This window comes from Catharus ustulatus, chromosome 4 (assembly GCF_009819885.2).
Source record: "Catharus ustulatus isolate bCatUst1 chromosome 4, bCatUst1.pri.v2, whole genome shotgun sequence".
NCBI lineage: Eukaryota > Metazoa > Chordata > Aves > Passeriformes > Turdidae > Catharus > Catharus ustulatus.
In genome coordinates this window covers 54816814-54888902 of record NC_046224.1, presented here as the reverse complement: position 1 = coordinate 54888902, position 72089 = coordinate 54816814, and the positions used below count along the sequence as shown (strand labels likewise).

The window sequence follows — 72089 nt, the reverse complement described above, 5'->3', positions numbered from 1 at the left end:
CTAGCAGAAAATTATTTCACCATAAAATATTTGATTAGTCCTAATCTAAGTGGTCTGTTTTCAAAAGTCTGAGCACTAAGCATTTCTCATGAACATCACTTGTAGTTTTGCTCATTACTTATTCAAGCACATATAAATCTAGAGATTATGTATTCATATAAATCTAGAGATTGTGTATTTTAACAGGCTTGGGTATGGGAGGCAGGCTGTTAATCGGGACAGATGGTGGTCAGTGTCTTCAGTACATAAACACTGATGGAAAAACAACTTTAGAAGTTGGAAATTCCTTGCCTTCTTGGGTTTGGGTTCCAATAACAATGTGATCTTGAGAAATAAATTAGACATGTAAAATAACATCTTCTTGGATGAGAGGGGGAGCATTCATTGCAGGTGTGTAAATAACAAAAAGTACAGAGATACAGAAGGGGAGGGTTACTGAAACCAGTAATAAGTTGGAAAGAAATGAAGCAAATCTGAATAAGAAACTCTTATTATAAGGGAATATCCTAAGATATTCAATTATTTAGTTTGTTTAGAGGAAGAGAAATGCAAGAGTTAAAATGTGCTACCTAGCCCACTAAACAGAATTCAAAGAGTTAAAATGTGCTACCTAGCCCACTAAACAGAATTCAAAGAGTTAAAATGTGCTACCTAGCCCACTAAACAGAATTCAAAGTGTGTAGGAAAAACTGACTCTTAGCACACAAATTCTAGCACAAATCCAGTGCTGTAAACACAGCATATACCATGAATCAAAATGATTAAGCATGAAGAAATACTACATGTGGTGGAGATCATTAATACTGGATTTGTTTCAGAGAGTATGGTCCCAAGTACAATAATTACAATGAGAATAATTATGATTGATTTACATGAATATTTACCTTGAAGCTGATAGAATTACAAGTCTGGGTGAATAGACTCATATTCAAGATCGATAACTCAAGGAAAATATCAGCATTTTAAGATAAAATATCAGCATTTAAACCAGGTCTTTTTCTCCCAGAGAAATAATTATTTTTTTTAATGTTATTCATAACTTTAGAGTGGAAGCTATTTATAACCTGTGCTTTAGCAGATCTCCACAGTTCAGAACAAAGAAACAAGGAAGGGAAGGCATAGGGTAATTAAATGGTAAAATTCCAGGATTAATTTTTATCCCTAAAGCATCTTTCAGGAAAGTATACTCAGAGCATAACAAATAAAATGGAAGATTTTATAGGCAAGGTTCAACTCATACAACAAGTTGAACCTTAGAAAGTACAAAAAACCAGTCAAAGGCATGATGACAAAGAAGCAATGCAAGTAAATCACACATGGAAAGCTGTGTAGGTTTACTGGACTGCTAAGTGTAAAGAATTGAATCACAGAGTGAGGAAAGATTGCAATGAAGGTAAATGACTCATTTGGGTGTCAGAAAAGAAGGGCTGAATCTTTACTGTGACGTTGCATGCAATGATGTAAAAGCCCTGTTGGGTAAAAGATATTAAAATTATCACTGGTGTAACAACGTCAGAAATATGTGTTCCAATAACTCATAGTACCAAATGGAATTCATTGGAGACTCTGAAGAAATCCTAAGAATGGAGCACAATTTCAGCCTACCATAATTTATCATTAAAGATATGTAATTCATCATTAAAACAGCCACTCTTCTGGGTAACTGGGAAACTGCCAACACTGTAGCAATCTTTAAAATGGCTCTTAAGACTGACCCTCAAAAGAGAAATCTAAAAAAGCTCAATTCATTAATGGGTAAAATAGTTGGGAAAATCATTTAAAATACTTATGAAACACCTACAGGTGATATGTAAGAGAGAGAAAAAAATCAGGATGAATAAATTGCAAGTCAGCAGTGCTCAACAGAGATAAATTGATATACTTATCAGTGAGGATAAACTGTGCTTTTCTAACCTGTTCAAATGTTACAAAGTGGTAGCAAAATATTGACTAAAAGAGAATCATAAGATATGCATTTAGAGAGATCTTTGATAGTATCATCCACCACAAGGCTTTTAAGGAAACTCAGTAGCCCTGGGGTAGGAGATAAGGATTTTTATGGGTTAAAAGAGAGAGAAAAGGATGGGAATAAATGGCAGACAACTGTGAATGAAAAGGTGGTGAGAGTGTGATACCGCAGGGACTGTTCCAGAGGATCACTGCTGGGATTAATTCTTTCTCCAGCCCTATCTCTTTATTAATGACCAGGAAGAGAGGGAATACAATGAGATTGCAAAACTGCTGACAACACAAAGCTGTTAAATTAGATAAAACTAAGGTGTCTGTAAATAACTCTTGTGACTTGTTGCAAAGCTAGCAACAGGAAAGGAAATTACCTTCAGCATAAGCAACTGCAGAGATATAGCCATTAAACTTAAACTGCTTAAACTGCTTATACTCATTAATGGGGTCTGAATGAATTATGGGAGAGCCCTGCTGAATTGCATGTAAGACAGAACTACTATATTTTCTTTCTTATTTGCAACTACAGGGACTATTTTACAATAGAAAACAATAGAAAACATTTCCTGTTTGTCTGTTTAAATAGTTTGGATTTAATTTTATCTGAATCTTTCCTACTCTATCTGAGTGGTACTCCATATTCACAGTGACATACCACCACTGAGAAGGGCAGTGTCTGCCTTTCTTTTCAGAGCTGAGAAACCTTGGCAAGCAGATGGTTCTGAGCAGTGGGACCAGCTAAGCAGTCTGTCATAGCCTCCTTCCATCACCCAGTCTCAGAGCCAGAGGACTCCTGCTGTGGGAGTTTTTATATCTCTTCATAAAAACCACCGACGACATGCTAAAGATAGCCTCTGCTAACGTGGGGCAAGCCAAACTGTGCACAGAGGGAAAAAAATGAACAGCCTTTCCATATGGCAAGATATTTTTCACAGATTACGGTGCTGTTGGAAGGGGCTTTGCTGGAAGCTCCTCTTGGCCGATCCACTGAAGAATTTCCTTCCCATTTTCTGACCCCGAGTGACTCTGGAAAACATGGAAGGCAGAAGAAAGAGGAGGAAAATCCCAGAGGTGCACTTGCACTGAAAACCTTTTGCTGGGTTTGAGCCCCTTTTCCATGCACTAGTGGAAATATGGACTCACACCACAAAGTCCAGCAATAGGGCTGGGACAGAGAGCAGCACGTGGAAGGACCAGCACCTGGGTCCTGAGCTGCATTGCCAGCACCCAGCCCCACAATATGGGTGTTTCTGGCATGTCCATCTGCTCTGCTCAAACCTGTTCAATCCTGAGCAGAAAGAGGATACAGCTGACAGGCATGGACTGGTTTCCCAGGACTATGAGAAGACTCTACATTCTTGCTGTAATATCCTACTGTCACCATGGTTTAATGAATGAAATAAAGGTAAACTTTTTCTCACCCCCATCATGAAATTATACATCAGTGGAAAGGGGAATTCACTTCTTTGCCTGTTGACTGAACTGCTCCTTAGGGGATGGGAATAACTCAATAGGGAAAACATTAACCCAGAACAGCAAACCTTTTATGAGAGCTTTGGGGAGGGAGGAGAATAAAGGGCACAGAACACAGAAATGGTAATTACTGCTACCCCATCTGACCTTCCCTGCTTTTACATACCTGCATTTCCCTGCATTTATTACAGTGTAAAGTATCTTTTAATCACAGATGACCAGAAATTATATGATCTGAGCTCAATACCTTTTACCCTGATACTGATTCCTTCACAACTCTGCTGTATATCCTCACCAGGTACATGTTGGAGCATCATCTGCAGCTGTTTTCATCGCCATACAGCATGAGGGATCTTATGGCCATTCTATGGTCAATCAGCTTGTCCATCTCTCCTTCCTCCAGTTCAGGAACCCCTTTCCTACAGCAGAAGTTCTGGTGATTAGTCTTCAAGGGCATGATTTTGCACTTTGGATTATTAAATTTCATGCTGTTTCTGTTCTGCTGTTCCACAAGGTCATCTAATTTTTCCTGCATAATAATCAAGTCTTCCTCTGGACTGTATTAACTGTGCATACCAGCTTTGTGGCATCGGCAGATTTCGTAAGTGCATGTCTAGTTCTTACACCAAGGTCACGAAGGAAAACAATGAGCCAGGCTGGGCCCAAGGCTGCCCTCACATGCAACACAGCTATTGCTTTGCACTCCTGTTGTCCAGCAGCCTCCTCTGTTCTACAAGGTCAGAATTAATCCCCTGTCATTTCTTACTCAAATATTAGTTCCTGTGAAGCACACCCAGTCTCAGTGCTTTCCTTAAGGCTAGAGAGATTCACTCCACTTTTTATTTTCTTTTATCTTCCGTATTTCTTCCCTAAGATCTTCTCTGGTGTTCAAATAGGATTTGTGATTATCTCCCTCAAACACTCCCGTCTCTTTTCTTTTGCACTTGTCACAAAGCAGCCTGTTTCTCTCTAGGCATGGCACCAGCAGAGGACAAGAACTCTGCCACCATCTCCTGGGGAGAAAAGAAGCTACTGATCAGGTGAAGTGTGAGGACAGATAGAAGTAACGTTTGGGCCATCACCCAATCCTACTTTTGTGTTGTTTTTGGTTTTTTTCTTTCTCACTAAATCTTTAATAGGTTTAACAAACATGCAGGTTCAATATTACTGGGGACATTTCTTTCAAAGAACCTAAGAGACTCTTACTGAAGGAAAAGAACATGCAGGAAAAGTTCCCTGTACTGGCAAGGACTCCATATAAATCTTTGCAGCTTTTCCAAAATTAAAGAATGCTGGGGCATAGAGGGGAAGATGGTTGGGAATGGCAGGGCTGAAGGCCAGGCCATGCTGAAGGCAGGATGAAACTGCAGCCTGAGGACTTAGAGAACAGAGAGGGAAGAGAGGACAGGACTGCTGAACAATGACAACAGACATGCTCATTCCCCCAAAAAATGAGTAGGAAAAGCTCAAAGGGACCAGCTCCCACATCCACCAGCTCCTCCACTGGGTGTGGGAGTCAGCTCGATTGCCTTTCAGATACATGTGCACAGCTCTGACAGCTCAGGACTTATTGAGGTTTTTAAATGTATGCAGCTGCCTTTGTATAGATTAGGGCAGGATCAACTCTCCAAGCTTCTCACTGCTCCAATATAACTACCCAGCAGCCAGCAAACACTTCTCACCTCACCTGGCACAGCAGTGGAGAAGATGTAGTCAGGATTAGTGCCAGTAAATTATTTTAAATGTTTGCCCTGCCTGTGGCAGATTGCTCAGGTTTCCCCTTTCAATATGTTCAAACCCTACAATAAAATTTCTGTTTGCTCAAGGCCATCTGCCTAACTTAGAGTTTGGGCATGGGGAAGTGTCACTTGCTGCTTGCCTAGGCTGAAACTTTCAGCTGAAACTGAAAGTTTCCCACATTTCCAAGTGGGTGGTGAAGCCAGCCTTACTTCAGGTTTTCACTAAGGATGGCTCAAACTCGGATGGAGCCTCTCAAGCTGCCAGGCAGTGCTGGGTGGAAGGGCTGCATGAGAGCAAGGTTTATTTTTCCACAGCCACACTGGTGCAGCCCAGCAGAGCCACTTCACAGCTGCCTCCCACCTCGCCAAGCCACAGCAGCAGCAGAGCTGCTTCTCACCTGATGGCAGCACATTGTGTGCTTTGCTTCGGGAAGGGATGACTTCCATCCCCCTGCCGTCCTCATTCACACCCCAGTGCTATCTCTATCCCAGATCCTGGGAATGGGATTCATTTACTATTTGGCCATACCTGGGATTAACCTTTCATTTCTATCTGTCAGTCAGCAGCTTTGCTTTTATTTGACAAGATACAGTATCTCCTGCAATTTTTTTTTTCTTTAGTTTTCTTCATGAGGTGTAGCTCAGTAAGGCTTTTGAATGTTTTTGGTTTATCTCTCTGCATTTTCTGACCTTTGAGACCTAGCTATCCCAACTTCAGTTCCTTTTCCATTAGAGGTAGGTTTTTTTTTCATTGAATACTTTTGAAGGATGCTTATTTTTGCCAGCCAGGTCAACTTTCCTACTATTTTTCCCTTGTGCCTGCAATATACAGGAAAATTCTTAAATAATACACTGACTTAAATTAACTCCAAGCCTTCACATTAACATTTTTGAGCTCTTAACTGCACTGAGTCTTATTTCATACACACACAAAAATTGCCATTCTGAATCCAAAACCTTAGTTGCTGATGTGTTTCAACTGACTTACAATCACCCGATCAAAGATGATTTTTGACAGGCAGCTCCTTTGTGACTCTGTAAGATTCTGAGTTTAAAGCAAGATCACTGCTGGCTGATATAGTGACCTTATGGCAGAACATGCAGACCTTCTCATCCAAAAATACCAGGACTTTACAATTTCTGGTAGCATAACTTCTGGTAGCATAACTTATATGTACAAGTTTAAAACTCCTACCAGCAGATAATGCTTCCATCATCGTACAGAGATCTCCACCCATATCCACAGCTGAGCCTGGGGAGATCCACAACAGATGGCTCTGACAGAAACATATTTTCTTCTCTGTGCCTTCTGTTCATCACAAAACTTCTGTTCCTGTACCTTATTCCCACCATAAAGCCCTGCAGAACTTAGCAGCACCTTTTCTTGCCCTTCATACTTATACAGTTTCCCCATTTTAAAAAATGCTTAAAAAACAGAGAAGTTTTGATGGCTGTCTCAGCAGCACTCAAATTTTACTTTGACTCTTGGGATGTTTGCTGTTTTCTAAAGGCCACAGCTAGCAAAAGTCAACTTCATGAGACTATTAGCTTTCATTAAAAAAAAATAAAAATAAACAAAAAAGTGTTTGTCACTGATATTTGTAGATAAAAGCTTGAAAATATGACTCAGATGCAGCTGAAAACTCTGAAGAAAGAAATTAGTAGATATCTGAAATTATTTTTTCTTAAAAGCCAACATAAGCAATGCCAAGAGATTTGGAGTCTGAGCCATGATTTTAGAGAGTTGAACCTGGGGGCAATATCATGATAGATGGAGGGAGAGACAACTGAAGCCAGCTCAGTGCCTGTGTGCGCTGTGGAAAAGGAGAGGTGAACCTGTGCACAGCAGTGACCTGAAGAATCACAATCCTTGTATTGAAATTACAAATTATCTTCTATCATTAGCACCAGGAATCATGAGGTGAAGCAGATTTCATGACCTTAAAGTCTTTTGAAAGTGGTACAGAACATAGTTTCACATGTAATAGACTTAGAAATATTTTATTACAGGTGCAGTGATGTAGAAAATGGTTCAATAACTACTGTGTGCTCGTTATTTAGGGAAAGTTTACCATACTGTTAAGATACTTCAAATAAACAACATGGATCATGTCATCCTAATGGTGAAAATACTGGAACACTCCAATATATGAAGAAAATACATAGAAACAAAACCTTTCTTCCCTTGATCTCAAAGCTCTGTGCGATACACTGTGCTTGGAGCCAGTAAAGGTAATATAAATTTTGCAGTTCATTTTTGTGTGTATTAGGTCACTGAATTAAATCAATTGGAAAAGAGACATAGCATACAATAGGTGTTACAAGTGAAGTGCATAAACTTCTGACAATTACATTAATTACACAACTAGATTTTAAACCTGGACAACTAATAAAAAGCTCATCCAAAAACAGTAATAAGAGTCTTCCTTTAATTTCTCACCTAAAACATACTTCCTCTTCTTTTCTCCTAGTTTTTATTGTTTTTCCCATCCTTGGATGTTAATAATACACTTGTGTCATTTTTCAGCGGGATGTAAAGACCATGTAGATGCCATCTTACCTTAATGTTCACAAGGTTACCGTAAATAAAAGAACACAGAACATTAATAAGTAGCAGAATAACATGTAATTCCATTTTGAAGAATTCACACTGCTGTTATTCATCTTCTTTGACCATTTAATAGAGGAAGTGTCTGAAAGGACAGATGGGAATTGAAAGCAATGTGCTTGGAAGAAAATGGAGATTACAACTATACCTCCAATAATTTGAAACTGATTCTCAAGCTTCTTCAAAAATAAATGCAGAGCTCAAGGTCAGAAAATACATTACTTAGAATCAACCATTAGAATGTAGAACAGCCCCACAGCAGAATTTGGTGTCTGCAGATATCCTACATTTGTCTTCATCAGCAGTGAAATGTCCGAGTTACTGCAAGTGTCTTGGAGTACTGGGATCAAGTAGTTTATTGATTGCAATTTACAAGCTATGCAATAGTAGCAAAACTGCAGGTACCCAGCTAGAGCCCAAAGTCACAGAATAAATGAAATCAACAAACTCTAATAAGGATGATCTGTTCCTAAGGGAATATTTTCTGTATGTAAATTATATGTAAATATATATATATATGTGTGTGTGTGTGTGTGTGTGTGCACAAAGGACTGGAAGGGTGATGATGGTTAGCTCCAACGTATTGGAAAGCCTGGGACCTGGCATGACAAAAATATTGTGAAATAACATCTGGATACTGTTCTGGTTTTGGCTGAGATAGAGTTAATTTTCTCCTGAGTAGCTGGTGCTACTTAGGATTTAGTATGAGAATAATGTTGATAACACATTGATGTTTTAACTTTTCCTAAGTAGTGCTTAGCCTAAGTCAAAGACTTTTCTGTTTTCCATGTTCTACCAGTGAGGAGCTGCACAAGAAGCCACCAGGGAGCATGACCAGGACCTAAAGTGACCGAAGGGATATTCCATACCATAGTCCATAAACTGGGGGGAGTTGTTGGGTAGCTGCCAGTCGCTGCTTGGGATGGACAGGGCACTGGTCACTGGGTGGTGAGCACTTATATTGCACATCACTTGTTTTTCTTGTGTTTTATTCCCTCCTCTCTTTCTCTCTGTCTCTTGCCCCTGACCCTTTTCATTACTGATATTATTATAGAATTGTATTATTTTTCTTTATTTCAGTTATAAAACTCTTTTTATTTCAACCCACAAGTTTTAATGTTTTCCAGTTCTCCTCCATTTGCACCAAGGTGGGGAGCTGGGAAGATGCTGCATGGTAATTAGTTGCTGTGTGGGATTAAACCATGACACTGGGTCACATGTGCCAGTGCTGATGGATTCTTCCACTATTTGGTAAGCCACATCTGTCAGTCCTAGGCAAAAATACAGTGGAGAAATGTTTCCATGACAATAAGTATTACTTCTTTCTCTCCCCTTCCCTCCTACTTCGTCCTATCTTCTCCTGACTTGCATTCATAATTGCTCTGCAAAAACTCAGTAACTTGCTGTAGATGCTTTTGGACACTGGCATTTGAGAAATGGTAACTGCTCTCTGAGTGACGTGCTGTGGGGGAGGTAGGCAACATGGATAATCTCTAGTCCTGTTGGAGCAGCTAGCCAAGATGAAGTTACTGTAATGACTGAGGTCAGAAAAGTGAGAAATTAACTTCTAGCTCTCTAACTCATAATTATCCCATATTTTGATACCATTCCAAATATAATTTTTAGACAGCTTACTACACAGTCTTTATTTCTTCAGAATCATCATTGCAATCTGGTTTTAGGAAAGAAATTTGTCTTCTTTTGCTTTGTGTAGCACATTTCTGTCTTGTACTGGTCTGTCTCCTCTGGTTTTGACCTGCAGTAATCTATTTCTTACTGCTCTGCAGAAGCAGATGGCAAATCTAAAGTTTTATCTGTCCTCAAATTTGTATCACTTCCTGTGGAAGAGGTATAGGTTGAGAGAGGATTTGCATTCCCACTGCTGTTGGTTTTACAAAGCTAGCAGCAGCTTCCTTAGTAGAGGGTCAGTGAGCAGTGACACAACCCAACATCAGACGTGGAGACAGGCAGCAACAGCAGCTTTTCTGGCCCTGCTTCTGCCTCTTATCAAGGTGCAACATTGTGTGTTGACCAGATGCATTAGGAAATGGCAAAGGTTATGGATGCATTTTGCTCAGTGTAAGTCTCTCCCCACACACTCTGGGCCAGCTGTGCTGAATCCCCCTCTCCTTCCTCCCCTGATGTGTCACTGCCTTGCAGCCCAGTCCAGTTGCTGTTGATTGTGCTGGAGGTACAGTGGGGTAGCACCAGTACTGGGACACAGCACAGCAGTTCCAGTAAAACCCAAAGGGAAGGGAGGGAGAGAAAGCATTGGAAGACTGATTATACCCTGTCTCCAGCAAGGAGAAGACAGACTCTGTATGGGTTCCTTAAGTAAATCAGAGAACAACTCCTCTGTAATTAAGCAAAGCGGATAGATGCGTTGCCAAGACTCTCTGCTATTGCTTGATCCAGAGTGCTTCTCTGCCCTGTTTTGACCTTCCCTCATGCCCTGGGCAGTAGCTGCCTTTTCTATTCAGATTTAGAGTTGTGAAAAGAAAGGTGGCCAGATTTAATGTCAAATGTGTCACTACTTCCAGTGCTGCTGGTTGTAATCACGTCTTGACTGTAGTGCCCTGCTGAGAGCCCAAGGTGCAGAAGAACCGCCAGGTTAGTAGAATAGACATACAGTTTGGGGTCCAATAAAAAGACTGCAAGAGATGAGGTCTTGAGGATCCCAAGCTGCTATAGGGGCATTTGAATCACTTTAAGGTTCTAGTCCCAGCATTCTTCTGTGTAATCAAGGACTCACTTCCTGTACTCTGGTGGGATGAGTGCCAAAGGATGCAACTGAGCTCCAGCTCTTTTGTGGGTCTCCAACAATGACATGCAGCAGCTTCTCTGAATGTGAAGGATTCTTTTTCCTTCTCTTCTTTTTCTTCTTCTTATTAGTCTTATTTTGCTTCCTTTTAATCATATTTGCTCACCTTCTGAGTGAACTTTAAAATTTCAGTCTTGATTCACCAGTATTTCATTGGAGTAGCTCTATCACTCATATGCCTTTCTAAACATGGGCCATTGCAAGACTTCTAGAAAGAAGTCAAACTAGAAAAGGCAAGTAAAAGTCAAAAAGAGAAAAAGAGAGCCCCAGGAGGTACTGAGCAGAATAGCAGCGGACCATAATACCAAGGAAAACAAATATTGAGTCAGGTTTGGAAGACATGCCTAACTTAAACATTTCTTACAACTTTACTAGATAGTTAATGCTGTAAGAAAACAAAAATCAAGTTGTTCTCCTAGAAACTAGTGGGTGTGAGGAACAGAGTTCTACTGTCATTTGGTGTAGCAGCTACCCTGAAGAAATCAGTTACTGAAATAAATATGGGGCCATATCCTGCTGCTCTTATTTATTTTGGCAGTCTCATGAAAGTTGGTGGTTCATGTGAATAAATGAGAAGGATTTAGCTTGAGGTGACAGCAGGTGAGCCCTCAAGCAATGAGGGAATGGAAGTGAGACAGTCCAAGATTAGAAATCTAATGCTCTCCCTAGATTAATTTAGTAGGAAAGAGTGAAGCTGTGTGGTGTTCAGCCTACTGTACAGCAATCCATCATTAAAAATGGAAGAGGCGGAGAAGAAAAATGAGGGAAAAAAAAGAAAGATTTCTCTGTGGATAGATAGTTTTCTAAAAGGTACATTTCTCTAAAAAAAAAAAAAAAGGCTACAAGGGTTGTATTTGCATATTTAATCACTGCTTTTTAAAGATCTTTTCACTTCTTTGAAATTTCAAAGCATAAGGAATTTATTAGTAAAATGACATTCTGCATTGGATTTGAATATATTAAAGTTTAGATGATAACCTTTATTTTTTATATAGTCTCATTTAAAATTGATAGATACATATTCTTGCAGCCAAATGTTTAATTTGCTGCAAGTACTGCCACCATTTTTATTTCTTGTAAAAGGTCTTCAGAACTATGCAGACACAGCGTGGCCACCTTTGTTAATCTTTTCATAAACAAGCAGTCTTCTTTCATGTAAATTTGTTACAGGAAATTTGCTTTTGTGCTATGAGTGTTTGAGGGAAGAAATGGAATTTTTAAAAGCCTTGAATGGACTGGTCCACACCAGTACTTTTATAATACGTGTGAAAAGAGACATGATTTTCCTGTAATCAGTTCAGCATATTACATGTACAATATTTAGGGATGCTGTTCTGTAAAAGGCAAAGGAACTGGTTTTAGATACTTCTGGTACCTTTACATGAGCCACCTTGTAGCCTGTCAGGTTCATTTCAAATGCATGTAGTGTAAATCATACTTTTCCCTTTTGCACTCCATTCCCTGTAGTTATGGCAGGAACAGCTTGCACCATAACTGTCAGTTTTATAGCAAAAATCTCTCAACATGCAATGCATATTCCGTGCAAAAATGTCAGGGTGCATTTTCCTGATGTGCATGTCATGCATTGTTTTCATCAATCTTTCAGGAGAGCAGGAAGAAAAGCTCTATTTTCCTTTGCAGATGAGGGGGAAAAAAAGAAGAATAATTTAGTTAACTTTCCACGACTTCTATTTTCTTCAGGATGACAGAGCTGTATTTTATATTCTAGTATATATTCCACATGCTGCACACTTGTTTCTAAAAATATTAAGAACACCACATCACAGCATCAACTGAATGTCCAGAGTTTTGCATTTTGATCTCGTGTCTGACAGCTAAGTGTCTCCAATTATCCATTGTTTGTGCCAGTTTTCTACCTGCTTAGACTTCTGTGTCGTACAAATGCTGCTTGTGAGAAAAGAGAATAAGTCCATGCCTTGGAACATGACACAGAACTGATTAAAATCCTGGGAGGAAATTATTTTTAAGGAAGATTATAATATTTCATATCAGATTATAATCATTGCATGCATTGGGGTGTCAGGTAGTGGAGTGCCACAGTGGGACACTTTGGAAGATGAGACAGGTAGATTGATACTTCATCTTTATGAGTTTGGGGTGAATAGGTTACATACAAAGGCAAAAAAGGGGGTGACACATTGTGCTGATGGACAGCACAGTGTGTTTTTACACCAGCTCTCATTTGCATTGACTTTCCATTGATGAGCATAAAGCAGGTATGGATTTATTAGATGGAAAGAAGGGAAAGTTCAGAGGGGCTGTAACCACCCCACTTCACCATCAGCATGACCTGCTGCAGCACTTATTGTCTCAGCCCAGGGCATAAGACCTTGTGGTATAACACAACCTTCCTGTTTGCATTTGATTGGGTTGAAGTTTTATCTTTCTGTGAAGGAAAACATTCAGTTTCTTTTTTTCAATATTTCTCTTGTCACAGAAGAGCTGATAAAAGTGAATAGTTTTTCGTTAATATGGATCAACATTAAGAATGCCACAAAAAATTGTTCAAGATAAACTCTATCATGATCATTGCAGAAAGTAATTTGATATAACTGAGATTTGAGCACTCTAGGAAATTAAGATCTTATTCACAACCATTGATCTCAAACAGACAGTCTAGGAAATAAGACCCAATAGAACTAAAGAAATTAGAAACAAATTAAGGATTGGATTCTGGAGAAAACTTCTCAGTCTTCTACAGGACAACCCAGGAAAAAAAGCTAGATAGGTATATTCATTTCACCTAACCTGAGACATTTGTAATGTAAGTGCTTCCATTGAGCTTATCACACTAAATTCCCTTTGTCTGGAGGAGGCACTTCTAGATTTTGAGTCATCTGACCCATTTTAGATGTTGGCTTCAGGGTGAGATGATAATAGAAAACCCAATTTCTCTTTATAAAGGAAGTCTAGATGGCCAGCTGTGCTGGCTTTTGTCTGGGGTGGAATGAATTGTCTTCCTAGTGGCTGGTATGTGGCTGTGTTTTGGATTTGTGCTGACCACAGGGTTGATAATACAGAGGTGTTTTTGCTATTGCTGAGCAGGGCTTACACAGAGCCAAGGCCTTTCCTGCTCTCCTACTGCCACACTGGGGAGGAGACTGGGGGTGCCTGGGGGGGTGGGAGGAGACAAAACCTGGACAGGTGACCAAAGTGACCACAGGGAGACTCCAGACCATGTGACATCATGTTCAGTGTGTGCAGTGTGGGGAAAGAGGAGCAAGTACGGACTTTTGGACTGATTGTTTGTCATGCCCAGTAACCATTACATGCGATGGGGTCCTGCTGTCCAGGAGATGGCTGAACACCCGCTCGCCTGTGGGAGTAGGAAATTAATCCTTTGTTTTGTTTTGCTTATGTGCAGCTTTTGTTTTTCCTATTCTTTATCTCAACCCATGAGTTTCTAGCTTTTACCCTTCCAGTTCTCTCCCCAGTCCTGCTGGTGGGAAAGTGAGCAAGCAGCTGCATGGGGCGTGGCTGATGGCAGGGGCTAAGCCATGACACCAGCTCAGACCTAGATGTGCACCATCATGAGGCAGAGTGAGTTTTTACAGCATAAAGCAAGTTATAAAATGGATCCAAGTTCTACCACTACCTTTGCCTTATGCAGTGAGACATCTGTACTTGCCAGAGATGAATGTGTCTCTTCTGAAAGACTGAGTCTTTTAAAGGTCTTAACTGGAGCTTTTATCAGCACTGCATTATCTTAAAAAATGGTGTCTCATTAAACTGAGGAAAACAAGAAGTATATATTCTAAGTCCAGTTTCCAGGTATCAACTTTGGCTCTCCCTCTGGAGTACAACTAAAAAGTGATAGTTTGAAAAGATACTGTAGGAGAACATGCTCTGTGCAGTTTTTCTCCATGATCTGGACAGTCAACTTCTGCAGCCCAATTACCTTGGTGAAACCATTATTTTTGTCTTTCTAACTGTAAAATTTCCCAAGCTTTCCAGGCAGACTAAACTAAAGTTCTAGAGAAGGTGAAGCAAAACTAGTTTTCTCTTACTAGACACTGATGAATCTCCAAAAGTTCAACATTTCCAAAGTCCTCTAAGAAAAACATAAGAAATCATAGCTGGCAAAGGGCATGTCAGAGATGAAATGACAGCAGAGGAGGCGAGAAAATTGAATGTAGAGTGCACTCAAGATTCACACCACATTTTAAAGGAAGGTCATTTGGACACCTCGCTTTCCTCCAACCCAGCCTGCTGAGGCCTCAGCCAGAGCCTGCAGCTTCTTTTAGTCCCAGGTGGTGATTCACTGATGAGCTTTTTGAGCCACAGACTAACAGGGAGGTTGTGCACTCTGCTGCTGATAGGGAAGGGGTTTGCTAAAGCTTCTTTTAATGTGATTTGTAAACAACCTCCCACAAACTGTTTGCTTTTTTTGAGGCTGCACAGCATATGTTCACCTTGGAAGAAGGTTGCTGCAGCAGAGAGAGCAACTTCTTCAACAGTCCTTCAGGCTTACACCCACTAGCCCCTGCTTTTTGCCACTCTCCATAATCCCTTCCCCCATGTCAGCTATTTTTATTCTAGTGAAAATATCAGCTGTGAACTAACTAAACTTATTTTCAGATCTTCTTTCCTTTAGAAGTGGCAACAAATACTGTACCCAAACACTTAAAATTAATTCTATGAAGGGCTTTCAGCTGCAATGGTGGAATGTCCCAAATGACAAATCACACGTCAGATGAATTCATGTCATTATTTCTAATATGGTCTTGAATTTTTTCTTTATAGTGTATTTACTTTGATTGTTTTGTCATCTTGCAGCTGCCTTTCATTCTATATTTTTGCTCATTTCAGTCATTTTGTGGTTTATGGAGTTTTTTTGTGTCTTTCCCAATATATCCCAAATGGAGATGAAGGAAGAGAGTAGTTGAAGAAAAGAAACAGTGAAGTGGTACAGAAAAGGAAAACTGAAGTGATCTGCTTTTGGCTTAAATCATTCCAGTGGTTAATCATGAACCTAGTTTTATTCTGCTGCCCTGGTGTAAGGGGAGGGCTCCTAGTTTTTGGGGTTGTTTTTTTTTTCTTTCAACTAACTTCAGCAAAACAAAGCAGAAGTTGGTATGAGTTTCTCCATTATGCTGGTGAATATGGTCAATACACCTTCTTTACAATTCCCTTCTATTAAAAAAATATTGTATAATCATCAGGGATTTTGTGGCTTTGTTTTCCAGGCTTTTATTACCATGAGAAACTACAGCCAATGCAGCAGCAGCATAATTACAGTAATTTCACAATTATAAGCCGCACCATTTTGGTTAAAATTTTGGTCCAAACCCAAAGTGCGATTTATAATCTGGTGCGGCTTATATATGGACAAAGAATGAAAAGTTGCTGTTTTAGTTTGGAGGACAGGTGTCTGCTGAGAAAGGCAGGAACTTCTCTTTGAAATGGAGAATGTAAACCCCCTCCCTCCAAATTATTATAATTTTGAAATCAAGGGGCTTTCAGGCAAAAATATGGGAATTAGGAATAACAGTTCTTTTCTAGGGAAATTAAAATAGAAATACAGTACTACAAAGAAACAAACTCCAAACCCGGACAAAGTCAGAGTACAACCTGACACCCCGTCAGGCAGGGTGTTGGTAGCAGTCCCATTAAATGGTGGCTGCATCCTCCTGCAGTGACAGATGTGATTCAGTTGGAGCAGTGCTCCTGTACAAGGTGCAGTTTCCCTTCAGAGCTCCAGTGGTGATGTGGAGAAATCCGGTTTTCCTCTGGAGTCCAGTGGAGAAAGGGGCTCCCTTAGTGTCCCAAAACCTCTGTTTTTATCTTGGTAAGAAATGTTGGGCTCTTCCCCCTGGCTGGAGCAACTTCCAATGGGATGCAGTAATTTTATCAGTCACGCAGTGGGACTCAATGGGCCATTAGCAGACAATGACTCTCTGGAGGAAGGATGGGTTGTGAAAAGATAAAGAACAATGCCCCACCTGGTTTCAATGGATGGCCCATTAGCAGAATATCTGCCGTTGAGATAAGGATCACTGCCCCCACCCTCAACAGATGGTGATAGAATAGATACCTTTTATCACACTCTGTATTGTAACCTGCGGCTTATAGTCAGGTGCAGCTTATGTATGGACAAAGAACGAAAAGTTGCTGGCACCCAGAAGTGCGGTTTATACTCAGTGCGGCTTATAATCATGAAATTACTGTAACTCTTGTTCAGAAAGGAAAAATGCAATTCCCCAGAATTTAATTGGTTACACTGTATTAACGACCTTCCTGGTCTTAATCGGAAACAACACAAGGAAAAATTAAACCAAGAATTGTCCATTTCCTGCAAAATCTCTTCAAGTTATGTCAATGCAGCCATTAATTGCTGAAGCCATTTTATGACTAGATGCACAATAAAACAATCTTGCAATTTAGAAACCTTTACTAACACTCTGCATATTTATATCATAGCACCAGAGGTTCCTGCAGAAAAGTTCATCAGCTAGTGTAGAACATGCTCACAGGTGAGAGAAACAATAACAATCTAAGACGCTAAATGTGAAGTTTTAGCCTCTAGACATAATAACCTTGTTTAACATAGGTTTAGGGTTTGTAAAACATAGGCTTAGGGTTTGTAAACTATAGGTTGTGGTTTTTTATGTAGATATTGACAAAAAGCAAAATGGAAGGACAGCTTTGCTTGACTGGCAGAGACCCCTGTTGAAAGAGGATGATGTTTGACAGGTGGCATCAGACTGGGCTGGCCAGAGAATGGGAAGACAAAAGCCCAGTAAAAAAGAAAGATCATCATAGTAGGTGCGTGGGGGCTGGTCTTGGTCCTGGTGTACTTACCATTATGGCTTAGTAAGCGTTTAGTAGAAGCATGAGGGAAGTCATTAGTAGAAACGAATGCACGTAATTTAAATCTAATGCTCTTCTCTGTGGGTGTTTTCATGCACAGTAAACAGGTATTTTCAAATCTCAGTACATTTCTGAATATGACAGCTCTTTACACCTACTTAGACTTGATCCTCTGCATACAACATATATACATACACAGGGGGTTTCAGCAAAAATCAGAGAGCAATCTGAGGAGAGGTGTATTTGGAATATCTGGATGCTTATTCAAGTGCCTGACAAGGAACTTTGAGTTAGTTGAGGCGATGAGAAGTCTAGCCAAACATCCATGGGCAGTTCATAGGCATTCTGCACTGTTCTGTGCATCTGACAAATCCTGCAGAAGAAATAGTCTGATAGGGGAAACGAGACTGAGAAAACAGGAAACACCATCTTGCAGTGATTTGTATCTACTCATACTTCAGGAGCAGAAAAGTCAGAGTACCTGCAGAGTGAGGAAACATGGAGAGAGTTACAAGTATGAAGGAGGAAACAGCATGAACAACCTCATGCCTTCAGGCAGGACTCTTGGAGCTTGGATCCAGTATTTTCTTCTTCTGTCAGGTGTGATGATGAGTGGGGTCACTAAAGAAAAACGTTTCTATTTGTGATAAGGCCAGATTTGTTTAATGAGGTAAGCTAGATAAAAATTATGGCTATTGGAGAATTTCTTTATGCCTCAGCCAAAACATAAGGCAGATTCTGGAGCTTCTGGTCAGAGTGCTATGAAAAGAGTTTTTGCTCAGAAAGCCAGTTCCTAATATTTTCAAAACCAGTGGGTACTTTTTTCTTTACATTTTCAGGCTTATATTCTTCATCTGAGCAATAGTATCCTGATTTTCCCATGTCCTATCTCATGGGACTTTTGTGAAGACTGTTTTGCATATGTGAGATGTTTTAATGTGATAATAAAAATCAAGATGGAAATGAAAATTTATTGTCTGAGAGGTTTCAGAGTGTGTAGAAAATTAGGCCTCATCTGCATGTATGTATTTCTCTCTCCCTGATTAATAATTCCTTCCCTAATCTAAAAAACTTTCCTTTGGAGTCTGGTATATATGTTGTTTTTGTAAGAAAAGCACAAGAGGGAAATAAACATTGTGCAAGGAAGTTTTGTGCATTATAAGATTGGTAACAAGTTTTGGGTGATCTACTAAAGATCTCTGCTGTTAGTCTTAAGACTCTCTTTCCAGTACAGAGGACTCTGTGATCTTCCTTGACCATTTCCTCCAAAGTTGCTTCTTATTTATTGCTGACCTGTCCTTATCCTGAGGCTATTTCTTCTCCAGCTCTTGACTAACAAGTGCAAGTGCTTTTGCTACTTCTGTAGCTCTGATTTTCTCTCAACTTTGTCAGTCTCTTTCCTCTCCATTTGGTACATTTGAGCTTTCCTTTACAGAAAGTCTGTATTTCCGTATCTCAAGTTTCTTATCTCGGTGCTAGTTTTACTTACAGGAGAATTTATTCCTCTCTTCAATCTCTCTCCAGTCTGTCTCTTCCTGTGAAGAAGTACCCACTCTCAGAATTCATATTAGAATCATCCAAACTTTTCATCATGTCCCTAGTCTCTGGTGTCCTTTGCCATACCAGTGGGCAAAACAATCTCTCTCAGTGAGTGGCTAGGCTGCTTTAGCCAAAACTGTTGAAATAATTTTGCTGAGAGTCTATAATCTCAAAATAGCGAGTTTCAAACAGAACAGACTTTAACTTGGTCATAAAAATTTGTTAAAATGGTCTTTAGCGATCAGACAGATTTTGTGCTACAGGCCCCAGGTATACAAAAGAGTCATTTTTCTAAGATTACTGAAGCAAAGTAATCTACTGAAAGTGATATACTGCACCAGATACACTTATTCCAATTTATAAAACAGAAAGTTTCATGGCCAATATTAATTTTCTTTTGCTACAATACATGGTTTTATTTCATGCTCCATTAACAAGTGTAGGTGTACTTGACACTAACTCAGCTCTTTCTAATTAGGTCTCATGCATTCATGCTCTTCCTCCTACAGTGCAAAAAAGGGGGACAAGGTAATGTTAAGAAAAAAGGGACATGAATTTTTACTCATAGGCCTGACAACTTTTAGTTTCTATTTACAAACCATTCCCAGCTTAGCAATTTCCTTAAGACTGAGGTGGTCAGCCTGCAACCACCCAGCCAACCAAGCAACTAACCCAGCATGTCCAGCGCTGTCCTGGTCACAGGAATAACCAAACTATGTCTTCTACACCCATCTATATTATTCCTGGTGAGCTGTTGATGGGGGTAATTTGCAACAGCTGCCCAATACACAGTCCACCTCTCAGGCTACCAGCTGGGTGTTTTGTGAGATCAGGAAAAAGTGGCAACCCTTCCAGGCAGGGTAAAGTTTCTTCTTCTTCACACAAATATCTCAGCCCCATTGTGAAACTCCCTGTCCCGGAGGGGATACTGAACATTCCTACTTGGATTTGAGGACATATAATCTGGGGACTGGGACCACTACCACGAGTGGACAACCAGAGAAGGACAGGATCTTCCACAGGAGGACCAGATCTTCCACAGGACCACTGCTTTGTACAAGGCTGCAACCACTACTTCAACAGGACTGCAAGCTCTGCTTAATTGGACCATGACCACCACCCTGACCAACACGGGCCAGGCTGTAGTCTGCCTTTGTGTGTTAAAGCCAGTTTTTCTGTATTGTTGCATTTCTTGTAAAATTTCTATTAAATTGTAATTTCTGTCTTGAAATCTCTTGCCAGGTATTTGTGTGGGGTTAATTTTTCCCATTGGTTTGGTTTCAAACCCCCATAAGCACCCACATCCCTCCTTCTTCCAGCAGACTTCCTTGAATGCTCCCCAGAAGCTGTTCCAGACTAAACATTTCATTCTCAGGTGGCACTGGGTCACTCTCTCTCCTGAGACTTGTCTGCTCCAAATCTTGTCCATCTCCTGTTGCGACATGGGGTCCCCAGGAAGATGTAGCTGAACCACGCCATGGCCCTGACCTGCCCAAACTGGTAGACTGGGGAAGGCTGGGAATGAGCTCTGTGATTACAGTAATTTCACGACTATAAGGCACACCGGATTATAAGGTGCACTTCTGGGTGTCGGCAAATTTCCAAACTTTGTCCATATATGAGGAGCACCAGACTATAAGGTGCACTTTTTTTTTGCAGCGAGGATCTGCATGCAATAAAGTAACAAATTAGTAACAGAATCACGCGATCGTGGGGTTTACTGGCAGGTGCTCAATTTGCAAACGTTTTTCACAGATTGGCGTAGCTTTTAAACGCAGCCCCAGGCGCCCTCCCTGTGCCGCAGGCCCCGGCACTCCCACCCGCCTGGCGCCAGCTGGTGCGACTCTTGTGGCTGGCACAGCTGGACTCGCGGCTTGGCTCACGGTGCAACTCGCAGCTCAGCTTGTGGCTCACACTTCCAGGTTGGCAAATCTCCGAACTTTGTACATTATATAAGGCGCACTGGACTATAAGGCGCGCTTCTGGGTTTCAATCAAAATTTTAGTCAAAAGGGTGTGCCTTATAGTCGTGAAATTACTGTGTTTTGTAACTAACAGGCCACTGCTGTCTTTTGTCAGGGTCAGCCTCGTGGCAGCAGCTAGGGTTTATCTGCCCACACACACAGTGGATGCAGGAGCAGTGAATGCTGCACAGGACAGCTGTAGATTGTCCTGTAGAATGTGGCTCTTAGTGCTATGGCCTAGATGACAAAGTGGTGATCAGTCAAAGGCTGGACACAATGATCTTGGAGGCTTTTTCCAACCTAAATGGGTCTGCATGTCAAGGAGATGGAGGCAGACCATGGGGCAGGGACTGTGGTATCTGGCCCTTGCCAGCCACTAAAGGAAGCTTTGTGGCCTGCTTGCCTAGAAAGGTTTAAACTAGAAAATAAACGTGCCTCTCATGCATCAGCAGTGTGGTGTTTTTATGAACAAGAATAAACTTTATGAAAGCAATGCCCAAAAGCTGAACTGTTTTATCAATTATAGGGCAAGTAGTAGACTATAACCCTCCATGCAGGTCAGTGTATCTCCTGTTACCCTCACTCATACCTGTCCTGACTGTTGATAGCAATTCAGCTAAATAAGAGGTCTGTTTGTAACATTTTATACGGCCAGAAAAATGTGCTGTTGTTAGAAGAAAATGGCGAACTGAAGTCTTCTGAGAGAAAAAAATCCCCATATCAGCAAGCACCTAAGTAAGGACAGTATATAACACTGAACTAGTATAATAAATCCATGAGAAAATGTCTTCTCTGACACAAGATTGCTAAGTCACATCCAAGTTTAATTCTTACAATGATAGTGCATTTAATTACAATGTTAGTAGTAACATCATACTGCTGGAAGATGCAATTTAGCTGAGTTAATTTTGCAAAAGTACAGAAACAATGGCATTTAAAGCACTTATATTCAAAATAGGTGACATAGCCAGATGAGAAAGTAGGGCTGAATTGTAATTCTCCTTTCAGAGATGAGGACTTACACACTGACAGAAGAACCACTCTCCCTGTTTTTCTCTTCATCTCCTTAACACCAAGGTCACATGGAATCATGGCAGCGAGCAGAATTGCAGTCAGCTGCTTCAGAGTGCCAAGCCCAGGCTTCTACCATACCCTATATGAAGAAGCTTTTGCAAATCAATGCAACAACAAAATTAGACATTTTGACATACCTTATTATACTTAATTAGGTAGAATTGCTTCTCTTTAATTGCCTTTATTATACGCCAATTATATGCTGATGACAGGCATTGTGTTTTAAATTCTTAACAAGAAAGCAGGTTTTTAAGTTCACCTCTCAAACTATCTTTTGTGCGTTTGGCTGTATGTAAAAAGTATGGAGAGCTCCTTCATGGAACTTTAAATTCATACAGCTTACCACTGCTCTATGAAGGAAGCATTTGAAGGAGTGCACTGTGGTCCTGGACCCATTTTGTTACCTTGCTGCTTTTGGATAATTTCCTGAGTTGTGATTCTTTTTTTTTTTTTTCCCCAGATCTGATCCCAGCTACTATCTAGATGGAAACTTCTGGGCCATTGACAAAAGAAAAATATAACCCAACAATACTCTTGCTATTTTTACATTGCAGCAGGGAGGTTGGGGAAGCTAAGGGAGTGCCAGATGTCAAGCTTTAAAGTGGTCTCCTATCTTGATTCCACAAAGCCGTTAGGCATACTCTGAGATCCAACTTTCTTCCAGGCAGCAGGAGATTGCATTTAGGTACATGCAAAAGAAATGTACTAAAATAAACCATCCATATATTGCAACCATCTGGGATGCATATAAAGTGTACCACCACAAAATCCTCCTTTTGCTGTACAAATCTGTTTAATGGAACTGGTTTTATTTGTCCAATAATTAAACAGCAGTGGTGCATGATCAGACATCAGGTGAATTGTTTTGGCCAGAATTATGAATAACATCAATTAAAACAACTATCATGCTTTTTTTCCCAAAACTATAAAATCTCCTGGAAACAGTCTCTTCAAAGTGTTGTTTTGTTCTGAAAGTTGGTCTCTAGAAAAGGAAGTTTGCTGCCCTCCTGTGTTGTTATCTAAAGGATTGCACTGCCATCTTGTGACAAGAAAAGCCATTAAAAATCGGGCACTGCAGCTGAGAGGGAAATTAAACAAAAAGTCTAAAAAATTAAGCAAAGGAAATGAATTAAGGAATAAATATCCTATGGTGCAGTTTTTATTAAGGATGCGTAGAAGATATTAATTTTCTCTGCTCTTAATTGCATTTCCTCCAAGCGTTTCCCTAGTGGTTAGAGGTGGTCTCTTCTTGGCAAGAGTTTATTCCATTGAGTTGTGACATCAAACCTATAAATATTTTAAACGTCAATAATTTAAACATTGGAAACACACAAACTTCTTGACAATATATGCAACTTGAGGCACCATCCTCCAAACCAACAGCCCCAACTTCACATCTTCAGGGTGCTTTTGTCGTCCACTGGACTCTTAGAAAGCCTGGCTACTTTCAGAGACCCATAAGCAACTCTGTATGTGTCCAACACTTGATGCCTTTCCTTCACATCATCCCAAAAGCCCCACAGCATCCTCTTCTGTGTGATAATCCCGAAACCATCCTGTCCCCACACCTTGACCCCATCCTTTCCACATCTTTCTCACTTGGATGCAGATATGTGCAATGGTTTCACAGAGTCAGAGAACATGATTAGTTGAAAAGGACCCACAAGGACCATCAAGTCCAGCTCCTTTCCCTGCACAGGCCACCCCAAGAGTCACACCATGTGCCTGAGAGCAGTGTCCAAATTCTTGAACTGTCAGACTTGGTGCAGTGATCAATTCCCTGGGGAATCTGTTCCAGTGCCCAACCAGTCTCTGGCACCAGATAACAAAATGGGGAGAAAAAAGGGGACGAAAAGAAACAGAGGCAGAAAATGTGAAAATTAAATGTAACATTGCAGGACTAGAGTAATATGGATTGGAAGAGAGGATAAATTTGCTGATGCCTTACAACAGTCATAACTATTTTCTTGGGAGACATAGGACATATTATCTGGTCATGGAATAGAAATACAGTATTATTAACAAATGCCTTTAGTACATCCGAATTAAAAGATCAGCAATCCAAAAAGAAAAAAAAGGAAAAAAAAACTGAAACTGATTTTTTTTTTGAAAGAATATAAACAAGGGTATATAAACAAAGTAATTACAAGGTTGAGAGCTCTCTCAAGAAATTTTCTTTCATGTTGCATTTTGTCATAATCAACACTTGTCTGAAGAATTGTGCTTTTATATCCTGTGGGTCCAACAGAAATCAAAGACAATGAGTAAAGCTCCAGCCATTTAAATACCTATGTATATCCTTAATACTTTGCATGATCCAAGGAGACAACTATCAAACCAAAGTAAATAAATCTGAATGTCTTAATCTAAATACAATTTTTTTGAGAGAAAAAAAACCACTCTGCTCTAAATTTTCTGGAGATTTTTTCCTAAATTAAAAAAAATAACCTGTCTCTTTTTTTTTTTTTAAGAGGAGGAAGGAGAGAAAAGTGAAATGAAGTTCAAACTCTTCAGTACCAATTTTGGCAAAGAAAAAGGATACAAAATTTTAAAAAAGCTATTTTCTTGTTTGGACACTGGGATGGATCTTTTTCTTTATTCTGAGTCACCTTATACTTTTGCCAATCCTCTGTTAACTATCTACCTGCATTTACAGGCAGGAAGCAAAAATTTGCAGTGAAGCAACTCCTGAAGCCATGACCCTTTTCCCATCAACCATTTTGCTTTAACTGCTGTAGCTAAGTCTGAATCTCAATTTCTCCTTTGCCTTTCTGTCTTTAAAAATCTATTATCAGTAACACACTAGACATGTAGGTCAATATCTGAAGAGCCCTCACCAGGACCTCTGAATTCATGTCTGAATAAAAAGCAGTATGCTGACATTTAGCTCCTTGATTGCAAACACAAGTGCTGCCTGTCACCATAATGCAGAGTTAGATATCAAAATGCTCTTTCTTTTGTCATTTGACTGAAAGAAAAAAGACCGTTGAGCTGTTTAAGAATTTTTTTCTCTAGAAACATTTCACACAATTTACAGCTTGTAGTAACAAATGCTTTAATGTCTTTCTTGTTATTTTCTATATCACATACAAGCTATCCCAAAATCATTTTCCAGTAAATGACAGATGATGTAATTGATAAGGGAAGAAAGTGTGGACTTTGGTGAAGTTTTTAGGAAGCTGCAAAATGTCTTCTTCTGTTATGACCTTATGTATTATGTAAATATGATTTTATATTTTTTTATAATTGAATAAATGTTAAACTCTTCTAACAATTAAAGTGTTTGTTTTGAAGTAGTTCTTCCCTTTCTTACCTTTTACATTTCTGTTTAAGAAAAGGGAATATATATACACATTAAATAAGAACATCTCCAAGTATCATGGAGCCTTGGCATGTTTGCATTCAATTGAGGAAACATCGTTTGAATGGCTTTTTACTTTGGCCAGATGAATATTTGGTTGTGTAGAAGTCATACTGAGTGGTTCTTTCCTTTGCACCTGGAAACTACCACTTTTATTTGTGTTTGGTTTATTTTTCCCTGAAGGACTGAAAAATGAATCTGCTTTCAGCTGCTGAATTCCATGTAATTTCAGCTACCTTTCACTTGTGCTAAAATGTTATGCAACTTTTACCAAAGCAAATGCCTACTGACTTCAGCAAGCCAAAGCAAACATTATCTGTCCATCTCTATAACTCTGCTGCCCCCTGTGACCCGCTCTGTTCATGAGTGAGCCAACCCTCCACATTTCCATTTATTAGTGCTCTTCTCTCCAACTTGGTCTACAAGTTTCCTAATAAATTGACTGAATATGTTTCCCCTTTGAGTTTCCATTGTATTGTGTTACTTCCATCGGCTCCCTAGAGACCCTCTGAGGATATCTGTTCTGTCCTGTGTAAGGGTATCCTAATAAAATATCCTGTGACAATGCCACAGGGCAGACAGTCACACTGCTCCTTAGGGCTCGTTATACTTTGCCATACCCCCTTCCCATTCCCACTACAGTTTTTTGCATCTCTTTATTTTTAATCCTCTTCATGTTGTGTTTCATGAGCTTCAGTGTCACTGTATTCATTATGTTGCTCAGTACTGGTTCCTGATCCACCAGAGACACATTGCCATCACCTCCAGATTTGACATCCTGGTCACTGATCCTCCTTAAGGTCTTCAAACTGAGTGTAAAATGCCATGGCATCACTCTTTGACTCAAGGGCTGACTAGGGTGTGGGTAAAGGTGGCTGTAAATGATCACAGCTAAAGATTAGCTGCTATCTGATATCCAGCCTTGCTCTGCTTCTGCTGTCCAACACCCAGCTCTCAGTTCACTGGTATTCTGTCTTTGGATTTATTGCTTATGATTGACTTGAGTTTAGTGGCCTTGGTAGCCTTTAGTTCATATCAACTTCACTTTGTCATGCAGCTGACAAATACCACAAATTACAAGAACAGTGAGACCAACATCCAATGACAAAATATGAACTGAAACTTAATGAAGTATAAAACCAAAATTCCCTATTGCCTAACTAAAGACAAATTCTATAGGTCAAAATTAAGGTAAATTTTTAGAATTATGAAGAAAAACCTGTGCTGTGACCTCCTTTCCTTCAAGACAGTATAAGCTCTGGTCAAGATCATCCTCATTTAACCTCTGCATTATGAAGTGACTCATTCAATGTCTCCTATGAAGTGACTCATTCAATGTCTCCTAATAATTGAAAATCTACCACATGATAAGGACACCAGACAAAAATTAGCTCCACACGTGCTCATGCTTGAAGCACACTTTTAATGATTTGAAGTGTATGAGTCAAATATTTGCTAATGGGCAAAGACAAAATATTAGCTTGTTAAACAATAGACTGAGCTTCTCAGACAATATTTATACATTACCTAAAAAACATTGAAGATAACATTTTCAAAGACCCTGACTTGATCTCCCACTGACTTTCCTATCTCTTTGCTGTTCTCTTTTTTTTTGTCTCTTTGAAACATCATCTGATAAATGTCAGACTACTTAGATAACAATGTGACTCCAAAGCACATTTCTCTCCCATTAAATGATATACAATGCATATTACAGAGAAAATTGCAAATCAGCCTATTCACTATCACTACAGACTTCAGAAATCCTCATTCTAATTTATATAATTTGTCACATCACTGGTATTATTAATAGTCTTTATTTCAAATGAAGAATTTGTTTAAAATCTTGTCTGGAGTTAGTTTTGCATTAGTGCTGGATGTGAACGAGAATCCCGAGTACAATGGCAAACCTCAACCGAGAGTATTTAAATCCAGCTTCCATTTTCTAAAATATCAGAGTTGGTTCTTGCTGCTGTCAGTTCCTCAGACTACCCTATTGGGCCTGGACTCTCCACAGATGCAGAAGGTCTTATATGGATATAGCCCTTTAGATTTCAGGTTTGAACTCCAAGACATACTCAGGAGTAATTTTAAGTAATCCTGGAGCTGCCAGCCTGATCAGTCCAGCTAGCAGACATTCATAGCCATACATATATTTTCATACTCTGCAGAGCCCATGTATTTATACTCATTTTCTTTGACAGTTTTTCCCTTCTAAATACATGCTCTGCCACTAACAAAGAAACAGACAACCACGCCATTTAAATTACATTATTTCAGGTTTATACTGCTATTCAAGAAAATAGTTACTATAACTTAGTGTGGCTACTTAGTGCCATACTCAGTGTCTTGTATATTTACATACATTTACATGATAGACTTGATAGTGGGAGACAGTGGAAAATATTACTGTCATGTCAGGAGAGAAAAATGGGGAAATAGCTATAGTTCAAAATCTATACACATTAGAAAACCCGCCAGAACTGTTCTTGCTAATCTTAGGTTTGTAGCACGATGATTAATGGCCCCAAATAAATAAGAAAGATGGTGTGACAACATACTTCCCTATAAAAATCTCACAGTCTTTGGTTCAGTAATTCTAAATCAAATACATTATTGACAATTAAGTTTCACTGTCAACATATTCAGTCTGCAGTTTAAAGAAAGGAGCATTTGCTAATGAGTCTGCCTGTGATGGTTCCTTCAGGGTTCACATGTTCCACTACAAAATCTAGGACAAGTTTTCACTGATAGAAATTGTCATTTCCTAAAGATCACTGATAGCTGGTAATACACAATTTATTTCTTAATGCCAGATAGAGTTTTCCATTTGACCACGTGATAGTTCATTCATTTTTGTACAAATAGCAACTAAAACGTCTGCATACCTAGGAACTACTGAAAAGTCCAATAACACATCCATAAGATAGCACTGAGAAAAGTACAGTGATAGATTTTCTTATTTTATTTCCTACAGATTTTTTTTCAACTGACATTCCAGAAGAATTCCCCAACACTATTAACAATCGCTAGTCAAGTAAATGGGAAACTTAAATCAGAAGGAATGGGAACACAAAGATTTCTCCCACCTATGTCAGAGGTGAAGAAAAGTTCGCTCATTCTTCTTGTTTGCTGAGTGACAGACCAGTCTGGGCAGTGAGCTTGAAATGTTGAACATTTTTGGCCATCTGGGATCTTCCTCTTTCACCAGGTTTTCTAGCCTCAAACTGGCTTCCCCTCCTGTTTCTCCCATTCTTTTTTAGTTTCACATTTGAATTGGTCATTGCAGGGAGAAGAAATTTGATATATTTTTCTGCAGGAACTGTTGTTAGTTCCTTCTGGGTGGGCTTATGTTTTTTGTAACACTTTTTACTTTTTCCTTCCTAGATTTTCTCTTAGCACAAGGCAATTTTTTCCAGAAATTTTCTTCTACATTTATCCTTTTTTCAGAACCATAGACTTTACTTTGTGATTTATCAACAAGAAAAGAGTTGAATGTTACTAGGATATGTCTTAGGGCTAGTGAACAGCCAGTCACCTGCACCTTAGACAGATTTATGAACCCCTGGGAAAGGGATGAAGTTGAGTGGGGCAGTTCAACCTCATGCCACACCACAAGACTGGTTAGGTTTGGAATCTTAAAACATCATGGATTTCATCAGAAACACAAACCCTTTTGATCCATACCAGCTCTTTCTCTACTCATGCTTTTTCTTCTATTCCATCTTGTGGTCAGGAAGATCAGAGGGGAGTCAGGGAGAGCAGAAGTCTCTATAACAGCATTGCACTTGGCTTTGGTCTCTTTAAAACTTCAATTTCCCTTTCTTTTGACAGGCTCTGCCCTGCCTACTTGCAGCTGGAACAAGCCATCCCCGGCAGCAGATACGTACTAGGAGGTGACAGGGTGTCTGGTATATAAATCAGGAACCTCATCAGGCATTTTCAGAAACACTGTCAGGGTAAGGACTCTCCCCATCAGTTGTGATTTGAACGCTGCCATTCAAATAGCACTGTCTGCTTACAGGACTGAGTATGCTGACAAGCACAGAGCCACAGCACCCATGGAGCATGAGGACCAGTGTTCAAGAAAGAGCAGTGCTTGGCCTCCAGCTTCCCTTGCTCCTGGGCTTGGCTGGAGCAAGCAGGGCTGCTCCCAAGACCTGTGGAGATCTTGCCAAGTGACACACTAGTCCCTGCAGCACAGTCCAGAGGAGCCCTGCAGTTCCATGGGTCCCACAGTTCCAGTATGGAGTGTACATCTTCCTTTACTCAGAAAGACGAGAAGATGGGGGAGAAGACTGGAAGGGTCTTTGTACTCCTGCCTGGTTATGCCAGGTTCAGGGCAGGAGGATTTTTATTTCTCTGCACTTCTTTCAAACAAAGGTCAGTTAGAGCAAATACACAGAGGAAAGTAAATTTTAATTTGCATGACTTCTTCTCCCTTTTGAAAGGATATTCTGGTTATCCATTTTAAATAATTCCTATCCTGGGAACATTAAGGATTATTAGAAAATGCTGGAATGAAGCCTTAAGTTACATTACAGTAATTTGTTATTTAATTATTTCCTTTGGCAAGAGTTAGATGTCAACATATGAGCATGATAATTATATGTGTATATATATACACACATTACTCACTCCAATTAGTTTTTTTATTATAAGTATGTCATATTTCATCCTTGTCAACTATAACACACAACAGGACCCGTGAGTTCTTAACATTTGGTAGTAAGCTTATTTTTGCCAAGGAGTTTGACAGAGACACGTGAAAGACAGACACACATTCCACGTGACAGTAAACAAATTTAGAGACAGCAGCCTCTATAAATAATCTATGTCCATCATCTTACATAAGAAAGTGGAAGGTTAGCCACTTATTCCAATCTATTAAATGGTTTGCAGCAGTTTATTAAGAAAACCTGCAGGGTTTCTCGCTATCACTATGCTGTCACATGGCTGCAGTCAGGGGATGACACAAGAATAAAGTCCATAAGCATGTGAATATAAATGGAAGTACAAATCAGTGATTTGGAAAGACCCACACACTAAAATAAGACCTCTAGGGAACAAGAAGGAACAATTTTTCTTTTCAGATTCTGAATAATTTGCCACTTTATACATTATCCATTGTAACATAAATATCAAAAGCATGTGAACTAGTCTTTTCTCAGTTTGGAGAGCCTGGTCTGTCCAGGGAAGAATTCCTGAGGTTAGAGCACAGGATTTGAAAGGCATGGGGGGTTTTCCCAGCCAGAAGGACAGATTCCTTGCACCATCTTGGAAAAGTCCCTTTTCTATTCAGTGCTTCTTCCACTTGTAAATGATTGAAACACACCTCCAAACCTGTAAGTGGGATAGTGCATGCTGTTAGTACTTCCTAGGAGTATGAGGTCTGGTTCACTGCCTCCCTCAACCCCTCAATATTGTGGATGGGGGACACAGAGACCAGAAAAGTGTTAAAGTTAAGGGAACAGGACTTGTTCCACAGAAGCCATGGACGGTTCAACTGTAAACTATAAGTTCAGATAGGTATTTTCTATTCTTGTGCAAATTCACCCTCTTATTTCCAATTTGTAAACCTTTTGGAAAAGGAAAACACTTTATATACATGCAATATAACCTTTCTGGTATTAGCTGGAAACTTTCTAGGCAACCCTCCGTCCACTCAACATCCTTCATCCCAGAGATGATGCAGCTCTAAACTACCAGAGGATAAAAGATCTTGGCCATGACACTTAATTCAGAGTATGCACCATCTCATCTGCCTTGCCTCTGTTTCCATGATGCACTCTGAAACCCTGAAAGAAGAATTTGCTCAATTCAAGTAGACAGGATGTGTACCAGACCTGAATTTTTCCTTCCAGGCTTCAGGTACATTCTGTTAAGCTTCAGGTCTGACTAGTAAGAAAGTAAATAAAATGGGGCAAAAAGTCTGGTGTAAGGAAGAGAATGAGGATTAGTTATTAACGAGGCAGATAGGATAACTAGAAGCTAAGTCTGAGGAGAAAGACTTCTAAAAGACATAGGAAAAAGTACGCAACAGGTTAAATAGGTACCTCAAAAGAAGAAGGCAGGGGAGAACTGGAGAAAATATCCATATACTAGGAATATTTGGTGAAGGGAATACTAGCATCTGTCAATATCTCAGTACTGGAAACAAGACTGACAATTCTGTCTAACTTCAGCACATCCCCTTTACTGCTTGAGGTGGAACAAAATACCCCCAGGTCTCACTTAGTGAAACCTTAGTGTCCAACCAGAGCTGGGTGAAACTACCTATTTTTTCCCCTGTGGTAATGGTGAGGGAAGTATCTTCAGAAGATCAGAGCTGGGACCTAAATAAAAGACTTTTTTATCTGAGTTCAGTAAAGATATTACTTGTATATGAAGTTTTCATAATTTGATGTGAGGCTTTTCTTCAAGTACTATTCATATCCTTTGAATAGCAAATTGACTATCTGAATGAGTATGTAATTTCATCCATCCACCTCAGGAATATGCTGGGATAATAAATTAACTAATGTGTGTGAACAGACATGTATTTGAGAACAATAGAGAGAGTCCAAAAAGAAAATGATTATGTATTCAGAATGGGTTGAAACAGTGGGTAGTAAAGAAGCCATGAGAGCATACAGTGAACAACAGGAGAAAACCAAAATTCAATAGCCACTTATTCAGTTGAATAAGGCAAAGTAGAAACCATGAGAAAAATACCATTCAGTCATGTCATTAAATATATTAGCTTTTATGCACAAAGAGTTAGTATTTGCAAGGAGCATTTTATAATAACAAGCACCTTGATAATATTTTAGAGTATGAAAAGAATGTAGCAGAAGCTACAAAGTATTTTTAAAAATGGAGGGCCTATATATTTATGTCATTTTTCCTCCTTAGCAGTGAGTACTGCTATGAAAAAAGTACAGCTTGAGTTATTGCCAACTCCTCTATGCTGTAAAATATTATTACGTCAGTGGGGAAGGAACATCTTGGCAACACCTGACACTAACCAGATGTTAAATTAACTGCAGTTGGGTTATGTCCATACTACACTCATAAAAAACTTGGACCTTTGGTACCTCTGAAAAGATTCTGTTCTATATTGATGACTTCAATAGGGTGGTAGGTAGGAAGTCACAATTTAAATGGAGCATAATTTCAAATCTGTGGACAATCGTTGTTCTTCTTCTCTACTTCACTAAATGCTCTAAATAATTTGACTTCCTAGACAGAGGACATGGCATGCATTCTTCCCAGATGGATATTACAGAATTAACCCTGGAGGTTGTAGTTCATTTTCAGCTGCAAATGGTTATCAAGAATATAGACTCAGGACACAAACCTCATCTTTGTGACATTAGTGAACCAAAAGTACATACACCAAAGTTATTGGAGCTACACCATCATGATGGTCTAACCCAGTGTTTATTAAAGTCAGCTACAGCCAATTAGAGACTTGAGTGGGCACTGGGACATGGCCTTGAAATTGCCACCTTTGTGTGACAGAAATATCTGTATTTCCTTAAAATTCTCAGAACTGAGGTCAAGACTTTGCCTGAGATTTATCGCCAGGCAATTTCTGATCATGAGCTATAGAATGCATTTTTGATTGATGCACATACAAACATTAAATATATAATTGTATTTTTCTCTACAAAATGATTGTTCAAATTCAAGCCCATCTCCTCTAAAATTTAACACATATTTTTATTATGTTACTGCTGATCCTCTTGACCCACCAATGACACACTCCATATCAGGAGAAATAGAGCTAAGCTTGAAATACTTTGTATTATTACAGTATATCAGAGACATAATGTAGACTATCCTATATGAACACTGTAAGAATTAGAAAGGATGATGATGCACCTTTATAGCTAGTATGAAACTTCTTTTAAGAAGACTGTTTTCCTTTATAGTTGTTTAGATGAAAATGAAGATCCAATGTAGGATTTCCCAAAATCTGCAGCTGGTAAAATATGACACCTCACCCCTCTCAATAATGTTAAGACAGTAAGAACATCTGTCAATATTTAAGTAGCAGGATTAAATCATAACTTTCTTTTTTTTAAATAATTTTCAAAATATTTTAGAAATATTTTGCATTTATAAATAAGAACATTCTTCAATGGAATTGAACATCCAAGAAAGCAGAACTTTCTTTCTCCTCAAGTTTCATTGCCTAAATAGCATTAAATATTTTAATTATAGATTCTGTCTTTCATGCTCAAATCCAGTTTGTTTAGCCAGGCTACATTCAAGACCAATTGTAAAACTGAAATATACAAAATCTTATATAAAATATATAATGTAAATCTGAAATAATTAAATTTCACAAACAAAAGTTTGTGTAGAAAAGGATGTAAAATTCCAAGTTAAGATTTCATAGGGTGTACAACCCTTTCGAGTTTCAATAAAGATCAGAGTTTTCACCTGTTTTTCCTGTAATTTGATCTGTCCTCCCAAATCAATATTAAGTCTTCTATCAGATAGATCTAAATTCACACATATAAGCAAGCCCACTGAAGCCAACAGAGATGAGAACAGAAATATTCTCCTCTTCAAAAATAAATTGAAACAATATCCTAAAAAAACCACTTCATAAATAAAGCATTAAGACATTGATTTTGCCACTTGACTTGCATGATGCTTAGTACAGTGAAAATCACTGATTTACAGTAATATCTGTTCAGCATGGCAATATTCTGCTCAGGCACTCCATACAGACTGCAATCAGCCCTTACACACCTGATTCTAGCACTTTAGCAGGATGTAAAATAACACATAATAATAATAATGAAGGATTCCAGAACTTAAAATACCTGAATTTGCAACTGGGTCTCTATCTTCAGTTTTATTTAATCTTTATGTGCATACAGCTGTTGCTTAAAATAGCATGAGTAGGCATCACACCAGCTAAGGAACTAATTTCATTCAGAAGGTTGGAATAGAGCAGATGTTTCAAAAACATGTTTCTCTCTACTTGCATGGTGCAATCACAGTCTCAAGTAGCAGACCTCTCTGTAGCCCCAAGGGATGCAGAAATGCAACATCTGTAAGAGGCGTTCATGAGCCTGTCCAGCAGGGGAATAGAGCGAGAAGCAGCACACCTCTCCATTTGATGTGTCAACCACGTGCTCCCTCAGCTCCTGGACTACATTTGCAAACAAAAAATTGGAATTCTCTGCCCTAGCTCAGTCTACATGCATCACTCTGAGCTCACCTGAAAAGCAACAGGCAAAACCATGCACCACCAGAGATTAGTGAATTAGTGAATGGGAGTAACTTCTCAGTGAGGGAACTTATTTAATGAGATGGAGGGTAAGTGTTGGAGTCAGTGAGCCAGGGTGCAGGGATTGAATTAGAGTTTTTGGATGGATTGAAGTATGTTAAGTTAGTCACAAATAAAGCAGAGGTATAAGTTTGAGATTTAGCATAAGTAAGTAAGTCAGTAAGTAAGTGTTAGTATGAGCTGCAGTGCTTTAAGTAAGTAAAAGGTCCAGATACCAGAGTAGAAGAACAAGTTCCAGTGAAAGTTAACAAACATACTAATGTTTTCAGTAGAGGAAGACCATGCTTAGACAAAATAGAACTCCAGTGAGAAAATTGCTTACATTTTTCAGATAGAACAAGATAGATTGTATATGTAGTTTATACGTATCTTAGCATGTTAAGAAATTAGAATTCCAATAGGTTAAGTAGTAGTGGTCCGAGTTTACATGTTAGCTTGTTAGAGAAATCCTATATGAGATTATGTATTAAGGAGAGTTAGTGCTTTTATGCCATTGCTTCTATGCCATTGCTCTTTGCTTTTGCTTTTTGCCATCGCTTTGCCATTGCTTTCTATTTTGCTATTGCTTTGCTTGCCAGCATCTTCATCACCCGAGATGCAGAGAGCAGCTGCCGCAGCAACATCAGCTTCCCAGAACCTTAACAGGAGCAGCTTCTACTTGTATTTAGGACTCTAGTGTAACAAAACTTAGCACAGACTTTAATGATTGTGACTTTGCTTTAGAGACTGATGTGCTTTTGTAATAAACAGTCTTTTAGCAACTATTAGCTGCTTTAATCATTTAAGATAACCCAACACGAAAGTTGCATAAAGAGCACTGGAGTGCTAACCTCACATTAGTTGCTTTGCTCTATTAGAAAATAACCCGACACAAAAGGTGCATTGAAAGCACCAGAGGTTTTTAAACTCACAGGTAAGGAAGGATTTTGCCAAGAGTGACAACTGGAGACGAGAACCAGTTGCTTTGAGATGAGGGGACTAAAAAATGTTTATACTGTGGGGAGTGAGATTTTTTTTAAAGGGATTAGTTGATCAAGCAGACAGTTTTTCAGTTTCAGTGAAAAAGTTCATTTTGCCTAAAAACATTGTTTCCATTTCCCAGCTATATCAATAGATCTAATGAAAAATACTATATGTTGTTACTTACCTTGTATTGTCTACATCTTTGGAGTCTCAAGGTCACAACAATCAAGAGCAACACAAATCAAGACAAAATCAGCAAGTTTAGTGATTACAATATGAAAGCAGGGAGACATTAATTGGACAGCTGTTTCCAAACAGAAGACAGAAGAGCAGAGAAGTAAGAAGAGAAAAGTCAAACATTTCAACATGAAGTGATTCTGTTTACAGAACTCAGAAAAAACACAGATCTTAGCTTCAGCCTTCAGAATGTGGTTTATTCTTCAAGCGGGCAGCCAACTCTTTTCATTTCCCTTTTAAGATCCAGGTTACATTATCTTCATCCACTTTTATTCAAGAGCTTGTAATATCAACTTTCAAAGCAGAAGTATGTGTCCTTTCTTGAGCTGTAAAATGTGCCTGTTGTTACAGGAAAATGTTTAAATCAATAGTGGGCAGTACTTGCTTGAAACAAACGTTTTCATTCCAACTTTTACTCCTCCATGATGCAAATTCATGAGTGATTTTTGAATACATAATGAACTCGAGTTGATCTTGCACTATAAATCATTGGCAAACTGGAAAGGGTAGAGTTGCTGTTCAAGTAATTTACATTTTCCACAGTTAAACGTCATTGCTCCTTCAAAACTTTAAAATTTAATGTTTTAAGGAATCTTTTTAAGATATACATATATTGGGATTTCTCCAGGACACATGAAAAATAAAAGAAAATGGCTATTGGCTAATAAAAATACAGTAATTTCACGATTACAAGCCGCAGTAATTAGACAAAAATTTTGGTGGAAACCCGGAAGTGCGGCTAATATTTGGGTGCAGCTAATCTATGAACAAAAATGTGATATCTGCCCTTACCTAGTATCATACCAGTCCAGTCCCGAGCCGAAACAGTTTGAAATCCATGGTTTCCCGTTGTTCCGACGATGAACCAATCAGAGAACAGCTTATTGCCTGCCTGTGGATGGCGGCGTTACTGAGGGGCGGGGGTTGTTATCGGGGTGAGTTACCTCGGCAGTTCGATAAAAGTGTGTGATATTTCTCTGTACTTTTTAAAGTGTTTTCAGTCTTGTGCAGCTACGGGGCTGGCTGGGCTCGCAGGGAGAGGGCTGGGGGAGCCGCTCAGCCCGCAGGGAGAGGGGTAGAACGGCCACTCGGCTCGCAGGGAGAGGGCTACAACGGCCACTCGCCCCGCGGGGCCGCGAGGGCTACAGTGGCCGCTCGGCCACGGGGCTGCGAGGGCTACAACGGCCGCTCCTGTGCCAGCACGGAGATGTGGCTCCGCTCGGAGCTCAGCTGCCTGCCCGCGTGGTTGAGCGGCTGTTTAAAGCCAACGCGGATCCATTGGGAATGCTCGCAAAATGACCAGACTATTGTTCCTGTCTTTTTCGGCTTGTAAATAAAGGGTGTGTCTTTTTTCACTTGGAAACAATGTTTCCGAGGTCGGCAGTAAGCCAGTAAGCCCCGGCGATCCCGCGATTGTGTTACTAAATGACGACTTTGTGAAAGTTCGCAGCGAACTAAAGTGCGGCTAATATTCCAGGTGCGGCTTATCTATTGACAAAGACATCAATGTTGCCAACACACCGGATATGCGGCTTATACTCCGTGCGGCTTGTATTCGTGAATTTACTGTAAGTCATTGATCCATGTGCTTCCATATGCAGACTACCAGTGGTTTTCAGATCCTGTCATATGCATGATTGCTTGTTTTCTGCTAATTATTATAATTAATTAGTATTAATATTCCAAGCTTGCAGCTGCACCACAAGCCATTAAGCAGTTTATCAGCTAAAGAGCTCAGAGATATTGCCATATTGGTATGGTCCCCATTAAGAATTATTTTTCGAATTAATTTTATAAGTTCTAAAAAATGAGGGGTTAAAAGTATTCTATAGACCCACTGGGCTTCTGCCTTTCAAAACAGGAGTCCATTGGAAATGCCTCTTGACTTTATGCAGAAGCAGTGGCAGACAACTACTTTTAAAATCTAGAGAAGATCTAGCTAGAGAAGTAGCTACCTTTACTTGTTTTCTATCAGTTTCTTTTAGTATCCACACAGAGTGTAGGTGACAGAGTTACATTTCACCTTGACCAAGAACTAGTCAAACTCATGTCTTCTACCTCCAGAATGAGTTCTAGTCACCCAGCTGCCCTTAGAAGGTGGGGAGAGAGATGATCTCCATCATACTGGCATTCCTTCCATTTTCCATAAATGGAAATCATTCAAGGGCTAGGAAAAAGATACATAACTCCAGTATAATGTCTGGGAAGAAAATACAACATATACATGTATCCTCATTTCTAAGTAGACTTTTCTCTTGGCAGTGAAAAACCCCAGAAGGGCAGAGACAACTAATTTTCCTCATGACCAGCACCTCAACTTTTGTTACATGTCCTGAGGGCTGCTCAGGATCTCATGCTCCAAAATAGAGGACACCAACCATGCCCACGGGACTTGCACCCGTTTGGGGATCCTGATCTAAGTCCTTTGCTGTGCTACTCCCTGAACATTTAGCCTCATGGGACCAGCCATCCTGAGGTATATTTGCACCACCAAACATGCAGTCACCAGCTACTACATCTTCAGCAGTCTTACCTCTCATCCCCTGCAACGGAGCAGGAAAAGCAGGTCTGATCTTAACAGCGTGATTCGAAGAGATGGCTAAGAGATGAATGCCATCCCACCAGGCTTCTCTTCTACCCCTCATTTTGCCCACTCCTGTTCTTTTGTATACCCCATTACCGCGGGCATAAGCGATTTTCCTGGGCTCCTTTCTCCGACCCTTATCCCTGGGACGGCCGTGGGACTGACCTGGCCACGCCGATTGTGGGGGGCCGGAGCCGCCCCCGCTCTGCCCACGGGAGGGCTGTGACAGGGTCGGTAGCTGTGACAGGGTCGGTAGCAGCGCCACCACCGAGCCCGGGAGACCCATTCCAGCCGGGTCCGTGGGCTGCCGAGGGCAGTGGGTCCGGTCGGGGCGAGGGACGCTCCCGCCCCCCGCCGAGCCGTGACCCCGCTCCGGGTGGGCTGGCTCAGGGCGGCCGCGGGCTGAGCGTCAGGGGGACACCCGTGACCGCCGTGACATCCCGCCATATAAAGGACATGCAGGGGCATCGCCGGCCATCGCAGCCGCTCCGTGCCGGACACGGCTCCGCAGCGCCATGGTCGTGGCCCTCGCCCGGGCGGCCGGGCGAGCAGGTGAGCGAGGGGGCGAGCGGCGGGGCCGGGCCGGGCGGGGGCACACCCGACATCCCGCACCCCGACATCCCGCACATCCCACACATTCCGCATCCCGACATCCCGCACCCCGACATCCCGCACATCCCGCACCCCGCCATTCCACGCCCCGACATCCCGCACCGCGACATCCCGCACATCCCGCACCCCGACATCCCGCACATCCCGCACCCCGACACCTCGCACATCCCGCACCCCAACATTCGCGCCCCGACCCCGCCGCCCTCTCTGCAGGCGCGGTTGCGGCGCTGGCGCTGCTGTGGCTGCTGCTCTGCGCTCCGGGGGATGCCGGCTGTCACCCCCTGACCGTGGCCGATCTCTTGGACCGGGTGATCCGGCACTCGGGCAGGATCCACAGCCTCTCCACGGCGCTCTACGCCGAGCTGGTGAGTGCCGGGCCGGCCCCGTCGCCGCAGAGCCGGGCTGCGCTGCCCTGGGAGCGGCTGCGACGGGCGGGATAGGGGAAAACGTGGGGGATGTAGGGGAGTGGTGCTGCTCTCGGTGCGCGTTTAGGTGTTCTTCCCCCGTAGGAAAAACACCTTTCGCCCCGTGACAACGAGCTGGGAAGGCCCGCTCGGAAGTGCCACACGTCGGGGATGCTGACCCCCAACGGCAAAGAATACGCCCAAAAAATCCCGGTAAGGGCAACAGTGGCGACGGCGGGCAGAGACGGGGCAGAAGGGGGTACCCCGAGGCTTGGGGGCAGCGACGGCACCCTGGGGGTCACATCGTCTTCTTTCTCCCCGCCCTGGAGAAAGGGGAACATACCTCTTGTCCTGTCAGAACCCCAAAATACCTCATTCATCATGCTGTAATGGTCCCCCACTCCAGTCGGGCTGGAGATAGGCAGAGAGGTTTTTATGCTTCCGGAGCTTCATCAACAATCTGGATGAAAGAGGCTGCTAAATTTTGACCCCAAACAGGTGCATATCACAGAAGTATTGTACATGAATCGTAAATAACTAGAACTCTTAATCTGTACGTGGTTACCTATGCTTGGATCATATATACTAGTTATAATAAGGATATTGCAGTAGTACTTTGTCAGAATGACTGACAGATATCCTTCGATTTTGTTGAGGCAAACTCTGTGGAACAGAAACTTAGAAAATTGTATGTGTGGCAAAGAATTTAAATTAATCAGTATCACTGCAAAGTATAAAAAGCAAACAGGAGAAGGAAATAACAGTCATCGCTGAATCAGTAGTTAAGTAAGGGGAAAAGCACAGCAAATTTGCTTACATCACAATTGTGTTGGGCAAAGAGGAAAAAAATCATTATTATTTCAGAGAAGAGTATGAAGAGTTTGTTCATACAGAGAAAAAGCAAATCATGATGTTGGGGATACACCAGCAGGAGAAACTTTTGCTCGCAAAAGACAGACAAAACAAGTGCTAACATTTTGGTTTTTGGTTGTGATGGAGTGAGGAGCTTTCCCCAGGACATCCTTCTAGAAGGTCCCCTGGAAGAGCAATGAGAGATGAGGCCCTGCTTGTGTTAGCTGAAAACATGACAAATACAACTTCTGGGTGTTATTATATGTATAAAAATAACCAGAGATAGAATTGCAGATGTAAATCTTAATCCCACTGAGATTTCACAATGAGACTAAGAGTATTCATATGATCTGCTGCAAAGTAACAGAGACATTCTCTACTGCTTCAATTTATAAGAGAGAAGAACTAACTCACCTGATACTGAAACTTTTGCAAGCCTGGAAAGAACCACTTTCCCACTTTAACCAGCATATTGAGCACCATCAAGAGCTACCTGATGACAGCCTTAGCAAAGCTAAGCAAATCAGCAATATGGTACATGAGCTGAAGACTGGAGTTGAGAAAGTAACAGAAAAGGCAAGATTTTCGATGTAGCTTTTATTTATACCAGATATGTGGCATGGGTGACTTCAGGGAGGGGGCAATGTCTTGGAGGTTCTCAGTCAGGAAAATGCAGGACTTTTTACAGATATAGTCATCTTTCTGTTAGAGGATGTGACTTAGTTATAGGTTGGCAGATATGTAGATGGCATTATAGGAGTCCATATCTGCGAGGCAGTATTTCCTTAATATGAAATATATGAACAACATACACGAGTACAAAGACTAGAGCCTTTTGGAGCTTCATATATGAGCCAGTAATGACTTGAGTTTTCTAGGCCAGTAGAGAAGATGTGGGTAGACCATGATAAATGCTTAATAATGAAGTTTTATTTGGATTCACATTCTAAGTAATTCAAGTATCACTGCTGTCTGATGCAAAGAGTTCCTTCCTAAGGCAATAATTTTATGCTGGGATAAGTTCTTCAAGACAACAGTGGCATTGCTTAAGTCTGATGTCAGCCACAAAACAATTTCAAAACTCCAATTCAAATTATGGCAGATTGTATATAAATCATTGGATTAAACTCTTCGTTCTTTTCCATTTCTTTGTTATTTCCATAGTCTTCTCATTACTGGCTACTCATTACTACCTTTACAATTTTTGTGCATTTATATCTATCATTAACTGTGGTTTTGGCTGAACAAATGAAATCTGTGTGCCCATTCTCTAGATTGGCTAAAATGCCAGGCTGTTTCACTTTAAAAAATTATTAAACTAGTATCTTAAACTAGTAGATCTTCTTTCAACTTTATGAAAACAGGTGGGAAATACAAGCTCTAAAATGGTAAGCAGCTCATCACTAGAATAGGCTGAATTGTACCCTATTATAAAACGCAGTCCTGGTTAGGGTGACTCAGAGTTACAAATGGAAACTTCATCATCTAAATACAGCCATGGTTCTGGGTTAAAATGGTCTTAAAGTTCAGAAGTGTTCAACCTCAAAGCTTGACTTTTGCTTCATTTTGTAGCTGAAGCAAGCTCTAAACTAGCTACATACTTTTGGTATGTTTAGCTGCTTTATTTTTTCTAAAACACCTTTGAAGGCATTATCAAGAGGGAAATCTTTGAAGTATTGACTTCTCTGTACCATGGATATAGCACTACAGAGAAATACAATTACAAAAATTAATGCATTCCAAATTTTGCATCTGTGTCTTTCTGTTAAAACAGAAAAATTCTAAATTTGTTTTTGTTGTGAAGCACCTACTCTAAGAGGTGATCACAATCTGCAGAATTCACCTGGTTAAATAAACAGCACTGGTGGATGCTCATGTTAGGAACTTCCCTCCACAGAAAACATTAAAATAAATGGCTAAAAAATCTCAAGATTGATTTGCTGTAATACTTCAAGAGGAAATAAGGATTACCAAACAGGGGTTCCTCAACTTATATGAAGTATTCATTACTAGCGTATCAAGAAATTTCAGCCTAGTTTAAAAGTTGCAGAGATACCATAAGGATAAAAAGACAATGTTATTCTGTGTGAAAGATCTGGAGTAGCACAGCCCAATATAGTGACACCTTAGCTGTCTTCTGCAGTAGCATTTTGAAGAATTGTTGCACGTGTAGTTACAAGTTGTACTTATTCTCCTGTTTTCAATACAGATGCAGTCAATGGGGATCATCAGCAATTCATTAAATGGAATGGCATCATCTGAAGGCACTGGTTTATCAATCGGTAATGAAGCAAACATGATGAGTGACTCTGACTTCATTCACTGTTTTAGGAGAGATTCCAATAAAGTACAAAGCTACTTAAAAATTCTCAAATGTAGGATTATGCCAGAAAACAGTTGCTAAATTTTAATTTAGCTTGACAAGAAGTCTTCAGCATGTTGCTTATAAAAATTTAAAAAATAGAACTTCTAAATTATCATTTCACAGTAATTTTAATAGGAAAATGTTTTTGGAATCCTTTGGAAGCTGACGCAGTTGACAAATGCAGACGAAATACAAAATAAAGCCTCATGTGTATGTTGGTTAATGCACCTATAAAAAGGAGTTCTCTAGCATTAGATAAATAAATGTTCTTGTATGTTACACTGTGGCAGACTATACTATGGCTGATTCACACAGTTTAGATATATACACAGAATCACAGAATGGTTGAAAGGGAACTTAACATTGAGTTCCAACCCCCACTCTGCCATTGGAAGAGATGCCATCCACTAGATCAGGTTGGTGACAGCCCCACTCAAGCTGGCCTTGAACATTTCCAGGGATGTGCCATCCAGAACTTCCCTGGGCAATGTATTCCAGTGCCTCACCATGCCCTTGAGTAAAGAACTTCTTCCTGACATCTAACCTAAATCTCTCCTATTTTAGTTTAAAACCATTCCCCCTTTCCTATCACTCTTCATCCATGTGCAAAGCCCTCTTCTTTATGAACAACCTTTAAGTCATGTAAGGCTGCAATGAGATTTCCCTGTGCGTTCTATGTGCTAAACAATGCTAAACAGACTGTCTTCATGAGGGTCTTCTGGGCCCACTTCTTAAGATTGTCCAGGTTCCCCTGGATTACATCCCCTCCTGTTGTATCAGCTGCATTGCTCAGCTTCGTATTTGCAAACTTGCTGAGGATGCACTCCATGCCACTCTCTGCGTCATTGAGGAAGATACTGAAGAGCACCAGTCCCAAGAGAACCTTGAGTGACACCACTTGTCACTAGCCCTCCACCTGGACATAAGAGCCACTCCTCACAATTCCCTGTCAGCATCCAATCAGCCAATTCCTTAACCTTCAAATAGTCCAGCTTTCAAACCCACATCTCTCCAATTTGGAGGTCAGGGTGTCAAGTAGGACCCTGTGTAAAGAAGCTCAACAGAAGTTCAAACATAGTTGCAACATAGTTGAAAATAAGATTCAATTTGTTAAACCTTGGTACATTTGTATACTATCAATAAAGTATATTTTTACCTAAAGAAAATGTTTCCCCGCATTTCTACATACATACCTACCTGCAGAATATTGCTTAACACTGAAGAGTGGCATTGATGTTGATCAGATCATTTAATGGTAGGGCCTATGCCAGACTTTTACATCCATGTCATACTTCTTACTGATTTCTTAGGGCTTTCATATGTGTCCCATAAAATCTAGTATTTTTATTCATTTTGAATGCTCTTTTATATCTGTAGTGGCTTCATTGGTTTCAGTAGAAACTCTTAAAGAAAAAGTTTGTGAAAAGTAAGTCAGAATTCTGGTCCAAATAGCATTTTACTCTAAGGACTGAGCAGGGAGCAGCAATAAGTCTTTTTTCCATTCCACATGCTGACACAGGACTTTACAGTAATGATGACAAACCCCATTGCAAATAAAAAATATGAAAATATGTCAGATATTTTACGGAAATCACATTTTCCTAGCAGCAGGGTGGTGCTGCTGGCTGCGCATACAACAAAACTTCTTCGCATTCAGAGACTGAGACATTTGAACAAGTAGACATAATCAACATGGATTTATCTTTAGTATTCTTGACTTTTTTACCACTAAATGTTCTTTTCTGGCCTTCCATGATCTTGATGGTTGCTGACAGTAGCAGGAGCTCAGGCAGGCAAGAACAAGGAGTAAAATGCTAATGATTAATAATGATACTGAATTTGGGCTTGAGAAACCTAGCAGAAAAAGATGTCAGAGAAGCATTTATGCAGACCAGAAAAACGACATTTTAATTACATCCCTATAACTGCAAATATCCTCAGATATCTCCTATCTGGTAGATGGCTGCTGTACTTTTGCAGCTAGAGGCTGGAGTGTTCACAATTCGTGTCTGGTCTCTGCTGTGCAAGGTATAGTAGAAAGGAAATGGGTAACATTGCGCTTGCCCTGAAGAAGTTACCAGTTGCAGTACCTTATGCAGTAAGATACTACAAACACATAATGAAATAGTAGCATTCATGGGCAGATTTTGAGGAAATTCTGGAAACAAAACACAGCTCCAAAGAGAGCAAAAGAAGACTCCTCTGAGCAAACAGACAGAACCAGAGCAGGATGCTCACACTGCCTCCATCTACCTGTGATCCCAGATGTAGTAGCAATTAACAGCTGTAGCATTAATGCTACATCTGGTGCAGCCGCAGTCCCGGAGCACAGCAGCCCGTTGGCTGGGAGGGATCACTGCTGGCTCCAAACGCTGCCGGGAGGCAACCGCGCCTTCCCCGAGGAGACACGCGGTGGCAGGACAATGCCGCCCGGACCACAGCCACGGCAGCCACCCTGCGGCACAGGCGAGGGGTGACAGACACGGGCGGGGTCACCGTGTCCCAGAGGCTGACGGCAGGAAGCTCCCTCCGGACCGGCTCCCCGGGGCACCGCGGACGGGGCACAAGCGCCGCTGCCACAGCGCGGGAGGTGGCCGTGTTCCCATGGGAGGTGGCCGTGACCCCCAAGGTCCTGCTTGGTGGCAAGTAATTGCAAGCGAATTGCAAGGTGACTCAGAAATCAGCCGTACCCGCAGCTGGCAGGATCTCCCAGGGGTGCAGCTGAGGGTAGGTGGAAAACGGAGAAGGTCATACAAAAATCTCTCATCTCCGCCCAAGTGCTAAACCCTGGGAACGTTCTACTGCACAGAAATGTGAAAACAGAGAAAATGAGATAGTGGGTGGCACACGAGGAGCCACAGGGCACCGAAGTGTTATCCACAGTCATTCATCCTCATTAGTGTTATATTTCAGTTCTGCCTTTGGCTGAAACGACGCATGTTGGTGAAACAAAAGCCTTTCTATATTCCTAGCATTGCCTTCCTTCCCCTTGCCACTGAGGAAACAACTGAGCAGTGGGTTGAAAAGGGCATGCTTTTCTCTGTGGCCAACGATGCCTCAAAGAGAAATACAGTCAGTGATGGTTGCTTTCTGCTCAGGGGAATGCTTCATCTCCTCCATGATTTTCTCCAAGACAGCAGCACAGCTGGTTAGGAAAATTTGATAATGTTAAATCGTGTGCTACTATCGAATTTGAAAATCCATTTTTATATCAGAATATTAATTTGGGAGAAAGAATTTTGCAAATCAATGGAAAATCAGAAAATCAGGATTGGCTTCCAGTTATCCGGCATCATGTGCAACAAAATAGGTAAGTAATGGTATAATTTCCATTTGTGAAACAATCTGTTTCCATTAAACTTTCTTGTCAACCAAATAAATGTAAGAATTAAAAACATCTCCATTGTTCTTCATACCTTATTCCCTGAAGCACTGCAGGATAATCCCAGAATATTGACATTTTTGTGTAGTCCATTTTTTTTTCAACTATTAGAACTGGCGTTTGTAACCAGATTTCCCCATAATAATGTTTCATTTTTTTCAGAATGATGAAGGATACAATAGAGACACTCCCAGTGATTGAAAATTCACTTTGTTCCTTTCATAGTGCGCTAAATGGTTTTCATAGTGTATCTTAAATTTAGACTGAATCTTTTGTGTGCTGATGTTTTCATGGTAGATTAAGTAGCTAATGTCACTTGTTGTTTAGTTCTTATCTAAACCCATATGATAGCAAAACAGAAACAAATTGAAACAGTCTTCTTTGAACAATATACATCCATGTTCAACTACCTGCATTCAAAATTGAGCTGTAAATAAAAACTACTTGGAAAAACTGAAGAATTCGTCAAGGGTTGGATGCTTACAAAAAGTGGTATTTCTGTGTGCTTTAACAAGCACTGGAAGATCACTACAGAGATGTTACCTTCTGACATCCCTCTCCATCATGCCCAGCTTCAGTGCTCAAAATTACAACCAATATAAAAACAAGGAGTTGCCATTTTCAGGCCATGACTTTTGGTGCAAGTCTGCATGGAAGCATTTCACACCCAGGTTCCAGTTTACCTTAAAGATCAGCAGCAGTCACAGGTACATAGCTTACAAGCACGCTCATTTCAAGACTTCCTCAATCTATGACAATTTCAGCCACTGTGAACCTTGCTCTGTAGGGGCTTTTTGGTCTCATCATGGTTAATTGGACCCTAGTTCCTCTCTGTTCCTTTCTAGAGGCAGTGGATTTACAGCTATCATCATGAAATTGGTTTGTCTTTCCTTCTAGTATGTGCAAATCAGTAACAGAGTAGTTGGTAGAGAGTGCTGAAGCATGGGAATGTACTTAATTTATGTTGGTCTTTTGACTGCAGAACACACATTTGTCAGAGGAGCTGTGTGGCTACAGTGATGGCAACTGGTATTTAAAACCCAGTGCTAGTAAATCACAGCAGATAAAACAAATCTGATGTATTACTGCAGCTCAGAAGTGGCATTTGACCTTTGTACTACTGTTCTGACACTGAAGTTAGTAATGCAGTTTTGTGCCTTAAAGCAGCCCTGTTCTCTGCAGATCATAACACATTTCCTGTTTGGCAAAAGATCGATAAAAACAAGATAATAATTTAATATTTTCTTTCAGAAAATAACTTTACACTGTAAATCTGTACAACTTAAGTTTAAGTGCTGACACAGCTGTGGTCAGCAAATCCAGCTTTTAAAAGTGTTACATGAGGTCCATGGAGGTGCTAGCTGGCCTCTCATTTTCACAGGTTCACAGTAACTCACATGCAGTAAAACATGACTGTGGCTGTGCCTGATACAGACTACAAAAATTTGCATGTGATACATTTTAAAAGTTCAAGAGTCAGGTCTAGAAGGAAATCAGCAGCCTCTTCTTTGGCATCAGGGAAGATCCTCTGCCTCACTTTAACAACATACTTTCAAGATCCACATTCAGACCCATATGAAGGATCTTTAATAGGTGGGATGAGAAAAGCCTCTTCTGTTCCTGAGGCTGACAGGTTGGGCAGTGAGATCTCTGTGTCAGTAGCACAGCCCAAGAACATGGAAGTCTGCAGCTTGGGTAACAGAGCGAGTACTGAGTCTCAGCTTTTCCTCCCTTTCCTTGTTGCATTCTGTATTACATTAGCATTGATAAGTTGCCAGAACAAACAAAGAGGTGTCCAGTGAGTATAAATATCCGCTTTGTTTGAGGCCTCTGAAGAGATTAGGTTTTTAACCGTGGTTTGCAATTTAAGGCACCCGAACTCCCCCCAGTCCCAGGATCCCAATAAATGCCCTTCACAATGTTCCACAGCCAGTAACTACAGTCTCAAAATGCTACACACAGGAAATACCTCATATACCCTACAACCCTGCTGCAAGATCATCCATCAGGTCACATCTTTGAAGCCCAAGTAGCACGTTGCTGGTTTTAACCTAGGTGTGACTGGTATCTGTCATGTCACTCCCTTATACCAGCTGCACTACACTTTTCACCTCTGCACTGTCTATTATGAAGCAGTTCAAATATCTGCTGGGCATTTTGCATACTTGTGCTCTCTTTATTCTTTCTAAAACTAGTATGCATACCGTAATTGAAGAAATCAAATATTACTTCATCTTTCAAAAAGAAAAGATTGGCACTGTAAATATATTTTTGAATTTGTACAGGGTGTTATTTCTCATTTACCAAGTTTTCACAGTATGGACTGAAAGGAAACTTCTCCTTTATATAGAACAAAATCAGAGGAATCAAGGTTGTATGTTTCATAGGTCTACATCTTAATTGAATCAGAAATAATTTAGATATAATTCAAGATTTGCATGTATACTTTAGGGTTTTTTAAAAAGCTTGATCAGCATTTTCAGGTAAAGAATGTTTTATCTGGCATCTTGAAATTTTATTCTAGCTGTGGAATAAGAATACTGATAGGAGGTGTTAAGAGATTTGGAGAACCTTGAAATGGTTTAACAGGCTACAGTGAAACAAGAACTTGTTGAATTTAAAACACCAGTAATATTACAACTGTGAAACCAATTCTGCATGAGCCTTGCTTGATATTTGCCTCAGTGAGACAGGTATTCTGTTCAGCACATCGGCTCACAGTTTTGACAGTAGTTCACATTTTGTGCTTGCAACACCATGAACTGAAAGATTTCCCAAGGAGCATTCTGAATCTCATCTTCCATCTCCAAAGTGTTGCTTCTAACACTGAGGCTTCATTGAGTTGCAGTAAAGAACATGAGCAGCTGGGGAGGCTCCCTTTCCATTAAAGGTGAGATTAAAAAAACCCTATCACCCCTACCATACAGATTTCCTCCAAAATGGGAAGCACTGATGAATATATGCACACATATATACCACCACCTGATCATCAAATTCATCCCCATGTGTACACAATCTGTCTGTTCTCAGCCCACCAAGGGCTTCTCGCAGAATCCGAGTTGGTTCCGGGAGTTCAACTGCAAGACAGGAATAAACTCCTCCCAAATAATACAATGTAACAAGGGCAATAGTAGATGCCTATCAGAAGATAAAACATTAAATAACAATTTACTACACAACAATTGTATGGCTTTTTGAAAGATGTACAATACAGTTCAAAAGATTTGGAGCTCAAGGCAAGAATAGTCAGGAACATTCAAGGTATATATGATAAGAAAATCCAGACTAGATTATCATAATCTTTCCCCTATAAAATGTATGAATACCAGGAAGAAAATAGTCCCTATAAAACAGTAACGTTCTCCATAAGGTTTTGCCTGTAACATACAGTATCTTTAGTCTCTTCTCAACAAAGGCATCCATAAATGAAAAAGAAAATGAATGTTATGGTCCCATTTTGATCTATAAAAATTTTCAAATAAAACAAAGATAGATATACCTAAATTCATAGACTGATCTCCTTAAATTGGATTAAGCAAGCAAATAATTTTAAGTAGCTTTAATAATACTCGAGGCTTGTATTACACACAATACTGTCCTTTGATACAGATAGATGCTAATGTGTCCTTACTAACTCCAGTTTAAACACCAGTAAGTCAGGAATAATGTTACTGCGGTATGTCATCTCCATATGTAATTTTCTGAACTGGTTGTAGTAGCAATTCTTCCAGTTATGGGTCTGTTGCTTAGTGCATTTTGGCTACAGTTCTACACACTGCCAATTATGGTTTTGAAATACAAAAGATTCTACCAACAGTCAAAAGAAAAGAAAAGACACTGCAATTCAGAGTTAAGAATGCTAGTAGCTTCATGCATGGGCAAAAAGACAGAAGTCTGTATTGGAAAGTGCAATTCACTTTCTCATCAGAGTTACTTCAACATGGAATATTTTATAGAGTAGGTTGGTTGCCTTTCAATATTGCATACTTTACTGAGGTTATCAGTTGATCAGTGACGATACTCTTTAAAGCTAATTGAATACTGACATAGGTGAGGACAGATGGAGAAAACACACCAAAAATACTTATATTTGTCCATATGAATCTATGTATTATTTAATGAATTTCTAAAAGAACCCAAAATCACTTACTGTCTTGAGAGAAACAGAGTTCTTCTTACTTCATGCACAGAAGAAATTAATTTGTCTGACTACAATGAGAGATGAAAGTGATTCTCTAGTAGTGTGTTTTTAACGAGCATCACATACAATGCAGATGTAGAAATCAGAGCACAAATTCAGTTTCATGCTCTTCACTTCATTCTACTTACCATCAGTTCATATTTTACTTTTAAGGTCAGTACAAGACTGGAAAAGACACAAGAAAAGACTGAATATTGAAGAATACTTCTTAAGTCATTAGTTGTTTGTAATTTTAATGGTGTTAGACTTTAGCATATTTTTGAAGCATAAACTAGTTAGCTTTACAATGTTCAAATATTGTTAATCTTAAAAGACTGCTCATTTGAAGCCTGCACTCCCCCACTCCATTTAGAAACTGCCCCTACTCCCTTGCACTTGATGATGCCTTGTTTGCAGTGTCTTGGTCAGGATACAAATAGAGTGGGCTCTGCAATGAATTTGCTCTTGGAGATGGCTGTGTACCAGTCAGTCTTTCACAATTTCCTGGAGAATTCTCTCTCCACCTTGGAGTTGCCCGCTCCTCAGACATTTCCCACACAGATGGGCATGTGGAGGTAAAATTCATGGTGGACCGTGAGAGGTAGTTCTCCTGAAGACCTTCTTCTTGGAGGCACCTGTTAGAAAGCACTTCTTTTTCTTTGGAGTTTCGCCATTTCATCCTTCGATTCTGAAACCAGATTTTCACCTGTTTGCAAGTTAATGAGAGTTCATTATCATTCTTTGTTTTAAACAACTTTGCCCAAACAAGTGGTTTTGTTCTTTCCATACTTTTAGTTTCACATTTCTTCCTTATTTGTTGTTTCAATACACATCCAGTGAAGCCAGCTGACTGACATTATCTGAGGATTTTCCCATCACTATTTACCACACATGGAACAAATACATACTCTCCTTGACTTTCACCACCTACAACAGGTGATTACTTAGCTTAGACTGGAAAATGGACAGCCCAATAGCTAGGGATAGAAGAGTTTCCTACAGCAACATTCTTCTAGACAGAAGAGAATTCTCAGAGAAAATTGATATATCATCATTAAGAAAAGTAAGTGATATTACTGGTGTGAAGGCCTCTATTAAACAGAGGCTGTAAGAAGCATGACTGTCCCTTCCACAAAGAGCTAAAATCAGCTTGGCCATACAGCTTTTAAAAGTGTATTGTGACATAGGACATGGGATTGAGGATTTAAAGACGTTTTGTCTGCCTGACTACAGTTTTCCAAGAGTTGCCTAGAATCCATGTGATTTTGAGATAAAATCAAGTGCAACTCTTAAACACAAGCATTCAAATGCATTTATGAAATGCTGGGGAAAGCTTGGGGAAATATACAACCAGGAACTGGTTTTACATGAAGAGAAGAAAGGTGAGGGTGATCAATCAAATTATTCAGATTGTGTTGTCTTTTCCCTTAATCATTTGCATTTAGGTCTAGTATTCAAATACTTGATATGAAGACAAAACGGCTATGGTTTCAAAGGTTTGAGAATCATTGTCTTAGATGATAGGTACTGTTCCTTGAGCACAACTGGTCAGAAAATTGAAGAAGTAACCTTCACAGCAACTTCTCTTCCTTTCATAAGGAGAATAACAACAGAGATGAATATCATCTGGTCTGTCATATCATTAAACTATATTATTGTAGTAGTAGCTGTTATCTATGGATCATTACAATATTTTTTACAACCTGAAGCTCTCTTGAATAACATGAGCATAGAAAATAATCTTGAGAAAATAACTGTAATATTAGGAATTTGACTATTAGGCAGCACACTGATGAGTGCAATTGCACACTTCCATTGAAATAGTTTTCCTGCAGAGATTACAGCACATCACACTGAGAAACACCACACTCTGATTGTTTTTGTTTATTCTTGCAGCACTTGCCAACAGTGTCAGAGTCATCAGGTTGCAAGGAACCACCACACACCACCAGATCTAACCTCCTGTGGAGTCAACTGCAAAGTTAGATCAAATTGTTGAGAGTCATTCCAAGTTCTGAAAATCTTCAAGATAAAGATGATGAGAGCTCTCATCATCATTCCCAGGCTTTTCTGTTCTCCAGACAGCTTCTGCACACATCTTTCACTCCTACTTCACGCAAAGAAACAAAATTGTACTGTCACTTCTCAGTATATATACTTCTCAGGTTGCATCTACTCCAGCACCTTCAGAATCCCACCTGTCAGCAACTACCATGTTCATTTTCTGCTGTTACATGCCCTCACAAACTCTTTTTTTCCCCTGTTTCTTTCAGATTTTGTGCTCTTCAAGTCAGGCACTTTTTGTTCTTTTTTTTTTCTGCAGATAGGTGAGGCCCCCAAGATTCCAGATTGGGCTACTGCTGTTCAACACCATTATTAATGTAGCTGTTAAATCAGAACAGCTCACTAGAGGTGTTAGACCCTCAGCTAAACTCTAAAATCTTGCAGTAGACCAACTCAGACTCATTCAAAAAATCCCTTGGAATGTAAGTTGGTAAGTAAAGTGGGAGTGTTTAAGAAGGGCATCCTGCAAAGTTTTTCTTCCTATGGTATCTCTCAGCTCTGAAAATATTTTTTTTTGTGCAGTCAAATGTCTTTCCACAGGAATGGCTGCCTGTCTCTTGGGGAAGAATAGTTCCAGAGGAAGTGCTGTTGACTGCCTTGTCCCTAGTTGTTCATCTGTAAGTACAAAGGGCACTCAGTGGAATGAAGGAATGATCTAAGCTCTCATGTTTTTCCACTGCCTTTGGAGCAGTGGGATGGAGTATAGTTCTCTACCCCAAAGCTTTCAAGGGGGCTCTGTCAGACACCAAAAAATAAAGGGAGTTGGAAATGAAATGCAGAGGTCATGTTTGTGTGAAAAATTGAGTGATCAATTTTCGGATGTATACATACAGGAAATAAACCAGGAAACTGTTCAAGTATTCCCTGGTTTAAACTGCCATTGATTTACTGAGGTGTTTGCAGGTAAAAGAGCTCAGGGCTGCCCCTGCACTGTTCAATTTTCTTCCTTCAAAGCCATTTCAAAGACTTTTCCCCAAAAGAACATTCCTTACCTGAGACTCCTTTAGACCCAGGTTAAGGGCCAGTTTCTTCCTGTCTGTTTTACTAATATACTTCTGCTTCTGGAACATTTTCTCCAAAGCTTTCCTCTGGTCTTCAGAAAAGACAGCTCTTCTTAATATGCCTCTCCGGGATTTGGAGTTGGACTCCTGGGTCAGAAGCGGCAGCACACTTTCCTCCCCTAGTGGAAATAGATGAGAGATTCCCATAACATCTAGCACATATCAGAGAAATATTAAATGCTGTTCATTGTAACACTTCCAGACTCTTGTCCCACTTTTGATTTGTAGGTGTTATAAGTGTGTTGTAATGCTTCTGTCAAGCTCATTAAGGATTAAATCCTCTCTTGGATTTAGAGGTGTTGTCAGTAATCAACAGTCTCCCCCTGACATGGTACAAAGTAAATCAGATGAGTTCATGGAGGAATATTAGGACAGAGCCCATGCTACTGCAAAATTCAAATACAATCAGGGAGGAACTTCGTCTTTCTTTGCCTGTCATCACCACTGAGTAAACTGCTACAAGTTTTCCTATGAGTTTATTTACTCCTTGTGTGGAATCTAAAATTACATAAAAGTGGTCTGTAATACTGATTCAAAGAAACTAAGTAGACTTTCTTCTATTTATTTTTTTTTTATCTAATGGAAAGCTTTCAGAGTGAGCTATTTCCTAGAAAATTCCCAGTCATTCACTTAGTTATTCTGGAAACTGCAGCAATTTCTTTATTAGAGGATTTGGAGAGTACTTGGACTTATTCCTTTCAGCCTGGTTTCTAATCCTTTGACATCTCTGAGCAAGACCCGGGAGGGTAGTTTTCAGTGAATCCAATCACATCCCTCTAATGCACGCCTAGAGGGAGCCCTACCCTGGAAAACAGCCAGCTAGGGGACAGAGCTGCAGTGAAGAAGTAGAAGTATTCACACAAAGAGCACAGAAACCCCAAGATAAATCTCTCGTGTTCCTCACACCCAATAAAACCAAAAGCCATAGTGCTTTCCCATGCTCCCTGTCCCCTAGAAAGATATGGTGTATGAAAAGCAGTCTTTGATGAGGCTTCATATGCTTTCAGTGCTCCCAGCTTGCTCAAATACTCAGGAAGCAGGAGCAGGGACCGGCTGAATCATCATAAAGCACAGTATGTGACGTTAGGGAGATGCAAGCAGGCCAGGAAACAGTTGCACTTGGACTCAGAAGCCTGTGCCATGGCTGTACAGCCACTGACACCTACAATCTTCTGTAGGAGTGGCAATTCAGATGCAAGCTGCCCTCCTGTTGTCCACCTTCTCATGTCCATGGGCCTAGATTGCCCTCCCAGCTTATAGTTACAGCAGCTGCAAAGGTGTGTTGCTGCTCAATTCCTACAAAGGATCCGATCATTTTCATATCAAAGCCAAAAGCACATTCCCCCTGAAAAGCAGAGTCTCTAAAATACTAAACGCTTTTTGTGAAAAAGTCTATCTATTCTAGTCAGCTGTAATGGGGTGGAGGAGAAATTAAATACATTTTTTTCAACTGATATAGTGCTCGTGAAAATACTAATTAAATCCAGATGCAGCTTCCACAAACTCTTCCTTGGGGCCACATTTCAACTTCTGTATATTATACATATATACACATGGGTAGATGTATCTTTAAACACCCACAGAAAAACAAACATATATACTGAGGATACTGTAGTAAAATGATGAGAAACTGAAGTGCATATCTGTATGTCTTGCAAAGTTGACTAAAACTTTTGCAGACATGTGTTACTGGTTTGATATTACAAACACTATCCCTGCATCCTGCTTTCAGCTCTGAGCAATAGAATATCAGAAGCTGAGCAAGTCTGTAATGATTATTCCCTAAAGTATGACTGCCTGTGAAACATTACTGATTTAGAGGTCATTGCATTCTGCCAATTCTTTTCTTGAACCTTTCATGTCAGGGAAATCAACATATTTATATTTGTCCCACATAACAGTGTGTGGTAAAAAATAATTACTATGATTTACAATGTTACAGTATAAATAATCCTTAATTTATACAGATGTATTTCAATTTTCAAAATTATATCTGAGACCAGATATAAAAATCACAACCTTTTGGTTAATGTCCTGATATTTATTACACTGTGATACACATTCAGACTTCATTCAAACCAAAATAAACAATCTGCAGAACAAAAGTCAAAATACCACAATGAATGTTTCCACAAAGGGCAAGCCAGGTTGATACTTCTCTGGGGACTGCAGAGCCCCTTCATAACCCCCACTGCATGCTGCAATCATGCCCACAAAAGTGGGGGCAAGCTGAAAGCCCTCCTTCCTGAAGCATGTTTTCTCTCTTTCTTTCTCAAACTTAGTGAATTTAGGTACGTTTTTCCAGGTAGCCTCTGAGTAGTTTCTGCTGAATTGTCAGCCATTCCCAGGTTTACTGGAAGGTACAGTCTGGAAGCAGCAGAACTGGCACCTGCTCTCATCCCTGCTGTGGGATGAGAGACACCAGCAAGGGAAGAGGCGTAACAGGGCTGGTCCTTGCCTCCCAGCCTCTGCTCCACAATGGAGTTGTCAGCCAAGGACAGAGGACGCCAAATTATGTGACCCCTTAAAATTTGTCTTGCCTGGCTGGTTGTTAACAGTCAATCAGCAAGGAAACAACCTCCTGCTGGAGCCTCGAGGCACCAATTAATTCCTGTACAGGCAGCATGTAGGGTCCAGCTTAACACCTATATTAGACTTAATAGTGAGACATCTTTACACTCTAAGGCACAATATGTGATGGATTTTAAAAGATTAACTAAACAAAATTTAATGATGAGTAGAATGTTCAGAAGCATTAACAAAGAGCCTATAGGTCCAAAAATCTGAAACCTACCACCGAGTAACCTAGAATATTTCTTTAAAAATAAGCCATATTCTAAAGTGCACTCCAACAGTTACACAAAAACTAAATTTCAGTTTGTGGATTATAGGATTTTTCAGTGTAGCGGAATAGGCAGTCATACATTTCAACAATTCCAGCCAAATTATGTCAGCTTGTCACCCCGAACATGCAGCAAAAGGTTTAGTGTTCTGCTGACATAAATGTGACCAACTATTTCCTATGTTGCTGGTTTGATTTTTGTTAAGTCTTTCCTTTGTATCCTAATGTATATTGATAAATGTTCTCTTAATCTGTGGAACAATCTTCATTTGCCTTCATGGCAGAGACCACCTCGAAGGAGCAAGTAAAAGCTTTAGTCATGGTTTCCATTTTTTCATTAGAATTCAATACATTCTAGTTAAATGGACAATTAATAGGTCACTTCCAAAATAGTAGTGTATCAGTCCTGGTTAATAAACAATCCCCACAGTTGATAATGGGCCTATGTATTCAGCAAGTCCCTGTATACACTCAGCTCATCCACTAAATCCCTTTTCAGGTAGACAGGGTTATATGGGAAGATGAGCTAGAATGAGTCTATAAAAGTCAGTTTCATTCACTGCTTTATTTTTCAGTCAAGTGCTTTAAATGGTGTCCAGAAAATCTCTTGGAATGTGAGACAGGAGAAAAGACTGGCACATAGAGTATTGCTTTATGGCCATACAAAAGGGCAACTGACCCTTGCCCAGGCCTTTTCAATGTGAAATGGTTCCTAAAGTTCATCTGCACAGTGAAAAATTGTGGTGAGGTCGCGTGTGGATGAGTAAAGTGAAAGTGGTGATTGGTCATGGTGCTGTCAGCCATTGTGGGAGAGCCGAGGCCATGTAAAACGCTCTGTGGGAAAGTGTCAGCCCCCTGAAGAGGTGCTCAGAAACTTGCAGCTCATTAAACTGCCAGCATTTGCTGCCTCACTTGTCAAGAATCATTCAACTTAGCAACTGCCCCTCTGAAACATTCATAAAAAGCAAGCACTTTAGTCAGGAATGGTTCGAATGCAACTGTGATAAAAAAGTATATGCCAGAGCACATATAAGCTCCAATTTTCATTTGGATTTGACAAGCAATTTGTGTATTTTTTCTGTTCTGAAGCAAAAGGAAATGCTCCTTCTGTTTGCATTCATAAGCACAAAATCATGACTGTCCACTCTTAAACTACGGCATGCAATCTTCCCAATCAAGGTTAAATTTAGTTTTGGATTAAATAGAAGTGTGTTCCAGTTCTTAATCCTGAACGGATAGTGTATGCTGGTCAAAATTTTCTTTAATGTACTTCTTCAATTTTTTACATTATGATTAAAAAAGAGAAACAAATTAAACATGCGCACACATTTTACTGCTACAAAAAGAATGACTGTTGTATTTAAATAAAGATAAGGCTTCCTGAATCATAATTTACCCCTAACAAAATTAAAATGCAGCACACACTTTATGATCCTCCAGCTCTTTTCTTATTTCCAAATGTTTATTGACACTGATTTTTAAAAGAGTTACTGATTTTAAAGAATTGTTTCTAGCAAACTGAAAACAAGGCACTTTTCTAGGTTAGCTCTGTCTGGGTGTCTCAATGCCATTTAGAAACCTCTCACAATTGCTCAGTGTACTTAAGTTTGATAAATCTTTGGAAACCCTCTGAATAGGATTGCTGTGATTTTACTAAGGAATTAGCTGCTGCCATTGCATCACCAATTAGTTTTCCAGAACACATTAAATCCTGCTGCTTTGGTTTACAGAATAACTCAAGCATTACTGATGAAGCATAAAAACTTACTTGGAAAAGCAGTGGGGGATGCAGGGTGCTGACAGGACCCACCGCAGCACACTGAGTAGAATGGCGGGGCTCGGAGAAAAAAGTGTTTGGAAAGAGCTGCAAAGAAAGCATAGATCTAATTGATTATCCATTGAGTTTAGGTAATATTCATAACAACAGTCCTCCAAAAAGTCAGTGTGTAAAGTTCTGCCTGACAGGCTCTTTTTCCTTTTTTCAAGATGGTGATTTTTTTAAAGCAAACAACGATAAACCAAGTAATTGCTCTTTAATTTAACAGGGTTATTTTACATGTGTAGCTTAGCTATAATATGCAAAACTCTCCCTATATTTGTAAGAATGATGATCTGCTGACTAGAAATTTCCTTCTATAATGGCTGTAATTATGGGGGTTTTTCCTAAATATTTGCATTGAACACATTGTTTCAATAATATGTCGTTGAAATAATGAATGTAATGAATCTGAAGTTATTTAAAATAACTCTAGTAAGCATGTCATCTTAGGAAAAAAAAATCAGCTGGTACTCCAATGTTGTTAACAGCACTCAAACCAATAATGCCCTCAACAGGAAACCATTATGAATAAAATTTAGAAAATGCCACGAGATGAACCAGCTGAGCTTTACAGGCACATGCTACAGGGCTGTTTCTGTCTGTCTGTCAACTTAGTCTTGCTGGAAAAGTGGTCTAAGTTGAAATAAACCACTTGCTGAAGGAGGTTCTGCTTGATACAACAAAAAAATCTGCAAAATCAACTCACAGAATTAGGCAATATTTGGTAAATTTTTTAATGGATTTTTTTTTAAATCGAAGAAAGTGCTTCCAAATAATGGAAAGGTCTTCGTTATCTATTTATCCCTCATTTTTTTCCCATAAGGCTCACGGGCTTTTCCATTAATCTTAATTACCTATCAGCTTCTTCTTGTACTAGTCAACTATGAAACAGAGAATATTTTTTTGTTTTGTAAAAAGATACATCATGCTTGCTAGAACTGTACACTTGTAAAATGTCATCAGCATCAAAACATCTATGTCACTTTCTTTTTTTGGTTTAGGCAGAAAGTAAGTGGCTGTAGAGCCTGCACTGTAGTTGTCCAAATCTCCAGAAAAAACCAATTCAGTAAAAAAAAAAAAAAGTAACTGCACACTTAGATTAAAAAAAAATAAGAAATCAACAATTGGAAAGAAAGGGAAACAGACACATGTATCCAAGCCATGCTAATTTTTAAAAGTTTTTCAACTTGAATTGAAAATAAAGATCACTCAAAATTAGGTTTATGAATATTAGGACTTCAAAATAAGTTTTCTGACCCTTAAATTTGCTGTTATCCCAGAGCAAAAAAACTATTGCTGTAAAAGTCTAACTGTAAACATTTCTAAAGTATTAATGTGCAATTACTGATTAATAAGCATTTTGCTGATACAGCTTTCTACTGAAATTTTGCTGTTTGTAATGGAATACACATTAATTACCTGGTTTCAAGGCATATACTTGCAAAACATTTACAAAAAAAGAATTATTTACACTAGGTATTAGTATTCTAAAACTTCTTTTCCACACAAGACCATCAAATGTTGAGCCATGTCCTTAGAAACTTAAAATAGTCAAAAACATGTAGTCAAATACTACCTATCCCATGTATCCAAAGGGTTGCAATGCAACTGATGAAGTGGGTAAGCTGGAAAGGATTTGACTAACTCAAGAAGCACAGGAGCTGTAAAAGACAAATATCAGCCAACCTCCCGGACATGAGAGCTCATCAATGACTGTATGTTTCATCTGTTTCAGCTCCCAGACTCTTCGGTGAAGGAGCTTTTGCTCCCTTCCCTAGGAGGCACATTCCTCATGCTTTTATCAAATTTCCCTTACAGTCAGGTAAAACTCTCCACTTCTGAAAATATAACTTAGAATACAGAAGATGCCACACTCCATTCCTTTGCTTTCATCTTAAACGTCTTGGATATTCCTTGGCTGCCATAATGTCCTATTCCCTCCAAACATTGCTCCAGCACCTTATTCATGCCATGCAATTTTTGTCAGACATGTCCTGTCCTCGATATTCCCTCTTGTGACTTCTTAACTCTGTCCAGTTCCTCTCTCTATTTTGATAATGTGCAGTTCATAATGGTATGTGATAAAAGCAGAACACACCTGGATAAATCAGAATTGAACAAGCTATTGATTTAGACTGCATGCTCCTGCAAGTAACGACAGGAATAGGAAGGAGCAGTTTCCTCCATTCACTACATCTCTCAACAACTAAGCTGCAAGCACAAAGGTCTGAAGATGGATCAGATTAAAAACTTAAGTCAACTTGTTGCTTAAGCAAACTCCAAACAAGCAATGCATTTCCATGGAATTTGCTGACATTGGTTTAGTGCACTAGCACAGTACCATGATGCAAACAGAAGAGATTTTGACCCTAAATCTGCTCAAGGAAAGCATGAATCTGGTTTTCCTGGGCATTTTACTCAATTCTTTCAACCAGCTGCTGCTTTTTTCTGCCTGAAGGGCATATTTTTCTTTGAAGCAGAATATTTGCTTAAGAAATAAGATGCAGATGACATCCTCATGTAACTCTGAACAAAGAGGTTCCTGAGCTCACTTCTCAAGATTTAGTTTAGATACTGGGGAATAAAAAATGCCATGATGTCTCTCTATGCCTATACCCAACATGTATGTCCAGTTCATAACTTTTTTTAATGTGTTGCAGTTATACTAATGCATAGGTGAATGCTACATTATGTACATGAAACTGCATCCCTACATCTACTGAAGCTGTTGCACTCAAACCAATGTGCAGCAGTTTTGCAGTTACATCAGCTAAAAAAAAAAAAAAAACTGACACTGACACAATACAGGGATATTTAACTCTGTCTTGGGAGTTCTACATAGAGAAAAATGTTAATGCTTCAATGTAACATATCCAAGTATATTTTTATCTTTATAAAAAAACCACAGTTCATCATATTAAATGGCTTCCACTACTTGCATGAAACTCCATTAACATAATTAAAATTATCCAGAGAAAAATTGTATATTTGATATACATGTATTTCAGAATTATACTGGAACTGTATCTGTAGAAATTACATAATACCTATCAGTTTTGAGAACAATATAGAGGAAATATTACCTATGAATTTCTTTTCACATAAATCACAGCAATTCTATCAATATCTGTTGATTAAGACACCTAAAGCAAACACTCTTTGCTGTTCATTTAAGGCTGAAAATTACTGAGATGTCAGAATATTAATTCTGCCATTTTTTGGCAAGAATGAGGTGCACAGTAACCAAAAGGCAGCTGTTTCTCCCAAAGATGTATGGGAACTTAAAACAGGGGCCAAATGCTAATAATTTGTATTCAGGACACTTAAGTATTTTTCTGCTTTACATCCTCATTTCATAAAAACTGAGACTGAGCAGAAATAAATGTTTCAAAAAGTCAATCTTTACAGGTTTAGCTTCACAAGTATCAAAGTATGATATAAGTGCATTTTGGCACTCCAAAAACCGTGCTATAAGCCTTAAAAGAAAATTTATTGGATCATATATACAAAAGTATTAATTACCTAGGTTGTTGTTTTTTTTTTTCACAAAACAAATTCTTTCGACACTGGTGCTGTATGCAAAATTTTAGTAATAATGTCCACTACATTTACCTTTGTGAACAAAAATGGTTTTACACACAATAAAATAAGCATACTAAATGTGTAAAGCTTATCTAGTGCTATAACTCAGAAAGCAGTTCAGATACTGATATTTTAAAATGCATGGCCTGCTCTGAAAATATTCTAAATTCAAAAGCCCTTCTGCTATAAAAAGTCATACTGACAATGGGATGCGAAGTTTTCCTTCCAACTACCCATCATTTGGAGAGTAAGGTTCCTAAATACAGTCCAGTTCAGTTATGCAACTTTGAAAATGGTTTATTATTAAGGATACTGTTTATTCTTCCCAATTCTACTGTTGTGAAATAACTATGAGGCATCAGGAAAGTGGGAAGAGGTGAAGGAAAAATGGGTATTGAGGGAAAGTAAAACTGATGGTAAACTTCCGGTACAATCCATACAGGCTCCTTCACTGCACATGTTGCTAGTGTGCCGCGAGGTTTTAAAGATAACTGATGAAAATGCGGTATCAACCTGTGAAGAGAGCTGGAATACCTCCAAAAAAATTATTCAGAAAACTACCTAGAGCCAGCCAACAAAACTAATAACAGAACCAGAGAGACTTCAAGCTGCATGAACGCTGTAACTCTTCAAGTATTGCTAAGTCCACATGAACTGCTTTCCACAATGATGTCTAGGTTCCAGCCCTGGCAGGAAACTTAAATATATTACCAGCAAAATTATCACATTTCATCTGAGAACCTTGGATGGTTTGTGCTCATAATATGGGCACAACTGCAATTTCCTACCTACATCCCTTCTTGGCAACGTTTAAAGCAGACTTTTGCAAAGCTGCAGGGAAATTTCATGTCATGAAGAGTTCCCTGAAAACAGTCCAGTAGCAGCACTGCCAGCTTAGTGATCTGGTTGAGCTGCATTTCTGCTCCTGAACCACAAGCCCTGGACCTCATGATGAGTCATGGTTCTTTCCCTAGCAGTTACTGCCTTTAAGTGCAATGCTCCAGCAGCAGGTGTGCACCCCCAAAGCCTTTCAACCAGCTGAAGAGGAGCCTCCAGCTGTGAGAACAAAGCAGCAGCCACTTCCATATCCCACCGAAAAGTGACTGCCATCACATGGAACTGGAAAAACTTCCTGTGGTGCAAGATCCCTAAGAAATGGCTTTCCTGCACTCCCAAATTTACCATTTGCCTCCTATTTATTCCTGTAAAACACAACCACATGAATGCTCAAAGGAAGTTAGCCAAAAGGGCAAAGCAGAGTAGTACCCACAGACCGATTTTTAAAAATTGATACAAATATTCATAGAAAGGGTTTTACACTTCTATATATATATATATATATATATATATATATATATATATAAATCCTACACAAAACGTGGATGCAAGAAGTGGTTTTGCATTTTTATGTTGGGTCATGGTAGGGCTTTCAAAAAATGGCCAAGAGCATCACACTGCAGATTATCTGAAACCCCATGAATCACTGTCAGTTTTCAGAGGCATCATTCACATGCCTAATTATTATGTTGCAATTTGTTGTACATTATTTTCACCGCCTGAGGAAACACACTGAGGTTGGTGACAACACACGGTCAGATCTCACCTCTACAACCCAAAGCAGCAACCAAATTCCACAATGCTTGCTAAAGACTCTATGGGTGCCCTAGTGTAATGAGTAAAAGTGGCTTCTACCCTCTCCGTGCCTCGTACACAGCCTTGCTATTGAGAAGATGGGAATCTACCCGTGGATTTACCAGGTTTTGTTTCTGCTTTGTCCTTCCTCAGGATGCCCATGTACTAGCGTGCCTCAGCACTTTATGATTATCAGTTCTTGTCAAAGCAGGCATCACTGCCAGTTCTCTGCCTAAAAGTTCAGTGTCTTGCCTGGGCTTCCTGTACAGTAGCTCTACAGAACAATTCATCACCTTAAAATACACACAGAAGGTGTCTCATCCTCTGGAGGCATCTCTGTATTGACTATAGATTAGACAAGATGCCTACTTTTTATTAAACACCTTAATTACTGTGACATTCTTCTTATCCTTCACAGGTAACATCAAAAGAATACTATCATCTGTACAGCCATAAAGACTCTAAAAATGTTAAAATTCACTTAGAAAGTAATTAGTTATTTTCCTTAATTTTCAACATATTACAATTTGTTTAGAAATTATTTCCTCAAGCTTGGCAAAACTAGGGTCAGTTGCTGCAAGAGGCCATTTCACTGGTTTTTCATTGTTGCAGCCCTAATTCAAAATCTTAAAATAGGTCAAAATGCACCATTTAGTGTATCAGTATGCATTGATTAGCCAATTTTTTTTTACCTGGAGCAGTCTTTACTTGTTGCAGTACTGCTAGTTCCAAATAGACAAGTCTCAAGATAATATAAACGGTGTTAGAATTAAAAATAACACATGGTGAATTCTTTTTTTTTTTTTTAACATGAGGGGTTTAGTATTTTTACATTTGTACAAGGAAATACTTTTTCAAGTTGAAATTTGAGATACATAGTCACAAGGAGGCAACATTCTCAACGCACAGAATACCTCAAGAGAATTATGTGCTACAACTACACACCAAAGCAGCCTCTCATGAGAAATGTTCAGAGGCTTTTCAGCACAAAGCAGACACCACTTCTCCAAAGTGACAACTCACCTCAAAGAAATACAGTCCAGGTTACTGAAAATATTTAGATGCGTAATTTTATATGTATCAGGGTCTACATATCCGACATTTGAAACAGTCTCCTATTGCCTTATATACCGGCAGTTGTCTTTACTTTGAAAAAAATACTCCTCCCCTTTTGCTGTGGGGTCATGATTGACCACGAAAGTACCATGTAAAACATCAGTTATTTTGCAGAGTTGCTTTATAAAAGAAAGCAAAACAACTTCAGAGGGTAATGGAAGCAGAGAACTCGCCTTCCAAAATTTAGGAGAATTCCTTAACAGAAAAAAAAAAAAAATTAAAAAAAAAAAAAGACACAGTACAAAAGATGGTTTGCTGATGAGATTAAGCCTTACCACAGTCACATGTTTTCTAAAATAATGAGCAATACACTACAGGACTTCAGAAGACCAGGTCTTTCTGCTGTAGAAAATACATTTTACAGAAGTTAATTCACTAACTGTAGTCATGACTGATTCCATGGTTTCCCCTCAGCCAATTTCATTTCTATAAACTCCACCAGTGGGCTTCCTAGTGCAGCTAGATCTTCTGGCAGTACCTAAATCTTGCCAAGGACCAAATTCAAGATCCTCTTCCTTCTAAGAGACAGCACCGTGAGAGTAGCCAAAGGAAGGAGCAGTGTCCAGCCAATGCTCATATTCCTCACCGAGCACAGACTGCCAGACTAGTGGCTGAGCTGGAGTGGCTGGCACTAGTCTAGCTCTGGCAACCTCTCAATGAGGACAACAGTTTGTCCTTTAAAAGCCATTTTGCAGCCACTCTTAAGATATGCTGGGCATTCCAGACCAATTCTATTAAATGGCTCACAAAGTTAACTGGAAACAGGAAACGTGCTGGACAGAGTCTGATTTCTAATACTTACAAAAACTTCTTTGCTTCCAAAGACAAACTTTCAAAACAATTACGGTGTCTTAGTGCTCCTGTCAGTCAGGGAATAAGAAAAGATGCCAAACAGATCCCCCCACCTTAAAGAAGCTTTCTATTTTCAGAAAACACCAACAAAACAAGAAAATCCTAACACTTGTCAGTCAACTTGTTGCCCAAATAAGAGGGAGTCAAGACAAAACATTGGGCTCTTTCCTGTCTTTTATTTTACTGAAAGCTAGTGTTACATACCGCTTGAGGACACACCCTGGATGCCAGTTGGTTTGAAATCAATAATTAATAAGCATTAATTCATTAAGAAGAGGTCCAAAATGAAAGAAAAAAATTTCACTTAAATTTCAGTAATTTAATTCTCTCCTAGATGTCATAAAGAAACACAAGACACCTTATTAAGTATGGGAAATAAGACATGTTTGATTCAAATATTACAGGATAGAGCTGTTGTCATAACCTGAAAAGAAAAAAACTGACATCATTTTCCAGAGACTTAGCTTGCAAAAGACTTGGTTTAATTTTCCTGCAATGTTACCAGTTTTCTGTATTATCCTAGGTAAGTCACCTCATTTCTTTTTGCTCCAGTTTCTCCTCTACACAGTAGAAATCCCTCCTATCTCACTGGCACATTGTGATTATAAATGCATCAAAATGTAAAGTACCCAAACATTACAGAAAGAAAAGACATGTCTATAGCACACATGTATCTGGATATGTATAAAGCACTTCTATAAATGCTTACTTTAAGTCCAATTTAAATTTACTACATAGTTCTGATTTCTTTTGTGTTTCATGTGCTTCATTCTGTCCTTCATTTTGCTCTATTGTATTCTGATGCTTTAGGCAAAAATCCCTTAAGATAAATTTCTCAGTGGATTTCACAATAGAATTATCTCACTTTCCACATTACCATATTCAGTTGTAAAGCACTTACCACCAACCTCCTCAGGACAAATTACAGTAATTTCACTATTACAAGCTGCACCATTTTGATTAAAATTTTGGTCCAAACCCAGAAGAGCGGCTTGTAATCCGGAACGGTCAATATATGAACAAAAGTTTGGAAATTTCCCAACCCGGAAGTGTAAGCCCGCAGCAGCCCTGAGCCGGAGCCCGCCTGGCCCTGGCGCCGAGGTAGCGCTGGGCCAGTGTGGGGTAGCCTGGCAGCGGCGGTGCTGGCAGTGCCGGGCTGGGATGAGCGAACGCGGTGGGAGCAGTGCAGGTGGCAGGTGGGGGCGAGTGAGCCCAGCAGTGGCTGCAGCGCCGCCCGGTCGGCCCCAAGCGGCCCCACTGAGCGGCCCCGCCAAACTGGGCCATCCGGCCCCATCAGCAGCCCCAGGCGGGCCGAGCCCGCCCGGCCCCGAGCCAAACCAGTAAACCCCGTGATCACGCAATTCTGTTACTAACTGGTAACTTTGTGAAAGTTGCACGCGGATCCTCTCTGCGAACGAAAGCGCAGCTTATAATCCGGTGTGGCTTTATATATGGAGGAAGAACGAAACGTTGCCGATACCCCGGAACTGCGGCTTATAATCAGGTGCACCTTGTAAACGTGAAATTACTGTACTTAAGAAGAGCAGAGATGTTGAGAAAAATTATTTCAGGTAACAGAGTAACTTTGCATTTCCCAAAGAGGTCACTCAGCTCTAGTACCAGCCAACACTTCTGGAAAACTAAATCATGAGGAAATATGTGCAGTGGACATCTTTACAGCATCTGTGCTACTACAAGACACAGCATCTCAGCATTGTCTGGACAATTTTCATGTATCAGAAAACACTGAAGAAAACTGTAAAGTCTTCTAATTTATCCAGAAGATAACAACAGACTTGGAGTCAAGAGACTAAAACCCAGATTAGCAATAAGAAATTGAGGACAGCTCACAGCAAAGGGGCTTCAAGCAAATTGGGAATCCCAAGCCAGTATAAATTGGCATACCACTGCAGAAGGCTCATGAGTTTATCATATAGCAGCAATGCTCTTTCTGTTTTTCCTTCCTAAGTTTATGGAACATGCTCTTTGTTCCTGCTCTTCTTAAATTAAACCAAACTAATCTCAAACACCTATGATGATTAAATTCATTTTTTAAAATGTAATTATGGAAAGTGATTATTTAAATTTTTACAGACAACAAATATATTTATTTCTACCATGTTCATTAGATGGTGCAATATTTACGGTGTAACACTTCCTGAGTACTTGTCCAGGTTTTTTTTCGCAATAATTTTGTAGGAGATATACATAAAATACACATGCAGGTAAGCACTTGAAATAGTTCAACTAATACTTTGAAACTTATAAATCATGGGAAGGAAACTTGCTGATACAACTCAGTTGCTGAGGAGTTACAAAAGGAAAAATTACCATGACCAGACAGCCCAGATCAAGAATACCATCCCACCTGGTCTCTTTTGCCACCATGGAAAAGTGTTTTCCAATGTACAGAAAGAATACAGGTTTTACATTTCCTAGCACTTTTATGGAGTGTTAAAAAGTACCCTAAATTGGAGTGCTTTCTTCATGCCTTTCCTTTGTAGGTACCCTGGATACATATAAAAAGGTTCAACTTATTCAGTTCAGTCCCTGGTGCGATTTTACACTTCCTTCTTTTTGAGAACTTCTGGTGACCTCACCAGAATTTGGAACTACATGAGTAATATAGATTACTGGTTCCAAAAAGTCAGATACTTTTTCAATTCCCTTTACTTTTTTATTAAAAAACAAAAGAAAGTTTGGCTTATACCAGGCTAGTTTATTAGGGGACTTTTAGTCTCCATATAATTTATAAAGCACTTGCTAGCTCAGAAAGATTTTTTGAAAAAAGCTTGCTTTATAATTTTCAACAATATAATTAAAGACTTTGAAAAGGATTTTCCAAAACGCCATGTGATTTGGGGAGTCCAAATAAGACATCATTCTTAAAAGAAAAAAAAAATCAATAAATTAAAAAACCCTAACTAGCACAAATTCCTTAGTTAAAATATCTTCACTATTCCCTGAAGGCAAAATTTTTGTTCTGCCAAAATGATCCTTTGCCCTATCACTGTATAAACAAGAAACATTACATAGAGCCTGACCACCCCAGCCCTACTCACAAATGCAGTGTCTGGTCTGAACAGTTTCCTCAGTACACGCCTACAGCAGAGACAAGAGACTCCTTAGAAACCACAAACTGGCTCAGCAAGACCGTTCCAATCTAATTCAAATTTATGAACGTTGAGACAACTGAGCGTCCTCATCACTTTAAGGACATACAAGTCAGATCAAACCAACAGACCTCTGTTAGAATATAAAAGTCATTGTTGCGAGTGTACAGTCACAGAATTTTCTTCTAGGCACACAATGAATGAGGAAACACTAGTATTTCTCCCTGCTCAAATCTAAGAGCCTTTTGCCAAGATCTGTGGGAGCTGTGGAATCAGAAGAAGCGCAGGACTGGACTCCAAATCACAAGGCAGACTGATCACACTAAAATCACAACTACTACTACAGATTGATCAAAGGAAGAAATAATCCTGGAAGCAAGAAATATTTGTAGAACTCGACATTCAGAAACTTCTGTAGCAATTTACCTATAGCTTTTTAAAACAAACAAAAACTCAGACAGACAGACAAACTAACAACAACAAATAAAACCCAACAAAATACCTTTACCTCTCACAAATAAGAGTGCTGGGGCATCTGCTATCTCTCTTCACAAATAAACAGAGCATTTTCTCTAGAACTTTTTTTCAGGGTAAGGGCAAAGCCAGGCAAGGATAATATTCATGGAATTGCAGGAAGATGATACTTGTCCTGTTCCCTGGCCTAGCCTATGTTAGTTAAAACAAACATGCTTAAGTAACTGATATGCTTAAGATAACACTTACCTGAGAGGTCAGGAACTTTTAGAAACGTTAATGTACACTTTGACTCTCTCCTGCCTACCTTTAAAGTACATCATGCTAAAGGATCAAATAGTGTTTTGGGTTTTGAAGAACAGTTTGCAGGATTAATAGAAATAAAATTATATTTGAAAAGAAAGCAATTAGCTCTGTTTTCAAAACAAGCCTTTTGGTTTCACATCTCAAAGACTTAATTTAATAAACACAATTATGCTTGTCTGATTTTCATTTTAAACACATTTAAAAGTGAGTGATGATAAATAAATCTTTTAAAATACCACATAATTTTGGAATCAATTTACGCATTCTAACAGAAAATCAAAATACAATATAGCTAACGAGTCTAATACCAAATTTAATAAATTGACTAAAACTTCAATCAGTTCCATGACTAACAGAAGCACACATTCATAAAAATATGTTGATGGTGCTCAGACAAAATGTATTTGTAAGAAATACAAGAAATTCAAGAAACGGAATGGGTTTTGTAACCCTGTTTGTTTCCACTTCCATGGCACGGGCTCCTGCGGGCCCCCGGCGGCCGCGAGCGGGTCCCCACGGCAGTCTCTGTGACACCGGGCCGAACGGCTGACACCGCACCTTTACACCGCTGCACAGCTTTTTTCCTCCCGTCCCTGCTTTTGTCAAAACTTCTGGAAAACTGCCTGATCTAATTCTACCTGATAGCTTAATTCTCCTTTTGGCAGGAGGAGCCGGGTCCTCTACGCCCTGCTGTCCGGCAAGGCAGGGCGCGTGGAGAAAGGGGCTGCTGCCTCCCGAGCTGTCGCTGCTTAGGAGGGTGGGACCGCTCGCCAGCCTCCCAAAACTTGGAATTTCAGACTTTCCCGGAGCTCCTGTTGGCAGCGAAGCTTCTACCAGCCCCTGAGGCTGCGGGACGTCAAGACCTGGAAGAACTGCGATTAAGGGTGTTTAACAGCACCATCGCGGGGCTCTGCCGCGCTCTCTGCACCCACAGGTGCGCCGGCCGGCCGCCCTCGGAAGGGCCACCTGCCCCCGGCCGCTCCTCGGCGTCCCGCAGCCCGCGGTCGGGCGAGACCGGAGCCCCGGGGCCAGCCCCCGCCGCACGGCCCCCAGCGGGGCTCGGCACCCCGCCGCCGCCTGCAGGCTCCTCGGAGCGGCCGCGTCTCTGCAGCCGCCGTGTCCGCCGTGCGGAGCGCGGGGCCGAGCCCCCGGAAAGCCCCTCGGCCCGGTCTCCCGGCGGCGGGACGCGGGACGGGCCGGCGCTCACCTGTGGCTGCCGGCGGGAAGATGCCGCCTCTCTCCGCCGCCGCGGCCCGCGCTGGCGGGCGGCCGCCGTCCGCCGCACAGGGGTTGAGCACTTGGAAAGCCCATCTTGCCGGGAAGGGACCCCCTGAGGGGTTGATTTGTTCCGCCGCGGGGCACAGCTTGAGGGGCACGGGGCTGGCGGGGAGGGGACGGAGCTGGGCAGGGCTCGGCGCCCCGGCCCGCAGCAAGTTCTCGATGAGGAAACTTTTGCCCAGGTTGCCGAAGCCCGGCGCCGCCGGCAGGTTGAGGAGAGCCGAGGAGCCCACCAGGTCCCAGTAAAGGGCGCTGGGCAGCATAGCGAGGGCTTCTACCCTCCTCGCCCTGCCCTACCCAGCCCGGCCCGCCGCCGCGGCCCCTCTCTGGGCTGGACGGGGCGCCGGGCTCCGGGGCCGGGCGGGCTGGCCGGGCGCCTCCCCGAGGGCTGCGGGGAGCGGAGCGGAGAGCGCGGCAGGGCCGTCCGTGGAGACGCGGCGCCTCTCCGCCGGGCTGGAAGGTGTGTCCAAGCGCATTCATTATGTCAGCCGGGGACGAGGAGTGATGGACGCGGCCAACAATGCCGCCTTGCCCAGCAGCCCCCCGGGCGGGGGCAGGGCGGGGAGCCGGGGTGGCTGTCCCGCTGTCCCGCCGTGCCCGCCCGCCATGGCGGCGGGTCGCGCCTCCTGCCCGGGGAGCACCTGTGCCAGGGCACCGCAGGGAAGGGAAAGGCCGCTGGCCTCCGTCCCGGCGGGGAGGTGGCTCCGGTGCTGGCCGCGGAGAGATCATGCCGACCTAATGATCCCATGAGGTAATGGGAAGATAGTCATTAGCTCACTCCCTCTGGGCATTTTTATCTGGCCTTTTTTTTTCTTTTTCTTTAGTTAACCACGCACAACATACACGCTGGATTTTCAACATTTGTCTTAATAAATCTGATTAAGATCAGCACGGTACTGTTAATCATGTTTTTCTCAAGATGTTGGACGGAGCTTTGTGTGGGCATAAACATTCTTTGTCCGGAATAGCTTAGTCCATTTCTATTTCCTTGTGTGTATTTACTTTATTTACTTAAAAATCACATGAAGTGGCAAAGATGTCTCATTTTGCGGTTCAAACATGCATGCAGAAAGTTAAAAGTGGATACTGTTCCAAAGTCCTGAAAGCACCTCTCTGTTTTGCAGAGAAATCCTTTTATTCCCTTTTATTTCCTTTTATTTCACCAGTCTAATCTTGAGGACATTTCCTGAAAAGTCCTCTGGAGGAGGTGCATCCCTTGTTTTTCTATAGCAGACATCAGAGTGGTTCAAAGCTAAAACCAGCTGGACTAGAATCATCTGTGCCCTCAGATGAGAAATGGGAAGGATGTGTTTACTGCTGTGGCATTAATATCTTGGGGAATATGAATTAGATGCTGACATGTCCAAAGCTTTCCTTTACATCTTTGGGTAGGTTGGCCCTGCTAGAGTTTTGGCACTTGACTCCATGTGGTGAATGGGAGCCTAAGAGCTGCTTCATGCCAGAGACCCATGTAGTCCAGCGTGCTGTCTTACAGCAGTGGCTATGAACAGGAAGAAGTCCAAGATGAGTCTCATAGTTTTGCCCTGATACATTCCCATAACTGTTCTCAATTTCCACAATTTCCACAGCTTGAGACTTGTATTTGCAAATCTGACAGCCTTCACCAAAAGATATTAATGCAGTATTTTACTTGTGAGCATTTTGAGACTCTTGCTTCTTGCTGTAGAATGGACAGAATCCAAGCTGTTGA

At 40.4% G+C, this 72089-nt stretch overlaps 2 protein-coding genes across 2 annotated transcripts; one reads left to right on the top strand and one right to left on the bottom strand.

The window, feature by feature from the left end:
- Positions 1-38858: 38858 nt before the first annotated feature.
- Positions 38859-42956, top strand: LOC116995545 (prolactin-like). The gene is made up of 5 exons (XM_033058354.2): positions 38859-38996; positions 39270-39421; positions 39566-39673; positions 40709-40888; positions 42522-42956. Exons 1-5 carry the CDS (start codon positions 38960-38962, stop codon positions 42714-42716), a joined length of 672 nt encoding a protein of 223 aa, XP_032914245.1. The 5' UTR covers positions 38859-38959; the 3' UTR covers positions 42717-42956.
- A 7517-nt stretch (positions 42957-50473) lies between these two features.
- On the bottom strand, positions 50474-70740 carry DBX2 (developing brain homeobox 2). Its single transcript, XM_033058352.2, has 4 exons — positions 70308-70740; positions 57975-58070; positions 53296-53483; positions 50474-50945 (listed from the first exon to the last, which is right to left on the bottom strand). The coding sequence occupies exons 1-4, from the start codon at positions 70639-70641 to the stop codon at positions 50622-50624; spliced, it is 942 nt and encodes a 313-aa protein (XP_032914243.1). The 5' UTR covers positions 70642-70740; the 3' UTR covers positions 50474-50621.
- Positions 70741-72089: the final 1349 nt, after the last annotated feature.

What these genes read in the sequence shown, in the direction of transcription:
- LOC116995545 (XM_033058354.2), top strand. Translation starts at nt 38,960, where the DNA reads ATGGTCGTGGCCCTCGCCCGGGCGGCCGGGCGAGCAG. An exon ending in CGGCGCTCTACGCCGAGCTG is followed by an intron (nt 39,422 to 39,565) that starts GTGAGTGCCGGG and finishes CTTCCCCCGTAG; the next exon opens with GAAAAACACCTTTCGCCCCG. An exon ending in AATACGCCCAAAAAATCCCG is followed by an intron (nt 39,674 to 40,708) that starts GTAAGGGCAACA and finishes TCAATTTATAAG; the next exon opens with AGAGAAGAACTAACTCACCT.
- DBX2 (XM_033058352.2), bottom strand. Translation starts at nt 70,641, where the DNA reads ATGCTGCCCAGCGCCCTTTACTGGGACCTGGTGGGCTCCTCGGCTCTC. An exon ending in CTTCCCGCCGGCAGCCACAG is followed by an intron (nt 58,071 to 70,307) that starts GTGAGCGCCGGC and finishes CTTTCTTTGCAG; the next exon opens with CTCTTTCCAAACACTTTTTT. An exon ending in ATCCCCCACTGCTTTTCCAA is followed by an intron (nt 53,484 to 57,974) that starts GTAAGTTTTTAT and finishes TATTTCCACTAG; the next exon opens with GGGAGGAAAGTGTGCTGCCG.